The following is a 72,089-nucleotide window of genomic DNA, read 5'->3' as shown; positions in this document are numbered from 1 at the left end:
AACATTTCATATTCCGGTAGTCTGTACAGTGGAGAAATATCTACATCTAAGCGGGTTTCTGTTAATCCTATGACATCAAATTTAGTTGGGCACGAAAGGACAGTGTCTACAAAGTATTGGAAATTCGATGAGATGGATCTAATATTCAGTGTTAATAAATATAATTCACTATTATTAGTAGAAAAAGGAAAGCTATCCAGATAAATATATTCAGATTTAGAAAAATTTAAATTTCTTGCTCTTAATAAAACTGAGTTACATCAAGATCGTTATTATAATTTCTATCTTCTACACTAAGTGGATGGAAAGCATGTAGGTCTTGATTTTGTGTATTATTGACATTAAAACAATGCAACAAATCTTCATTGTTAATAGAGGCAAAAGGGAAAATATAATCTATTGGTGGAGGCATATTATCGTTAGTAGTGGTAGTGGAAGTAGTAGTAGTAGTAGTAGTAGTAGTAGTAGTAGTAGTAGTAGTAGTAGTAGTAGTAGTAATAGTAGCAATAGTAATAGTAGCAATAGTAGTAGTAGTAGTAGTAGTAGTAGTAGTAGTGGTGGTGGTATATTGAAGCGGTTATAGTGATAGTAGTAGTAGTAGTAGTAGTAGTAGAAATAGTAGTAGTAGTAGTAATAGTGGTAATAGTTGTAGTTGCTGTAGTAGTAGCAGGAGAAGAGGTATAGAAGTAGTAGTAGTAGTAGTAGTAGTAGTAGTAGTAGTAGTAGTAGTAGTAGTAGTAGTAGTAGTAGTAGTGGTGGTGGTGGTAGACGTAATAGCAGTAGTAGTAGTAGTAGTAGTAGTAGTAGTAGTAGTAGTAGTAGTAGTAGATAGTAGTAGTAGTAGTAGTCTAAATTACTTAACGTTGTGAATCTATTTCTAAACGTCTTGTCGGCGTTGACCAACCCTGTGCGCGCGCTCCAATATAATTCCTGGTATCTGCAGTTTTGATTCGCTCCCAGGTTTCATCTCCTCTCATTCTAGTTCTTTAATTTTAGGCATTAGATTTAAGGTCATCGACTTCCGCCCTGAGTCTCTGGAAGTCTTGCAAAATTGCCTGTGTAAACAATGGCGCTGTCTGTGTGTGTGTGTGTGTGTGTCATTTCTGAGGAAGTTGTCTCCAAGGATGAAGGAAAAGGTTGGTTGTCTGAACGGAGAGAGAGTGTGAGGTTTTGCTATCAAACACACACACACACACACACACACACACACACACACACACACACACACACACACGTGCAATATTCATTATGTTTCATCGTGAATCTCCACAAAAAAAATAATATTTTACTTACCTTTTTATATGTGTGAAGAAGTTCTTGATTTTTCTTGTAGGAGGCAGTGGGTCACTTCATTATGTTCTTACTTTACTAATACTTTCTTATTTCTAATATTTCTAGCTTTTTACGCTATATACAGTCTTTTTCTTTCACCTAGGACTTGAGTGTGTGGTAGTCTCGGAAGCAGTCCCCGAGACACAGTCTCAGATTGCATTCACAGTACATTGCGGTGACAAGCTTACGCTTCTTTGGTCCTTTCTGTGTAGTTATACAGACTATACATTCCCGCTGTCCTTTCTCTGATGACTTACTTGGTCGGGGAGGAACATGACTTGGGTAGTGGAGCTTCAATGCATCGATGAACTGGAGGTGTTTCACAGATTCCCTGGACGCGTGACTGTCGGCCTGGCCGGGAATGTATTGGTAAGACTGTACCATATTTCTCCAGGGTTTGAGTTGCGACAGTCTTGCTGAACTCCCGAAGAGATGATCGTTCTCTTGTTTTTGTCATGTACATGTTGTATGCATTTTTTTTTTTTTTTTTTTTACGTCCCCGCCTATTGCGCCGGTAGGCTTGCTTGAGGGGCCTCGATGATATTCTGCCCTAGCTCGTCATGGCGCAGGCAAGTGTTTATAGTGGCGCCATCTTCTCTTGGCTCATGCTGCCTACCGGAACTCGTTATTGATTCTTGGACGGTTTCGTCTAGAGTCCGGGTTGATGGGTGGTCTTCAAGGCAGCATGTGGGTAGTTTAAAGCCACTCGGCGGTGACTGAAAAATCCGAGGTGGTAGCGTGGGGATTCGAACTCGTGTCGTCCATAACGTGGTGAATGTGGGCCCAGCACGCTACCAATTCAGCCACCGCCACATCAAGTAATTGGAAGAACACCTTTCTGTACCACTTTTGCGCTTTTCTGAGGCTGTCAACATTACTGATTTGCATGTCGCTTTTGTCTACAAGCCTCATATTTATATTATAATCTATGACAGCATCCGGCTTGAAAATGTTTGATCTTGTTTGCCAGTGACGTTTGCCTGTGTCTACCATCCTGCCTGTGTGCACAATGGAGATCATGTGTACTCCTCTTTTGTCATGCCACTTGATCACTAGCATGCCATTGCTTTGATATTTCTTTACATCTCCTTTTCTTGTTCTATCAAATTTGGGCAAAGATTTTCTATTTGCCTTTACTGTTCCCACTGTGCCAGTGTTATGATGGTCCAGCAAATATTTTGCCAGAGCAGGACTGGTATACCAGTTATTAGTGTACAAAATATGTCCTTTATCAAGATAATCCTGCATCAGGTGATCCACAACTGCACCTGAGAACTTCAAAGGATGGTTTCTGGGGATGTCAATGTCACTGGCTGTGTAGATGCATAGGTCTAACACAATGCCAGTTTCACAGTCATAAAGTACAAACAACTTCACTCCAAAGCGGTGACGTTTTGATGGTATGTACTGTTTGTTCCCTTGAAGATAATTAGTGGCTCATCAATAACAAGGTTCTGAAATGGCTTAAAAAAAGCCTTGTACTTATTTGTCATGTATTCCAGCACTGGTCTTATTTTCCATAATGGATCATCAGACTCTTCGTCATTGTTTACAAAATGAAGAAATTTGAGAATTTTTGTGTATCTGTCCCTGGTCATATACATATGAAAAACTAGCATGAAGAAACAATCACCTCTTTTCCAGATGTCAAATCTCACTGCTTTTTTTGAATGACACATCATCATAGAAAGAACAAAGAACGTGAGAAGTTCAGGTCGTGTTACATCTTGCCACTGTTCATCATGCGAGCCCACGTGTTCGCCACGCTGTGCAACGTTTCTCTTTGTTTCCTTGACAATTTGATCCAGTAAATCATTATCTATATATGCAAGAAAATAGTCACATTCTTGTTGCACCTCTGGGAGATTATCTGTGATTCCCACCTGAACACCGTCAAACTGAGGCACACTTGGTATAATAAAATCACCACTGGTCCACTGAAAGTTTCCGTCACTAGCAGCAGCACTAGCTCTTGCACGCCCTCTTGTGGCAGTAATCCTAGATCCTGAAGAAACACGGCCACGCTTCCGTCTTGAAGAACTCGGGGCAGGGGGAGGGAGAGGCTGCGAGGCCGGCGGTGTATCACTATCACTGCTTCGTTGACTAATGTCTCCAAAATCAGATAGCCAGTCACTGTCACTAGTATCACTGTCATTGTCCCTACCATAGAAGTCATCAGAGTCACTGTCACTTTCATTCGCCCACGCTCTCCTTCCGCTTGAGCAGAGGAACTGCTTGATGCGTCACGAGACGTGACATATGTATTCCGAACAAAAGTGGAAATGATCTGTGGCAATCGGTAGGCCGAGCGCTGGAGACAAATTAGAGTGTGTACGGATGCCTTATGCCTCCACCATTCCTCTGAGTCAAGAACTGGCGGTATATTTGAAACGTAGGAACTTAGAGCGTAATAATTATATATATATATGTATATATATATATATGTATATATATATATATATATATATATATATATATATATATATATATATATATATATATATATATATATATAGATATATATAGATATATCTATATATCTAAATATATATATAGATCAATATATATATATATAGCTATCTATATATATATATATAGATATAGATATATATATATACATATATATATATATATATATATATATATATATATATATATATATATATATATATATATATATATATATATATATATATATATATATATACATATATATATATATACATATATATATACATATATATATATATATATATACATATATATATATACATATATATATACATATATATATATATATATATGTATATATATATGTATATATATATATATGTATATATATATATATATATATATATATATGATCCCCCATGCAGGTGGGGCGTGTGGCAGCGCACTTATATACGATCGCCGTAATCTAATGGTTAAAGAAGTTGAATAATAAGGTAGTGGAGTCATCAGCGTATGAATGGATAGGACAGTTTGTTATGGAAAGAAGATCATTGATGAATAACAGTGAAGAGAGTGGGTGATAGGACAGAGCCCTGTGGAACACCACTGTTAATAGGTTTAGGGGAAGAACAGTGACCGTCTACCACAGCAGAGATGGAATAGCCAAAAAGGAAACTGGAGATAAAGGAACAGAGAGAAGGATAGAATCCGGAAGAGGGCAGTTTAGAAAGCAAAGAGTTGTGCCAGACTCTATCGAAAGTTTTCGGTATGTCTAGCGCAACTGAAAAAGTTTCACCGAAACGGCTTAGAGAGGATGACCAAGTCAGTTAAGAGAGCAAGAAGATCGCCAGTAGAACGCCACTTGCGGAACCCATACTGGCGATCAGATAGAAGGTCAGAAGTGGAAAGGTGCTTTTGAATCTTCCGGTTAAGGATTGATTCAAAAGCTTTAGGGTAGTTTGTAGGGAGAAGACACCTATCGAAGCCACTCCCGGTGAGGTATTTATGGGAAGTGAGGAGGGTGCATAAGCCCTCCAAAGACCCTTTCCATTACCTCACTAACCGTTTCCCTATTGTCTCATCTACACCAGAGAGTAGTTCAGCATGCTCGCTAAGGACAGATACTCTCTCTACACTACATTCGCACAACACGCACACCTTTTCCCAAAATTCAAAATTCAAAATGGCGTTCAACAACAGTGCCTCAGAGTCCCCGCCTGTGTGTGTGGGGGGGGGGGGGGCACAAATTCCCCCAGGGAGGACTCTCCTTCTGGCTACCGACCTGAGAAGTGTCTTTATAACTCCTCGAACCTTTTTCTTATCAAGTTCTGCAACATTTGCGGTATTCGTTCTAATTTCCTTTTTGTGGAGCACCATCTGTCCTCTAAACCTCCTCCTCCTCTTCATCACCGAAACACAGGTTTCTGAGGCTACTGATGGCAATCTATCTTTATCCTATCTATCTCTATCCTAAATTTCAATCCAAAGTTGGCTGTTGCATCTACGCACGCAACGACATCACTTGCTTTCGTGCCCCCGACCTTGACTCTTCTGAATTTTCCACCATCTGGCTAAGACTTCATTGTCATTGTATTACTAAATATATATGTGCTGTTTAGCTCTTACCTAACTATTCTAACTATGTAAAATTCTTTGACTACTTAAACTCTAAAGTGGACCACATCTTGACCCACTCTCCCTTTGTTGAAATCTCCATCCTATGATATTTCAATGTTCACCACCAACTTTGGCTTTCATCCTCCTTCACTGACCAGCCTGGTGAACAAGCCTACAATTTGGAATCCTCAACGATCTAGAGCAGTTGGTTCAGCACCTATACGTATTCCCGACCGTCTTGGAGACAGGCCCAATATACTATACATTTTCCTTACCTCAAATCCTTCTGCTTACTCTGTCAAACTGTTCTCTCCGTTGGGGTCCTCCGATCACAACCATATTTCTGTACCCTGTCGTTTCGCTCCTGTACAGTTTCTGGACCAACCGAAGAGGCGATGCTTCTGGCATTTTGCTTCCGTTCGGTGGGACGACCTGGGGATGTACTTCTCCGATTTCCCGTCGGAAGATTACTGCTTCCAGGAGAGAGACCCCTCTGTGTGTGCCCAGCGCATCTTATCTTTGGAATGGAGGCACACATTCCACGTACTTTCTCTACTCCTCAAGCTAAAAAGGTTTGGTTTAATCACGCTTGTTATCGTGCTATCAAAGATCAAAGATAGAGAGGCAGCTCCCCAAATTACCAAAGCTCTCGCACTCCTGCTAATCATGATCTTTACATTTCTGCCGGGCATCGCGCCGAATCTGTTCTTCGACTCACCAACTGCTCTTTCATCCGCAGGAAATGTCGAAACCTTGCTTTCTCTAATTCTTCCAGAGACTTCTGGCACTTAGCCAAAAATATCTCCTCCAATTTCACTTATTCCTCTTCCCCGCCTCTTCTTAACCCGGACGGCAGAACTGCCGTCTCATTTGTCTCTAAGGCGGAACTCTTCGCTCAAACTTTCTGTAACATCTATACTCTGGACGATTTTGGGCATATTTCCCCTACTTATCCCCCCGCTGACTCCTTTATGCCTGTTATTAAGATTCTTAAAAATTTTGTTTTCTATGCCCTCTCTGTCCTCAATCCTCAGAAGGCTTATGGACCTGATGGAGTGCCTCCTATTGTCCTTAAAAACTGCTTCCATGCTGACACCCTGCCTGGTCAAACTTTTTCGCCTCTGACTAAAAACATCTACCTTTCCTTCCTGCTGGAAGTATGCCTTCATACAGCCTGTGCCTAAGAAGGGTGATCGCTCCAATCCCTCAAACTACCGTCCTATAGCTTTACTTTCTTGTCTATCTAAAGCTTTTGAATTAATCCTTAACCGGAAGATTCTTAAGCATGTATCCACTTCTGACCTTCTTTTTGATCGCCAGTATGGGTCCCTGCAAGAACGTTCTAATGGTGGTGTTCTTGCTTTTCCTAACTGACTCTTGGTCATCCTCTCTTAACCGTTTCGGTGAAACTTTGCTTTAACGTTATACATATCAAAAGCCTTTGATGGGGTCTGGCACAAATCTTTGCTTTCCAAACTACCCTTCCTACGGTTTCTATCCTTCTTTCTGTATTTTTATCTTCAGTTTCCTCTGTGACATATCTATCACCGCTGTAATAAACAGTCATTGCTCTTCCCCTAAACCTATCAACAGTGGTGTTCCTCAGGGCTCTGTGATATCTCCCACTCTCTTTCTCTTGTTCATTGATGATTTTCTTTCCAAAATGAACTGTCCTATCCATTCTTACTCCGATGCCTCTACTCTGCATTACTCAACTTCTTTTGATAGAAGGCCAACTCAGCAGGAACTAGACGATTCAAGGCTGGAGGCTGCAGAACGTTTAACTTCAGACCTTACTATAATTTCCGATTGGGGCAAGAAGAACCTGGTGTCCTTCAACGTCTCAAAAACTCAATTTCTTCACCTATCAACTCGACATAATCTTCCAAACACCTATCCCCTATTCTTCGACAACACTCAGACGTCACCTTCTCCAACACAAAACATCCTCGGTCTATCCTTAACTCAAAATCGCAACTGGAAAATCCATATCTCCTCTCTTACTAAATCAGCTTCCTCGAGGTTGGGCGTTCTGTATCGTCTCCGCCAGTTTTTCTCCCCCGCACATATGCTGTCAATATACATGGGCCTTGGCCGCCCTCGTATCGAATATGCATCACATGTGTGGGGGGGCTCCACTCACACAACCCTCTTGGACAAAGAGAGTCTTCTACCTCTTAAATTCCGCCGCCATTTTTTTAACAGCTAAGGAAACAGTTGAAGGGCGTAAAGAAAAAAAGAAAAAAAAAAAAAAAAAAAAGCCCACTACGTACTGCTCCGGAATAGAGGTCAAAGGCGTAGCCAAAAGAGAGTAGTCAATTTCATGAGGAAAGGTGTCCTGATACCTTCATCTTGGAAGAGTTCAAGTCATAGGCAGGAGGAAGTACAGTATAAGGAAGATTGTTCCAGAGTTTACCAGCGTGAGGGATGAAAGAATGAAGATGCTGGTTAACTCTTGCATAAGGAGTTAGGTGTTTGGAAGATTGTGTCGAGTTGATAGGTGGATAAATTTAGTTTTTTGAGGCATTGGAGGACACAAGGTTCCTTCTGCCCCAATCGGAATGATAGTAAGGTCTGAGGTTAAGCGTTCTGCAGCCTCCAGTCTGGAGTCGTGTACTTCCTGTTGTGATGGTCTTCTATTGAAAGAAGCTGAATAATAGAGTCGTCGGCGTACGAGTGGACAGGACAGTTTGTTATGGAAAGAAGATCATTGATGAATAACAGGAAGAAAGTGGGTGATAGGGCAGAGGCCTGTGGAACGCCACTGTTGATAGGTTTAGGGGAAGAGCAGTGACCGTCTACCACCGCAGAGATAGAACGGCCGGAAAGGAAACTGGAGAAAAAGGAACAGAGAGAGGGAAAGAATCGAAAGAGGGCAGTTTGAAAGAAGACTGACGCCAGACTCTATCGAAGGCTTTCGATATGTCTAGCAACAGAGAAAGTTCACCGAAACGGCTAAGAGAGGATGACCAAGAGTCAGTTAAGAGGGCAAGAAGATCGCCAGTGGAACGCCCCTTGCGGAATCCATACTGGCGATCAGATAGAAGATTAGAAGTGGAAAGTTGCTTTGAATCTTCCGGTTAAGGATTGATTCAAAAGCTTTAGATAGACATGAAAGTAAAGCTATTGAACAAGTCTTGTATCTAAATTGCACAAACTTGGACAATGTTGTCCATGATAGGAAGCCTATCAAGAGGGATAGTCTGCTGCAATATTCTAAATCTTCAGTCTACCGATAACTCTTCCACACGGATGCGCGCTCGCTATACGTCTAGTTTTGGTGTAGCTCCTGAAGAAGATAAAAGTCTTTAACACACACACACACACACACACACACACACACACACACACACACACACACACACACAGCTATGAAATGCACTTTTACTTAAAACATGAGAAATGCTTACCTACCTGCAGAGTGTGTGCTGTATACTGGCAGAGATACGTCATGAGTTTACTTTAAAAATGAACAAAATGTTTTCTGATGGCAAGTACATACCTGCTGCCATCTGCCGTCCATGTGAATATGGTGGTATATTAAGCGTGCAGCCCCTTGCAGAAACCAAGTCGCGTATTAGGAAGCCACGGTCCGCCATAATGTTGTCACTTACTGACCCTGACCATAACTTAGAAAGGAACGTAACATTTCCCATTTTATCACACGACACTAATAGCTTGAGTGTGTTACTGTGCTTATAGTCGCTCCTTGTTGATCTCTGTGACGAGGGCAAAGTGGGTTTTTCCGCAGCAAATTCTGTGCAGTCAATGACTGCCCGTTTTAGGAAAGTGTTTGAAAGCCTTTGGGGGATTAATCTGAATCTAGAAGAGAAAAAAAAGGTAATAATAAAAGGTAAAACACATGAACATATACTTAATGTCAGTATCTATGCAAGCAGGTATGAGTAGTTGATATGTTTGAATGACAGTGTTTTTACCTGTTGTTTTGTTGGCCACCTCATTAGGAACTCTAATTCATGAGAAAGGAAATTGATCCATGTGAACAACAACATACTACAGTATGACTGGGAAATATCAAACATATCTCCCAAATGGTGCAAGTCATATCCTCTGCGAAGATGCACCAGGCACAGCAGCATCTCCTCATGAGTAGACAGTTTTCGGTACCTGCCTCGTTTTGTCTGCAAGTAAAACTATTAAATGCGGTAAACTGAAGAAAAGAGACTGCTGCCAGTAAATATGTTGAATGCTGTGCTTTAAACCATAAAAGTAATATAGGCCATATAATCTAAAGACATATGGGGTAAGATACCTTATAGTATGAGCTACTCACAAGTTACACCCATGTAACATACTTACTCCAAATTCAAGGGTTCTTAAAGCACCCTTTGTAACGGGCTTGTCCCAGGGGGGGCGTTTAAAGGGTGTTGATTAACACTTCAGCTTCCTTAAGGCGAATTATATTCGTAGCCTTTATGTACAAGAAGCGACGGAGCGAGAGCGACTGTCGTTGTGTGTCAGTCGGACTCTCGTGAAGGAGTGGCGAGTTACAGGTTGGAAAATAATTGTTACAATTGGTCACGTATGTCAAGGTGACCTCCAAGCACCATCTGAGTGATAAGTATACAAAACTTAGACAGTAAGCACAATTTTGACGGACGACATTCCTATAAGGTGGCGTGATCTATCTGTCGTGGGGTTTTTCCATTGACAATTGTATGCCTAATTCGTGGTGATATTAAATAATAATAATACATTGATATCCTACTATAACACTGCTCGGTCACCTACCAGTGATCGCGACCTCGCGATATATAAAAGCGAAATAGCAGTCTAGGTACCATGAACATACATAGTGGGAGTTTGTCACAGAACTGCCTATGATACAATTAGTATTAAAACACTGGCTATGAAGAACAGATGTGGAATTATAATATAAATAGGAGAGGGAAACCACAACGTGTGTGACATGAAACATAAGAAACCTCTCAAAGATAAATATAAGGACACATGTATAAGAAACTATCAATCAAGTATAGTTACAGACAATGAAACGTTGATCTAGCTCCTAAAAAAAATACAGTAGTGAAACACAGTACAATGTTAAGTATAGGAGCAGCGGTTTCTGTCCCCTGACTTGTCTGAGAAAAGGAAAAAACTACCTTGCTAGTGGCGGCCTCCCCTGCATCCAGTCGCCGTGTCTGCACAACCAAATAATCGTGCAGGACAGATTTTCTCCTAATAAGGTAGCACATGACGACGAGACTGACGAACATCAGAAACATCGGTACAAAAAATCCAGGGTACAGGTAGGGGAGATGCAAATAATCAGGCAGCGTTTCCTCCAGGGTTTCCGCAAACTCTGTTTTGTTCGCGAAAAGACAATGAATTAAGGGAATTAGTCACATACGAGATGCTGGAGAATGAATGTCATCGAGAGACCGTAGAGGAAACACTCGATGGGAAATATTGGCCGTGAAACCAGACGAATCCGGACGGTACGTTGTTATGTTAGTGGAGTGGATATAGCATGCTTCCGCTATGGCATAGTGACCAGTAACCCCGTTGATAAGTGGTACCCTCCGGGCAGATGACCGATACATAGAAGGACTGAGGAAATAAAATAATGCAGACCCCTGAAAGTTCTTATGGAAAAACAGGCGTTGGTGTTGAAGCTGCTTGTGGGCGGGCGCGAAGACAGGGAAAAGAGCGTCAGACGCGTTCACGCGTGGGTGAGGGCGAGTCTCGCAAACCCCTCCCGAACTGGAAGGAAGGCAAAGAGAGACGCAGAGCAATAGAATCGCCCGAAGACCGTCTCCCTTGCAATACCGCAAGAGTGAGTAGCTACCTGTTGAATACAGAGCGAAATCCTTCTTCATGATTAGAACAAGAGACGAGGGACGTGTCCAGGCTAACACACTGTCCTTGCCGAAAAAGGAACGGGACAATTTCGTGTGCCTCAAAACACGTCCGCCGTCTGAAATGGAACATGAATGATTATGGCATCAGGGTGAGGCTGGACTCAATCAAGGGGTAAAAATATTGACTCATGTCCGGGGGTGAATAAAGGTGTTAGGGCTATATATTTTGATACCCGATCTGGACAGTCGTTCTCAAATCGTAGAGGGAACAAGGCAGGTGTGACTCTACCGTGCGGCTGCACGTCCAACCGAATTGCTATGCATAACCTGTTGATTTGCCGTTGCTTGGTGACGTGAGTTAATGACGTTTTCCAATACATGCAAAGGCCTGATCTAGGAGGAGAAACTGATTCACCTGGTCGATCTGTTTGACAACTATGTTGATAACCTCTTCACCATCTTATTTGTTCGCTCTAGCAGTACCGGAATGTTAGTGGCGCAATTGCGCAAGTTTCCTGCTACAATTGGCGTTGATCACCTGCGATTTTCGCGGAGCAGCAAAGGAAAGTACATGAGCGTAGTGGTCCTGCAAATCGCGTGAACGTCCCTGTCGGTTGCCGTACCGAAGAGGAACTTTGAGAGCGGACCCAACGATGTTGAGCAACCCCTCTTTAACCTGAGAGTGAACTGAGTGGAGAACTATAATCCATGTTTACCTCATCAACCTTCCCCGTAAGAACAGAATCCTATCCTCCAGTAGTTGAAAAAAGAGTCAGAGAGTTGGTACTAGAAGGTGCCTTTGATTCCCTAGTCTTGGTAGCCCGGATGGCGTCTGCCGATGCCGAGGAGTTTTTCTGAGACTATCCTGATTGTGTCCGTGGTGTTGGTCAAGGGAAGTATGGATATTTTTATGAGGAGCACATCTTCTATGAGGAAGACCTCTCCTATGTGTGCCGTGAGGGCTACCAGGAAAGCTTCAGGTGGATGGGTGTTGTTGAAGGCAGGGGAGCCGAGGGACAACAAGATGGTCAGAAAAACGCAACATCATGATCTGAAAGTGGTGGGAATGAAGTATTAAACCCGTGGTCTCAAGTTATAGCTATGGGTGTTGGGATTATCTTGTTGAACATTTGACTCTGAGGGGGAAGTACCAATATCAAGGTCCAAAGGTGAAAAGAATTACTTTCAGACGATCATCAGAACTACTAGACTGACTCCACTATTCGACTCGAGAACCTCGAACCGATTTCCCCTGACATTCCGAATGAACTCGGTAAGGACCCACAAATTTAGCCCCCAGTTTTCGAACTCCTTTCCGCTTGCTTAATCATGACTGTGTCACCCTCTTTGAAATTCACCGGGACGGCCTGTTTGTGTTGTTTTGCATCATTTCAACCTTCGTAGCTTTTAACGTACACCTTCCAACTTTGAGGTATCTGGAAAACACCTATGCATCTGCTGTTGTGCGTACCTATCAATGTTGTAGAGAGGTTGCTTTGGGGTTGTAAGGAAGTCGTACGGAAGACGTTTTCCTCCACCCCATATAAAGATGTTAGTAGGAGACTTCCCCGTAGAGTCGTTGACCGACGAGCGTATGGAAGCGGCTATATGCGATATGCCAATCCTCCCAATTATCGTGGAGATCGTTCACGATAGGCCTGAGGACCTGTAAGATTTTCCCTATTAGCCCTCTCCGCCAACCCATTAGCAGCTGCCAGTGGTAAGCTGTGATGAAGGATTGCGTGATGTTAAACTTGAGCGCATATTTCGCTCAATACTGAGTTCCTAAATTCGGTGCCATTGTCACTCCAGAAGAATTCGAGGAGACGAATGTGGACACAACACATGCAGTCACGAGGGCATGGGCCACGCGTGTGGCTGTCTTGTCCTTGAGAGGCGCCAGAACTAGAAACCCTAGGAGAACTGGTCGACGCACACCAATTGTCAAGTAGCGCGGAGCCAAGTTGGCTCTGGGGGAGCTGTAGTAAGTGCCCATATAATAACAACATCCCATGGCGCTCTGGTACTGGGTATATTGCAACATAGGTGCTGGCCCTTTTGATTTGGACCCCTTGTTTAGCACAAACGACGCAATGTGCGACATGTTTTTCTACATCAACCCAGTAATGTGGGCCAGTAGAATTTTCGTCTGGTGACAGATAGCGTCTTGTCTCTTCCTGGGTGACCCGCAATGGGTGTGTTATTGCGGACCAGCTTAAGCGTCACGGGGGACGTATATGTCTTCGGGATGACCAGTTGGTCTATAGGTACCGGTTTGGTTGGCTATGACCTACAAAGGAGGTTGTCCTCTGATAGGAAGAATTGTGAAAAAGGAACTGGCAATTCAGGAAGGTTTGATTCGTCTCCCGACTCGAGGGCGTAAATTAACCTCTTCCACACAGGGTGGTCACGCTGAGCAGTGTGTAGGTCAGGTGAAGTGAAGTTGTGGATGACCTCTGGGGTGGTAATCGCGCCTATCGGAACATTCCGGAAATAAGGCATCTGCGACCACATTTGTTTCTCCCGGTGATGTATTTTATCTCCGGATTGTATGCTTGGATCGTTAAGAACCATCTTGCCAGACGACCGTGTAGGTTTTTTCCTGAAAAGATCAGTTATGGCGCGCCGTGGTCCGTAAACACTACAATTTTGTACCCCATCACAATGTCACGAAAATGCATTCAGAGCTCCACACAATGGCAAGAGCCTCTAGGTGGGTAACAGAATAGTTCTTTTTCCGGAGCTGTAGGTACTCGACTGGCGAACGCTATCACATGCTTTTTGCCGGACATATCTGTTTGCATCAGCGCAGCCCTACTTCCACTAGCCGAAGCGTCGGTACAAAGCTGAAAGGGGTCCTGAAATTCGGAAAGACAAGGACCGGAGCCTGTGCGCTTTCTTTAAATCCTCAAAACTCGTTTTGTTGAGCTGGGAGCCACTTGAAATGGTACGTCTTTCTTTAAAGATGGGTTAGGGACCTGCTTGCGAGCTGCGGAAGTCCATGAAAGGCCTCAATAACTCTGCGACACTCACAGAAAGACCGTACCATGTCACGGCAGACGTTGGCTGAGGGAACTCGGCAATAGCCTTATTTTGTCGTCCACTGTATGGATGCCGAATTCACGTCCGACATGCCCCAAGGAACTTGATCCGAGGCTTTAAAAATTCACATTTGGTGATTTTTGAGCTTTAATCCGACCTCTTTGAAGTCTGGTGTAGGACTGCTTTTAGTGTTTCCATGTTGCATGCACGTCTTTACTTGCTATGATGATGTCGTCCTAAATACACATATAGACAGAGCTGCCCAGCAAGTCACCGCCAAAATACTGTTCATTGGTCCTTTGGAAGGTCAAGGGAGCTCCTGAGTTCGAACGGCAGACATCCTCGTCCACCTTGATGCTGGCCATGAGGCGCCGCTGAAAGCCGTTATTTCACGTGACTTCGAGGGCCATGGGCGGCAGCCAGCGCAGCTACTGACCAGATCATCAAGACTCGTAAAGATCTTTATTTCCTCTACTGAGACACATCAGAAAGATCTCTAAGAACGGGAAGCGGAAAATGATCATCCACGGTCGCCAGTGTTCACACGCCGGAAATCAATCACAGGACGATAAGAGCCGTCTTTCTTTTGGAACCAGGATTCAGGGCGAATTTCCACGGGGAATTCGATTCTTTGATGACACCTTGTTCCTAACATTTCAGAGATAGCTAAGTTGCACCCTACCTCCCTCTGACTGTGGGGAGCTTAGCCGCATTGATATATAAGCAGAAGGATTTGTAAGGGCTTGGGTTTCCAGAACTTAATGTGGTGTTCAGCACACTGCGTAACCTCCAAACTGCTCTGGTAGAGCAAGCGCCCCCGATAATGCTCCAGAAGCTGGACTAAGGTTGGCTTAATTTCGGAATAGGTGTTGCAATCTTTAGGAACGCTCTCTAAATGGAGAGAGCTGTGTCTTGTTCGAGAAGCCTGCAAACTTTGGGCTGAAGGGTATTCAGCTGGTTCCGGGGCGGCCCCATACACCACTGACACTGGCATAATCGAACACCGTGTTTGGCGATACAGGGGATCCAGACGTGTTTATTACCAATGCCTTCTGCCAAAACCCTCCCTCCTGACTGTTTGCAGAGCGTTACCTCCGGCGCGTCACGCGGTGTAATGGAGGAACTCCGTCCGATACATACATCACTGCCCGCCGGAGGTGGGGCGTTAGGCAAACGGATTTTAACAAGTTTTGCAGCACGATCTGGAACTATAGAGGACCTTTCACGACTGCCGTTACTGTCCGCACACAAGGTCTGCAATGGTTTCGTAATGACCGTAAGAGGGGACACTTAGGCGGTGGCAGCCCCTGAGTCTGTGGTGGGTTGGTCATTTTTCCACCCTCTGAGGGTGAAGATTACACCAGTTGACAGAGGCGATGGATTGACCATCCCCAGGCGCGTCGGCCTTGATACACGATCGCGTTGCTTACAGGGTTTATGGCGATGTGCAGGTCTTTTCGCGGCGTTCAATCCTAAGATCCCATCCACAGGTAAAGGTAAACCTGCGACATAAAGAAATCTCGAAAGGGACATTCTTTTTCATGTAAGCTGACTGTTAGCGGTACTTTCGCCCAAGGATTCCCAAAAGTGGGTGCCCGTCACGCCTATCACATTCAGGCCGTTCCCTCTTGGAGCGGCCAATTTTACTCGCTTGTCGTGTCATAGTGACCTGTAAGCTTGGAGTCGTGGATATGACACATTGACTGTGGCACCTGTGTCAACCGCTAAAAGGTGAGTGAAGTGTTGCCCACCTTGCAAGGGAGGGCAATTATGCTTGTCCGTCCTAAGGCGGCAATGACGGAATCAAGTTGCTCCCAATTAGTATTTTCCTTAGTGACACTTGATGCTTACGCCTCCGGGCTGTCACGAAGCTCATGCCTTTTATTCTGAGAAGAGGAGGTGGTTTATCGTCCGAGGACTTGTACTTCTGTTCCTCCTTGGCTCTTTGTATTGCAGAACAACTGTCTGAACTATGAAAACAATTCCTCGTGGATAAGGGCAAAAGGCAGCCTTCCGCTGATGGTTTGGCCTAGGGTTCCTGTGTGGATGAATGATGCCTGCCCTGTTACCTCCTGACTCCCATTCAGCCCTGTCTTGAATGTGTTGACCCCTCACGTTTCAAGTGGGGAAACAAGAATGTTCAGAATGTCCTGATTGTTTGCAAAAAACTACAGGTGAGAGAGACCTTACTTTGAGCTCAGTACTGCGGGCCGGTGGAGGGGGATGCCGGTGAGGGTGTCCTCGAACCTTGAGTGGGTTGTAAGGCGCAGACGAACCTGGGGTGGAACGTAGTCTGTGGCTCAATTGATAAATAATGAGTGCCTGAACATAAGATTACCTTTAGTAAATTCACCGGTTGTGGTATCGTGTTCCAGTCCCTTCACTTGAAGGACGAGCCAACTGTTGAAAGGTGTCGCCGAGTTAAAGGAGAGTGTTCTTTGGTCATACTATGGTGTAAACTATTACAAAATAGGGAGCAATATGTTGATAGCTGTAAATATGAACCAATAAATGGGAACGTGTATAAATGAATAGTTTGCGTTGAAACCCAAAAAGGCAAAGAATGGCATAGCAAGGTGCCTGTTTAGACGTAATAGAAGTTATAAGAATGGAAATGTCTTCAATGATATGGGTATATAGAAAGAATAATCCATACAAACAAGTGGTATGTTAAGTGAGTATACCATTGATGCTCACGTTTTCCTCGAGCGGGTGTGAAAGAAACGGAGGCAGGGCACACTGATGAAGATTAACTTGATCAGAATCACACTATACCATTAGACTCAAGCAGCAAACAACAAGAAAGAATCAATATCGTATGCGAAATGAACGTTACTCCCACAATTATGACTGATTACAGCGTTAGGAACACAAATAAAAAATCGCCCCTGCACGGACAATACGAAAATAAGCCGAGTCGGCATGACGGGACAAGGAATATCCACAAATACCAAGATTAATCAGCTGATGTAGTGGAGAGGCGACGAAGCCAGATGCCCCGGGTTACGTGCAGTCGCTGCAGGCGCGTCAGGAAACCCGCTGGCTGCGGCCACAGCGGCGGGTGAGAGGAGGACGGCTGACATCGGGAGGACTCGCCATGGAGGCTGGAAAACCGCTGACCCAGTACTTGAGCGGCCGCGATGCGGGAGCGGCACACCGCCGCCAGACGTAAGGATGCGGCCGCGTCGTCCTTGTTATAGTAAGAGATGGGCGGCTGTGGCAGAGGGCATGACTTGGGTGTAACCCTCAGAAGACGCCGAGCAAGAAACGGTAGTAAACAGCTTGCAGTCACCGGGAGATGCATTGCGGGTACCCCATGACTGTTTGCTGAAGAGGTTTGGGGGCCGATGCCCTGGCAGCGGCAGCGCCAGCGTGGAGCGAGGGGCATGCGGGTGTCCTGGCCAGCGGGCGTGCCTCCTCCTTGCTGGTGAATACTTCCGCCGTATCGTGGAGTGGCTTGCAGTGTCTGTAGCAGTGCTGGCTTAAAGGGGAGCGGGCTTGTAGATCAGGCCCTGCGTTCGGGCTGCGTAGGCCGAAGGGTGCGTTCGGGGCTTGTAGGCTGACGCCTGTAGAGTTAAGCTTGAAGCTGGTGTGCTTCGAGGCCAGGCTGGAGAGCCTGTAGGCTTGTAGCTGGTGTGCTTCGAGGTTTACAGAAGGGACGCCCGGTGAGTTGCTTTCAGAAGCTGGGGTGTGTTTGAGGGCTTTGTATTGACGCCTGTAGAGTTGCTAGTTGTGGCTGGTGTGCTCGAGGCTTGCAGGCTGGACGCCTGGGTAGAGTTGCTTGTAGCTGGTGTGTGCTGAGCTTGTAGGCTGACGCCTGTAGAGTTGTTTTGTGGCTGAAAAGCCCTGAGGGCCTGTAGTTGGCGCCTTGTGAGTTGCACGGTGGTGGCGACTTGTGAGATGCTTGTAGCTGCGCCTGGTGAAGGTACGTAGGTGGCGACCAGAGATGCTTGTAGCTGGTTTTGTGAGCCAGTAATGTAGGTGGCGACTCAGAGATGCTTGTAGCTGCGCCTTGTGAGTTGCAACCAATGGTGGTGGGCGCCTTAGTAGTAAATAAAATGTACGGAAGTGGGGGATCAGCGGGGTTAGGGTCAGCGGTCAAGCGGGGGTTATGGAAGAGGGGTATTCGATTCCCCTCACTTCCACACCTATCTTTCATTTATCTCTCACCCCTCTCGGACTAGCGTACGGAAGCGGGGGGTGACGGGCGGGGTTTGTCGGTCATGGGTGGGTGATGGAGAAGGATACTTGAAGGGTTAAGATAAGATCTTTGACCGAACACTACGAGATTATAATCACGTAAAAGGTTATGACATTAGGTTAATGACCAGGCTGAAATATGAATTTGATTTCAATGCAAGTCCAAAAATAAAATAAAAATCGCCATTGAACGTAAGACTGGATACTATTTAAGTTTTTGCTGGATGTATTGCATTAATATTTTCTTATTTCTTATTTCTCAACTTGTTTCTTCTTATTTCTTTCTCAACTTATATATATTTTTTTATCTGGCTATTTGGTGTCATCTAACCCTAAATACTGCAGCACCAAGTTTTTTTTCTGATTTTGCATTAATTATCGCCTTATATTTAATTTAACTTATTTCTTCTTAGTTTCTTTTCTCAACTTGCATTTCTTTTTATATTTTCTGCCTTGCTTTTCGGAAAATATATGACCTTAGACGTTGCCGTATCGAGTTTACCTTTTCCGTGAAAAGGGATCATGTGTGTGTGTGTGTGTGTGTGTGTGTGTGTGTGTGTGTGTTACATTCCCCTCAGATTCTTGAGAAATCTGCGGCTAGCCTGGAAATTTTAGGGCCATCTTTTTAGCCGATTATATGCTCCGAAGCGAATTTAGTGAGGATTCTTATGGTACTTCAAATTCTCTATACGTCTATTAGTTCCTGAGTTACACCGAGAAAACTGATTTTTTTTCTCTCGTCATAGCATAACAACAAAAATCACTCATTAATTAATGTCTATATTTCATTTCTTAACTTATTTCTTCTTATTTCTTTCTTCAACTGTATTTCTGCATTTCTGCCTGCTCTTCGGTGTCATATGACCTTAGACGTTGCCGGTATCGAGTTTACCTTTTCCGTGAAAAGGACTATGTGTGTGTGCGTGTGTGTGTGTGTGTTCCATTCCCCCTCCGGATTTCTGAGAAATCTGCGCTAGCTCGAAATTTTGTGGGCCATCTTTTTTAGCTGATTATATGCCCGAAGCGGAATTTAGTGAGATTCTTGCGGTATTCCTTTCTGTAAATTCCTCATACGTCTATTAGTTCGAGTTACACTGAGAAAACTGAATGTTATTCTCTCGTCAGAGTATCCTAACAAATAAAAATCACTCAGAGCTCCTCATCTACGTTCAATAAACATTGAGTTTGTTACTTGTTTAAGAAACTTATCCCAACAACTGCAAATTTGAAAAAAACTTAATTGTTAATAATTTTCAGATTTATCTGTATATTCACTATGGATATCTTCTTGTTGATATTCGATTTGTAAACATACTCCTGTCTATGTTTCGATCTCAAACATTGTTGGAGAGCCTCCCAGATGAACGCGTATTCCAATGGTGAACTCCAGGAAAAGGAACCTTACACGTTCTATACTCCCAACATAACGAACCCTATGGTTTAAGCTCTCAGCTACTTGATCTTACTCTTAAGCCTTTGCAGTTACTTTCTTAAACCATCGAAGCCCGCCTTCCTGAAGTCAGGTATTAAGTTGTTTCTGCTGACTCTATCCTCCCATTTAATATTAAATTTAATTTCCTTATGATCACTGTTACACAATGAATAATAATTTGCCATTTTATGATGTTGCTTATTATGTCCTCTTTATTAGTTAACAACAACCAAAATATTTTCTTCCTCGTTCGCACTGTTTTGTATATAGAACGAACTTACATTAGCTGAACTCACACTGTTTTGATTATAGAACGAACTTACATTAGCTGAACTCACACTGTTTTGAATATAGAACGAACTTATATTAGCTGATCTCACACTGTTTTGAATATAGAACGAACTTACATTAGCTGAACCCACACTCCTGGAAGAAGCTAAAATTTTCTAAAGGCTACAATAAAATCAATATGACCTGATGAAGATACGGCACGTCACAATGAACAAACTCACTGTCTTCTGTAAATACGGGTTTTAAAAGGTAAAGGAGTAAAACATCATGACCATGAAAAATCAGGAAACAATTACATTGAAGCTTATTGTAATAGATGCAACCTTCAAATGAAAAATCACAAATTGCAGCGCACTCTCATTGCACATTATGCGGATTACGACATGACGTTAATCCTGCGTGAATTAACGCTACCTGGCTTTGAAAATCAAACTAAGACCAAAACATTCAGTTCAGAAATACCATGAAGTCATCATAAATGACTTGAGATTTATTGACACGTATGTCTTTATGTCTGGTTCACTCGCGGCTTTAGCGAACCAATTCATCAGCACTGGGAACGAGCCCATGTGCACACAACAGATGTTGAAAGATGTGCCAGCACCTGCGTTACCATTATTGATCAAGGAAAGCAGGTTTTTTGTTATGACTATATGGACTCGATGGAACGACTTTCTGAGACACGTCTTCCATCCCGCGAAGATTTTTTTCAATTCGCTTCAAGAAGCAGAACTTTCCGAAAGTGATTATAAACATGCTCAGAATGTTTGGAAAGTAGCTGGATGTCAGAGCCTGATGGACTATTTGTTGCTTTATGTAAAAGTGGATGTTGGCCTTCTATGTGATGTCTTCCTAGAGTGGAGAGGTATTTTGAAAACCCAGTGGAGGTTGGATATTGTAAATTATGTTAGCCTGCCAGGATTTGCCTATGACTCTTTTTTGTTAAAAACACAGCAGGAATTAGAGATGCTTAGTAGCCCACACACATATATCATTGCATTCAAACAAATGTGCGTGGGGCTACAAGTGTTGTGCGTCGTTTTGTACGCACCAATAACATCTACACGAACCCTCAGTTTAATCCAAAACATGATAGAAACACTTTCCTTTCATATCTTGACTTCAACAGTCTTTATCCCACTGTAATGCAAGAGAAGTTACCATGTGGAGATATGAGAAAACTAGATGAGACAGAAATGCACTGGTTTTTGAGCGGAGGGGGCTAGGTCAATCAAGCAACCGATGGCGATTTTGGATACCTCATTCTGTGCAATACTGAGGCTGTCTCACGAAGTCATTGAGAAAACGGATGACCTCCCACTGACCATCAGAAGACACAATATCATCAATAGAGATATATCGTCAGCCGCACACGAATGGTATGAAGAAGAAACCGTCCAGTACCGTGTAAGAACATAAAACAGATTGGAACACATGTTGCTCAGGAGAAAATACTGTTTGCTCTGTCCCTCCTTAAACTGCTATTCAACTAGGCAGGGTTGTTAAAAAAGTGCAGGCTATTTATACGTTTAAGCAAACGCACTTTCTTGCGGACTTCATTCAGGATAACATAGAAGCCCGCAAAAGTGCTACTTGCCCTATCAAGAAAACTGCAATCAAGTGTATTTCAAACAGCATTTTTGGTCGATACCTGATGAACGCGGCCAAATATAGTGAAGACATAGATATTGTCACCAACCGCGAAAAGTTTTGAAGCTGGCCTGAAGTCCTTACTTAAACGCGTTGTACCTCAATGATGGTCATGTAGTTGTAGTTCGCCATAAGAAATATTCACAGGCGAATCATCCAAACTACATTGGCTACTACGTCCTAGAGCTGTCCAAGCTGCGACTATATGATTTCTTTTACAGTATCATGAAGGCTCATTACGGGGATCGGCGAAACTAGTGTATTGTGACACTGATTCCTTTAATAACAGAAACTGAAACTCCTGATCTATTAACAGAGTACTGCAGGAACCCTTTAAAGCTATATAGACACAAGTAACTTTAGCTCCTCACATTCCTTGTACAACACAGACAACAAAGGCAAGCTCGGATTTCAAGTCTGAAGTGAGGGAAAGAACCATCTCAGAATTTGTAGGTGTAAGAACAAAGTGCTACTCCATCCCCATGGCAGACAGTGACCGGTTGAGTTCAGCTAAGAGCGTTCCAAAGCTCATAAAGAAAAAAAATTGCTCATCAGCGATACAAAGACGTCCTATTCCAGAAGCAAACATTTACCTTTGGCTATCAGGGGATTCACAGTGCGTAATGGACGAATGAGTACAGTAAAATATCCCAAGAGAGGGATATCTGTAGTTCAGGACAAAAGACACTGCTTTAGCACCTTGGAGTTACGACCTTACGGTCATCCCGATAATTCTACAGGGGTAGAGGAGGAGGAGGAAGAGAAGGAAGCTGTAATCATAATTTGACCAAATTCCAATAAACATTGAGTTTGTTTGACTTGTTTATATGTCCTTTATCAAAAAATGAATGAAAAAAACAATAATTGTCTTAAAATTTATTCGATTTGTGGAAACATGTAGACAAAACGCGTCTATGTTTCGATCTGGCTCATATAAAAAAAATTAAAAAAAGACTCGCGAAATGTGCGCGGCGGCGGCAGCAGCGGGTCCTGCGGCGACATCATGCGACGACAGGATGCGACAGGATTGCGTGGGCTCGGGGGCGGGGCGGGCAGCGGGGGCTAGTGGTGGTGACGAGTGAGGTCCTGTATGGAGCCAGACCACTGATTTAAGCGGGTTATACAAACCACGATAAAGGAACTGAAAATTATTTATGCTGAGAATAGCTTCATTGAATGTAATACACTTCAATATGAAAATCAATAAAGTCAATACTTACTTTTTTATGACCACGTGTTAAATGTTTGATGTCATACGGGCAGTATAAACTTGCTGTAAGCGAATCTCATCACGTGTTCATCATTCCTCGAATATTCGGTCTTGGAAAACTCCATACAAATTTTTTCAAGGTTTCTCTTACACACCCAAGTGTGAAACATTGTAAGGCAAATACGCTTCTACGACATAAGCCCCGCACACATCGCCTTCGCGTGCTTTGAAGTCGAAATCCATTTTATATCCTGAGCCCAGAAGTAAGCAAAAATATTTAAAATAATCAGAGTATAATTTGAGGTCGAGAAACATAACTATCTAAGAACACTATCATGTCCGGTTCATAGTAGAGAACAAATCCAGTGTCTCATTTCTCTTTTAGAATAACTTGGTAGCGTGCTGCCGCCCCTGCCCCGCCCCGCCCTGAGCTCCACGTGCAATCCTGTCGCATCCTGTCGCCGCAGGGACCCCGCTGCTGCCGCCGCCGCGCACATTTCATGCTGAGTCTTTTATTTTTTTATATGAGCAGATCGAAACATAGACGCGTTTTGTCTACATGTTTCGCACAAATCGAATAAATTTTAAGACAATTATTGTTTTTTCATTCATTCATTTTTGATAAAGGACATATAAACAAGTCAAACAAACTCAATGTTTATTGAATTTGGTCAAATTATGATTACAACCTTCTCTTCCTCCTTCCTCTACCCCTGTAGAATTATCAGGATGACCGTAAGGTCGTAACTCCAAGGTGCTAAGCAGTGTCTTTTGTCCTGAACTACAGATATCCCTCTCTTGGGATATTTTACTGTACTCATTCGTCCATTACGCACTGTGAATCCCTGATAGCCATGAGCAATTTTTTTTCTTTATGAGCTTTGGAACGCTCTTAGCTAGATCAACCACTTTGGTCACTGTCTGCCATGGGGATGGAGTAGCACTTTGTTCTTACCTACAAATTCATGAGATGGTTCTTCCCTCACTTCAGACTTGAGGAAATCCGAGCTTGCCTTTGTTGTCTGTGTTGTACAAGGAATGTGAGGAGCTAAAGTTACTTGTGTCTATATAGCTTTTAAAGGGTTCCTGCGAGTACTCTGTTAATAGATCAGGAGTTTCAGTTTCTGTTATTAAAGAATCAGTGTCACAATACACTAGTTTCCTTGATCCCGTAATGAGCCTTCATGATACTGTAAAGAAATCATATAGTCGCAGCTTGGACAGCTCTAGGACGTAGTAGCCAATGTATAGGTTTGGATGATTCGCCTGTGAATATTTCTTATGGCGAACTACAACTTACATGACCATCATTGAGGGGTACAACGCGTTTTAAAGTAAGGGACTTCGGGCCAACTTCAAAACTTTTCGCGGTTGGTGACAATATCTATGTCTTCACTATATTTGGCCGCGTTCATCAGGAATCGACCAAAAATGCTGTTTGAAATACACTTGATTGCAGTTTTCTTGATAGGGGCAAACAGCACTTTTGCGGCGGGCTTCTATGTTATCCTGAATGAAGTCCACGCAAGAAAGTGCTTTTATTAAACGTATATAAATAGCATGCACTTTTTGCAACAACCCGGCCTAGTTGAATAGCAGTTTAAGGAGGGACAGAGCAAACAGTATTTCTCCTGAGCAACATGTGTTCCAATCTGTTTTATGTTCTTACTATCGGTACTGGACGGTTTTCTTCTTCATACCATTCAAAGTGCGGCTGACGATATAGCATCTCTATTGATGATATTGTGTCTTCTGATGGTCAGTGGGAGGTCATCCGTTTTCTCAATGACTTAATGCACGTGAAGACAGCCTCAGTATTGCACAGAATGAGGTATCCAAAATCGCCATCGGTTGCTTGATTGACCTAGCCCTCTCCGCTCAAAAACCAGTGCATTTCTGTCTCATCTAGTTTTCTCATATCTCCACATGGTAACTTATCTTGCATTACAGTGGGATAAAGACTGGTGAAGTCAAGATATGAAAGGAAAGTGTTTCTATCATGTTTTGGATTAAACTGAGGGTTCGTAGATGTTATTGGTGCGTACAAACGACGCACAACACTTGTGTAGCCCCACGCACATTTGTTTGAATGCAATGATATATGTGTGGGCTACTAAGCATCTCTAATTCCTGCTGTGTTTTAACAAAAAAGAGTCATAGGCAAATCCTGGCAGGCTAACATAATTTACAATATCCAGCCTCCACTGGGTTTTCAAAATACCTCTCACTCTAGGGAAGACATCACATAGAAGGCCAACATCCACTTTTACATAAAGCAACAAATAGTCCATCAGGCTCCCTGACAGTCAGCTTCTTTCAAACATTCTGAGCATGTTTATAATCACTTTCAAGGAAAGTTCTGCTTCTTGAAGCGAATAAAAAAATCTTCGCGGGATGGAAGACGTGTCTCAGAAGAATCGTTCCATCGAGTCCATATAGTCATAACAAAAACCTGCTTTCCTTGATCAATGTGTGGTAACGTAGGTGCACAGCTTTATCTTTTCAACATCTCGTTGTGTGCATGGGCTCGTTCCCAGTGCTGATGAATTGGTTCGCTAAAGCGCGAGTGAACCAGACATAAAGACATACGTGTCAATAAATCATTTTATGTCATTATGATGACTTCATGGTATTTCTGAACTGAATGTTTGGTCTTAGTTTGATTTTCAAAGCCAGGTAGCGATTAATTCACGCGGGATTAACGTCATGTCGTAATCCGCATAATGTGCAATGAGAGTGCGCTTGCAATTTGTGTGATTTTTTTTCATTTGAAGGTTGCATCTATTACAATAAGCTTCGGGCCGTAATTGTTCCTGGATTTTTCATGGTCATGATGTTTTACTCCTTTACCTTTAAACCCGTATTTACAGAAGACAGTGAGTTTGTTCATTGTGACGTGCCGTATCTTCATCGGTCATATTGATTTTATTGTAGCCTTTAGAAAATTTTAGCTTCTTCCAGGAATTAGTGGGTTCAGCTAATGTAAGTTCGTTCTATATTCAAAACAGTGTGGATCAGCTAATGTAAGTTCGTTTCTATATTCAAAACAGTGTGAGTTCAGCTAATGTAAAGTTCGTTCTATAATCAAAACAGTGTGAGTTCAGCTAATGTAAGTTCGTTCTATATACAAAACCAACAGTGCGAACGAGAGGAAGAAAATATTTTGGATTTGTTGTTAACTAATAAAGAGGCACATAATATGCAACATTGAGGTTGGGGTTCATTAGGTAACAGTGATCCATAAGGAAAATTAAATTTAATATTAAATGGGAGGATAGAGTCAGCAGAAACAACACTTAATACCTGACTTCAGGAAGGCGGGCTTCGATGGTTTAAGAAAGTAACTGCAAGGGCTTAGAGAGTAAAGATCGGAAATGGCTGAGAGCTTAAACCATAGGGGTTCGTTATGTTGGGGAGTATAGAACGTGTAAGAGGTTCCTTTTTCCTGGAGTTCTACCATTGGAATACGTTCATCAGGAATCTCCTACAATGTTTGAGCGAAACTGTAGGATTCAGGAGTATTTATACCTAATCAGCAAGAAGATATCCATAAGGACGTGAATATACGGCATATTTATATATATCTACAAACTGGTTTGCCTTCTCTTTTCCGAATATTTGTCTGCCCAGACAGTGAATTTGAGATAAATCTGACTATTTAACAACCTCTCGCGCACGATGGCATTTCATGTCATCAAGGGTAAAAGGTTCTGGCGGACGATGACGCGAAACGCGCCATATAAGTAAATAAAAATATTAAAAATTAAGTTTTTTTTTCGATGAAAGTCGTCAAATTTGCAGTTGTTGGGATAAGTTTCTTAATAGTAACATATGGCGCAATCTTTCTAAGGAACGTAGATGAGGGAGCTCTGAGTGATTTTTATTTGTTAGGATACTCTGACGAGAGAATAACATTCAGTTTTCTCGGTGTAACTCCGAGGAACTAATAGACGCATGAGGAATTTGAAGATACCATAAGAATCCTCACTAAATCTCCGCTTCGGAACACTATATTCGGCTATTTAAAGTTGGCCCACAAATTTTGAGCAAGCAGCAGATTTCTCAAGAATCAGAGGGAATGGAACACACACACACACACACACACACACACACACACACACACGATCCCTTTTTCACGGAAAAAGTAAACTCGATGCTGGCAACGTCTAAGGTCATATATGACACCGAAGAGCAGGCAGAAAATATAAAGAAATGCAAGTTGAGAAAAGAAATAAGAAGAAATAAGTTAAGAAATGAAATATAAGACATTAATTAATGAGTGTTTTTATTTGTTATGCTACTCTGACGAGAGAAAAATTCAGTTTTCTCGGTGTAACTCGGGAACTAATAGACGTATGAGGAATTTGAAGATACCATAAGAATCCTCACTAAATTCCGCTTCGGAGCATATAATCGGCTAAAAAAGATGGCCCTAAAATTTCGAGCTAGCTGCAGATTTCTCAAGAATCGGAGGAATGGAACACACACACACACACACACGCACACACACACACATACGATCCCTTTTTCACGGAAAGGTAACCTCGATGCGGCAACGTCTAAGGTCATATGACACCGAAGAGCAGGCGAAAATATAAAGAAATGCAAGTTGAGAAAAGAAATAAGAAGAAATAAGTTAAGAAATGAAATATAAGACATTAATTAATAGAGTGATTTTTATTTGTTATGCTACTCTGACGAGAGAAAAAAATTCAGTTTTTCTCGATGTAACTCGGGAACTAATAGACGTATGAGGAATTTGAAGATACCATAAGAATCCTCACTAAATTCGCTTGGAGCATATAATCGGCTAAAAAGATGGCCCACAAAATTTCGAGCTAGCTGCAGATTTCTCAAGAATCGGAGGAATGGAACACACACACACACACATTACGATCCCTTTTCACGGAAAAAGGTAAACTCGATGCGGCAAACGTCTAAGGTCATATGACACCGAAAAGCAGGCAGAAAATATAAAGAAATGCAAGTTGAGAAAAGAAAGAAGAAATAAGTTAAGAAATTAAATATAAGACATTAATTAATGCAAAATCAGAAAAAAAAAGACTTGGTGCTGCAGTGTTTAGGTTAGATGACACCAAATAACCGGAGTAAAAAAAATATATATAAGTTGAGGAAAGAAATAAGAAGAAACAAGTTGAGAAATGAGAAATAAGAAGATAATGATACAATACATCCAGCAAAACTTAAATAATTTATCGAGTCTTACGTTCAATGGCGATTTTTATTTTATTTTCGGACTGCATTAGAGAGTAAATTCATATTTCAGCCTGGTCATTAACCTAATGTCCTTAACCTTTCCGTGATTATAATCTCGTGGTCATTCGAGGTCAAAGATCTTATCTTAACCTTCAAGTATCCTTCTCCGTCACCCCCGCTGACCGACAAACCCCTGCTCCGTCACCCCCGCTTCCGTACGCTAGTCCGAGGGGTGAGGGGTGAAAGGTAAAAGAGATGGGGTAAAGGAGGGGAATCCAGACCCTCTTCCGTAACCCCCTGCTGACCGCTGACCCCCAGCCCCCACTTCCAGTCCCCCACTTCCAGTCCCCCACTTCTGCACATTTGTTACTACTCGCCTTGTGCGTTGCCGCGACGGCAGGTGCGGTGACTCCTTCTTCCTTGTACGCCTGTCCCCGGAGTTTGGTGGTGAGTTCTCGTGGCTTGGAGAGAACGAGGTAGCGAAGGCACAGGCGCAGGTGACCGCTGCCAACCAAATGTAACGGGCTTGTCGGGGCATTTAAGGGTGTTGATTAAGACTTCAGCTTCCTTAAGGCGAATTATATTCGTAGCCTTTATGTACAAGAAGCGACGGAGAGCGACTGTCGTTGTGTGTCAGTCGGACTCTCGTGAAGGAGTGGCGAGTTACAGGTTGGAAAATAATTGTTACAATTGGTCACGTATGTCAAGGTGACCTCCACGCACCATCGGAGTGCTAAGTATACAAAACTGAGACGGTAAAACACTGACGACGACATTCCTATAAGGTGGCGTGATCTATCTGTCGTGGGGTTTTTCCATTGACAATTGTATGCCTAATTCGTGGTGATATTAAATAATAATAATACATTGATATCCTACTATATCACCTTCCAGTAATTAAGTTTTTCTGCACCACTCTTAATCAAGTTGAAGACAATTGCCAGCAGACTCAGCGTCAACCCTGAAGAAGATTGCATGAGTTTTCACTTACATACAGCTCTTCATGCCATACCCATGATCTTACTTTAAAGAAATAAAGGTCAGAAGAGTTAATCTTTCCATACCTGTGTAATGTTTGCAACTGTCATCATTCTTTTAATATATTTTCCTGGGTGTGTTTAAGTCTGACAGATGAAAGATTATGAAAGTGATTATCACTATAAGTGCTTAATTCATCTAATGTTACATTAGTTTGGGTTGAAGCATTTTCTTCTCGTTTCCTCTCCATTCAGTCTGCGTACACCTAAACTCTCTGTGCAGTGTTCCTGGTGTGTCAGTGGAGGCACCCACTGTGTTAGTGCCTGTAAGATAAATCTCCATTCAGTTAGAATATTGTTCAGCAATACGCACTTTGTTCTGAAAGGAATTCATCAGGTACAGGATACCTGCTATCCATATCTAACCCTATGGCATACTGTTTCTCGCAAATATCTTTCAAACGAAGACTCGGGTCAGTGGTACTTTGGCCTCAATTCAATCTTTTATATCTTCACTTCTACTTATCTCATGTGACTGAATGAAATATGATTGTAAAGTACATACCTTGAATGTCATTTGACATTAATTTGAAGACATATAACCATTGCTAAAGCGAGTACGGAATATTGAAGTAGGATCACTGAAAACAGATTTTTATAGACAGAGGGAGGAGGTAGGAGGGAGGAAAGGAAGGGATGGGAGTAGGGAAGCCAGGTGGAGGTAGTTGGTGGATACATCCTGTTTGAATGTGTAAGTGGCTCACAAAGATTTTTGGCATCACAGTCAAGAGTAAATGCCGTAATTAACTGAATCCGCCAATGCACAATAGAGTAAAAATTAGCGGAGTGTGAAACAATCTTCAAAGCACCATGCTGATCCGAGTCTTCGTTTGAAAGATATTTGCAATAAACAGTATGTCATTGGGTCTGATATGGATAGTAAGAACCTAATGTGGCAAAACTTAAGAATAACCACTCCAAACCAATATTCGTAGTACTTTTAGCACGTGAAAGAATTATTATTATAATGCATTTTCGTATACGTTTTACCTTGGGAGGGGCCAGAAGGGCAAGCTTCTTTAAAATTATAGAGTTAGGTGGCTTGGATTTTCTAAGTCCATTGTTATTGTTTCACAACCGCCTCTATACACAGACTGAGCCTCATACCTACCTTGCAGTGCACCCTACAAACTAGTTCCTAAGTCAGTAATATCCAAAACGCGCATGGATTATAACGATTTCGGACAAAAAAACGGTCATTTAAGAGTTTTACGTCATTTTTTTTTCTCTATATTAAAGCAACTAATGCCGCAGCTATTTGCAGTTTCTAATACATTCGTAAAATGTTACTACGCGAGGGTTTCAGCGGCGGCACCTAACGGTGGGTTCCTGAAGTCAGTTGTTTCATGCCGCCATAATGGATGGAGGCCCGACACTCCCTCCCTCAAAATAGCAGTCTACTTTACCTTTCGGTAAGTGTTAACTGAGTATTTATCCTCTTTATTGGTGTGAAATTGGATAAGAGGTAAGATAATACGTGAAAAAAGTATATCTATAAATGCATTCACCGCAAAAGAAATCGGTCCAGAGATGCATTAGGCTAATATGTTTTAGTATGATTACTCTCTCTCTCTCTCTCTCTCTCTCTCTCTCTCTCTCTCTCTCTCTCTCTCTCAAGAAAGAGTGTCTTTAAAAAGCACAAACAGAGAGGGCACAAGAGATGTTAGTGTGGTGTTTTAGAGGTTATTAAGTGTTTTTTATATCTTATTGATACTAACACGAACTGAAATAAAATGTGACTTCATGGGTCTATAGGCATTACCAGTGGCAGGCTACATGCAAAATTTGGTGATGCTAGGTAAAAAATAAAGTCATGACGCCTTAGTTTTGTTTTGAGAGTTTGCCCGTCAATATTTAGGCGGTTCCGCTGACACCCATCAAGGATACGGAGTCGATGGTTCAACTCAAAGTTTTTTCAGATATTCATAGAAACGTCAAAGAGAGACTACTGGCTACATCTGAGGCTATGTGCTTGCAGCAACACAAGCGTGTCGCCCCTGTTTCCTTAAAAGTGGATGACTTTTTTATGCTTCGAGTTCCAGAGAGACAGTCGAAGCTGTCCCCTGAATTCGTTGGCCCACGCCAGATAGTTAGACAACTAGGTGGACAAAAATTTGAGCTTTATGACATCATTTTAATTCGTATGGAATTGTGCATAGTGATCGTCTCAAAACACTGACGCCCAGCCTGAGGTTCTTGATTCGACTTTAGTTGAACCCGCGAGAACCGCCTTTTTGCCTCAGCCTGACGATGCCTTATCTATCTTTCCACCGCACGATTATAACCTGCGTCCTCGCCAATAAGAGTTTTCTGCTTGGTTCCACGAAATGTTGCCCTTCGCCTTCTACTGCCTTCTGCGTTCTTCTGGCTGCAGATCCTGCGCACCTCAAGCCGGGAGCCCTCTCTGGTCAGTTGGGCCGGGTTTCTCTGGTTGAGGATGTCCTGTCGGTCCAGTACCCGTTTACTGCTCAGGTGAAAATACCGGGCACACCGAGGACAATAGCGGAACAAGTGAGTGAGGTTGTGTTGCAGCTGGATAGGGATGCTCCTGTAGAGGGTATCACGCGTCTGATGCATGAGCGCATAAGGTACTTGAATGACACTCTGACCTGGCTTTGGAGAACTACGCAGACCTTTCCTTTTCTAACCGTACTAAGCGGGGCTTGGTCAATGGGATTGGGCAACTTTCACGCATGTTGTTTGGAACCGCAATGGATGAGGATGTGGAGGAACTGCGGGATAGGTATAACCACTTGACCTCACTTGTTGCTACTCAACACAAAACCATTCAGATGAATTCCTTACACAGTTCCAGACTTGAGCATGGGGTACAGGACATTGCTTCTATTCTCGAACCTTAGGGACTTCCTTTAATGAGTTGTATACCGGTATGGGGAATCTGTACGAAATGGCACGTGTCCAACAAACCTTGCCTGCCTTGAGAGTGCGGTCAACTCTGTCCTCCATACTAATGCACTAATAATTCAGAATGTAGTGGATGCAGATTGTGGTAGGGTTACTTCTTCTCTTTCCTGTCAGAGATTTACAAAGGGCTTTAAAATAGGAGAAGATGAACACCAACTAACACCTTTGTTTGATATGCATGCCATACACCACTACTATCCCTTGCTGGAGTCATTCTGACGCCGGAAGTTACGTATAGTGATTCACGTTCCCTTCAAGTCAAAGGATGAGTTTGAGGCTTATCAGCTGGAACCTTTCCCTTTCTCTGTCAGTGATTCGGTGATGGTGCTAGACTTACCTGCCACAGTGCTGTTAATTCGTAATGATTTGTCGCTTTATGCAACAGGTCAGGGCCCGTATCCTCGACAACTATTAATACTAAACTTGGTATTAACTTTCGACTTTGGTATTAACTTCACTCTCAAACTGTATCCTCACCAACTATTAGCCTAATACCTACTGTTAACTTCGGTATTAACTTGGGAGTGCTGAGTGAGACTTCTAAACACTTATTAGTAATGTTAATAGTGAATCCCAGACCCAGACCCATATCAACATGGCTGCCGGACTTCGCCCAGCTCGCCTACGCAATTTAGAGTTCGATAGGACGCTTTGGAACTGTATAACGATGGTGAACTTGTCAAGATATACATATTAGACCGTGCAGGAATGGAATATGTGACTGATTTTGGTGAGAAGAGAGCTACAAGATCCAGTTCAAAGGGAGCATTCCCTCACCCCGGGGTTGAAAGTGATTTTGACTTAAAGATACTTAGCTACAGGAAAAATGCTGCAATGATCAAATGATGAGTTTGGGGTAAGCCAGAGTAGTGTAAGCAGGGTGATTGCGGAAACTCTGGCCGCCCTCAGTGACCCGTAGGCAGTCAGGAGGTTTATCCAGTCTCCCCTGGATAGGGTGGAGATCCGTGAAAAGCAAGCAGAATTTTACCAATTTGCCGGTGTTGTGGGAGTGATAGACTGTACCCATGTGAAAATAATGGCACCAAAGGAAAACGATGTAGTTTATGTGAACAGAAAAAAAAACTAACATGGCTTGAACATACAATTAGTGTTTGATGCCTTTGTTATTGATTAAAATGTGAAATATTTGAGTTAAGGAAAACGAAACATGGGAAGCTTTTTTTTTTTTTAGCAGAAAGGTACACACATGCAAATGAAAAAGATGACATTAAAATTGAATTAAAATGTAATTTAAAATATGATTTATAATTATTGTTGCTTTAAAATCAAGTTAGAAAGCAAATTACTCCTGCCGGTTATTCGTATTGAGATAATGGTGGTAAGAAAGCCTGTTAGTGACGTCTGCTAGTGTGAGGGAGGAGGAACGAAAGGTCGAGGTGACCACATCGCGTACATCATGATTTATAAGTGAAGTAAAACGAGGTTACTTGGTTTCTGTTTACAAAGTTCCAAGTGGAAAAACAACTTTGTTGTGGATTCAGTGTATACTTTTCTGGAGTATTGTGTTTACTGAGTGAATTGGTGACCAATCTGTTGCTATTTGTGTCTTGCTTGAAGATATTCATCATTGGATTCAAAGCTATGGTATTAATGTGGAATAGTCGTCATAACAAAATACGTAGTAATTAATTATATATGTCAACCTAATTATTTTCATGAGATCATGGTATGACCACTGAAAAACATAGCTTTTTTATCTTGGCTCCATTACAAATTCAGTATATAAATACTCATATATTAAATAAAGTAGTGGAATCCAGTTTTCAGCATATTTTATTATTATGCCAATATTCTAAGCACTTAGCTTGCAAACACGCATAGGTTTATGTTGTCAGCTTGGGTCGGACTTAGGTGAACACTTTACCAAGTGACCTAAGATTAGTCAATGCTACCATATAGGTATACTATACTATAACTACACTAAACGTGCGGTTGTGGGCGGAGTAAGCGTACGGGGTCCCTTGTACAGCCATGCCGCGTGTCTCCCAGCCCGCGATGTAGAAATGTTCTAATTTAAGTATAACCATGGCAAATGTGATCAGCAAATATGCATACACATTTAATCTTAGTATTATAACGTATGGAAGAACAGTTAACTTATTATGAATAAGATATTTGTAAGCATACAAAGAAACGTTGCATACATATTTTACAGTGTTGCTAAGAAAATGCTTTACTTATTATTGAGTTTCCCTTACGTTTTGGGATGGGTAAGGGGGTTTCACAATTATATTTAGATTATATCGTGAAGGAATGTACGTTAAAATAAGCTGACATAGGTATGGAAAAAAAAAAAAACATTAAAATCCTCGCGTCGGTAACGCTCCCGGCCACCACCCAGACACGCCCGCCATCCACACAGGTGGAGAGGTCAGGTGACTCCACTCAGGTCAGTCGGCGTCCTTGACCAGACATGATCGATATGGCTGCTCCAACACTCTTCCAGCATCTACATAGCCAAACAAAACAAGTTATCTTCAATGTCCGCCAGTATTTTTACAGGAGAAACAGAATGGAAGCACTCTTGAAGCCCTGTCAAAGGTTACTCGTCGCACAGCTCCAGCAACGAAATCAAACCATCATGGACTTCTTTGATAACTTCAATGAAGGTGTACTGCACAGAACAGTTTGCAGTTCTACGCAAGAAAAGAAATCCCCACACTCGAAAAAAATTAATGAAGAAGAAGAACAACCTCTCATATCCTGGCAGGAATTAAGAGAGAGAGAGAGAGAGAGAGAGAGAGAGAGAGAGAGAGAGAGAGAGAAAGGAACAAGGGAGGAATTAAGAGAGAGTGAGAGAGAGAGAGAGAGAGAGAGAGAGAGAGAGAGAGAGAGAGAGAGAGAGAGAGAGAGAGGAAGAAAGGAATGTACAAGGAGGAATTAAGAGAGAGAGAGAGAGAGAGAGAGAGAGAGAAAGAGAGAGAGAGAGAGAGAGAGAGAGAGAGAGAGAGAGGAAGAAAGGAATGTACAAGGGAGGAATTAAGAGAGAGAGAGAGAGAGAGAGAGAGAGAGAGAGAGAGAGAGAGAGAGAGAGAGAGAGAGAGAGAGAGAGGCAACCAAGGTGGGGTTAAGACATGTCAACGCTGTACTGCCGCTTATTCCCTAGAGGCCTATGTCACAGCCGCACGTTTGAGCTGGTAGTACTTTACATCTTTGATTGTGAGTACATCAGAGAACACTGGAGAGCAGCATGAGTCTAATTAGGTGCTAATGAATATCCTGCCTGCATCACAGACTACATACAATTGAAATATGATCGGTACCTATATAAAACTGTCTGCCCTAATGTCCCTCCCACTTTTGAAGTCCAAATGATGCCCCTGATTGTAACAACGTATCTTGTAACACCCACGACTGGGTGCCGGTTTCAAATCTCCTCATTTAACACCGATAAATTAATCTAGGCTCAAGGGAACTCAGAAAAATCCAAGTTAGAGAGTGCTGGCTGTGGGGATTGAACCAGTGACCTTCGACATACAAAGCCATGTCTGTCAGTCGAGCCAATAAAGGTAAAGGTAAAGTTGGGGCATACGCTGTAGCAGCGCGTGGCCTCGGTGCTCATCTCCGTAACATTGGCCCTTGAGCCTGTGGTGGAGGGAGCCCATTACTGGGACACAGGGCCAGTGTGACATCCGAGTTACGACTGTGTCCCCAGGTTTGCCCAGGTAGTCATTTATCGACCAGCCTGTGAGGGAGGATGATCATCTGGGTGAGCTGCACGCTCTTTGATTCTTTTTTAGAGCAGCGAGTAGCGGGATTTTTTATTATTGTTTTCTTATTTTTGTGCCCCTGTAAAAAAATTTAAAAATTGAACTCTATGGAAAATTCACCTTGGAGCTGAGTGGCCCGTGGCCGGACAGATGACCGACGGACATTTCACCGACGGACATTTGGCCGAACTTACATTTGGCCGACAGACATTTGGCCGAGCGGACTTATGGCCGAACGGACACTTGGCCGACAGACATTTGGCCGAAGAGAATTGGATAAAAATTGTATGGAACAAAAGTTTAAATGATATCAATTGTAAGGAAATTTGTTAAAAAAGATGTATTATAAAATTTAAAGTTCGTACATATTTTAAGGTAAAGGTAAAGTTGGGGGCATACGCTGTAGCAGCGCGTGGCCTCAGTGCTCATCTCCGTAACATTGGCCCTTGAGCCTGTGGTGGGAGGGAGCCCATTACCCCGGGACACAGGGCCAGTGTGACATCCGGGTTACCACAGTTTCCCCAGGTTTCCCCAGGTAGTCATTTATCGACCAGCCCGAGAGGGAGGATGATCAGCTGGGTGAGCTGCACGCCGACTGCCCGGGCCGGGATTCGAACCCGGGCCAGCGTAGAAGCCAGGCATGCTGACCGCTAGACCACGGAGGCGTATTGGAGCCCAATCTCAAGTGAACCCACTCACAATGGCACAATTTTTTCTGGTTAATTTTGTGCTTTGAATGAATTTGCTAACCATTTCTGTCGAAAACAGCAGATATTATTTTTCACCCCTTCCACCCTAACCTCCTCAGTAATAAAAAAAAGTGACAGAATCATAGCCTTGAGGCAGTAATATTCAGCCCCAGGATCAAAAAAATTATACTGCTGCCCTATGAAAGGCATCTCTTAACTCCGATTAAGTAGGTGGTGGTGTATGTTTTTTGCCAAAAACATACAGGCCAGTCAATATTTCACTGCTGCTTGACTGCTGCTGCTGTTGCTGCTGTCCTAACCTAGCCCATCATCAGCTGTGTCAATGCTGAATGGCTCTGGTACCCTTCAAATACATGAGACTAGCAGTCATGATGTCATACACCAGTTTATCTATCACAGTTAATGTCATAGTTAGGTAGGCGCCTGCGTATCTGTGGTGCCCCACGTGTGGTGCACTCAGGTGCTGGGGGAAATGTCATTGTTATGAAGGGGCAGGGGTACACCAGTGTATGCTGAGAGGCCGTGGTGTGAAAGTTCCCTGGTCCCCTGCCCTATACAGTGAGGGCAGTGAGGCCTTTTACTCCCTCAGGGGCTGTGCAGCTGAGAGAGTGGTGTACATGAGGGTGAATGTGTGAGTGAGTGTGTGCCTGTCTTGGCTACCACCCTTCATTGGGGGCAGATAGCCAAGGTATTTAGATAGATTGATAGTCATTGACAGATGGACATTAAAAAAATATATATATTTCAAATATGCAGTTCACTGCTATGAACTTATTAACTTTAAGCTGAAATAAAGGCATTGTGGCCAGTATAGCTGCATTCTGTGAGCACATAAAAAACTAACTAATATAAGTTTTACATATAAAGACATCACAACAACAAAAAAAATACCAGTCTGCCGTTACTCATTCTTGCACTTGGCAATGCGAGGCTTTGATTTTTGTTGTACATTGTACCAACGCCTCTCACAGTCATCCTGCGTACGGGGTCCACTCCCAGGAAGGCACTGTCAGGATATAAATGTTAAGCAAGTTTCTTAATCGTTTCACTATGGCATGCTATTTATTTCCCATACCTTCTCCAATAACATTTAATACTTGCTGTGATGGAAAGCTAAACCAGTACCGGTATTTTATGTACATGCATCATAAGACATTAACTTTTTAGTTGTTATGAACATGGCCATAAATACTACTTTTCATTACCTACTTTTCTAAAATGCTTTTCTCTAAGTAGGATGATATTACACAATACAACTATACAAAAAAAATCTAAGTATTAATCTTAATTCCATTCTTTTGAGTACTTCTAAATTAACATTATATCACCAGAAACTGTTTGACCAATGCCATCAAAATAATATTTTAATCTTACTTTACCATTCTCATCATATCTACCTATTCCGATATAGTCTTAACATAAAATACTTGTAAAAGTGTTGAGAGAGTGGCATGCCCAACCCCCCCCCAAAAAAAAATAAATCTAAATAAGGAATAAATAAAATAACAGGTAAATATGACTTGACTCTCTTATACTAACCCCCTTTCCACCCTAACAAACTTGGGGACCTACCATGTTAGGTTAGGACGTGTTAGGTAGGACAGGTTTAGCAGGAGTTGGCTTAGTTATGTTATATTGTTGAGGGAGTGGGGGTTGCAGCAGAAATGGTCATGATGATGCTATTCACATGGAGCAGTAGGAAAAAGTATGTCCTGTGTGGAAACTCTGTGGTTGTGTTTTTATACAAAAATACCCCCTTTTTTTTTTTTTTTTTTTTTTAAGTCGCGGCCTATAGCGCCGGTAGGCTTCTTCCCGGTGGGGCCTGATGGTCGGCCCAAGGCTTCTTCCCGGTGGGTCCTGATGGTTGGCCCAGCCCGTTCTGGCGCAGGCGAGTGTTTATAGTGGCGCCATCTTGCATTAGCTCATGCTGCCCTCCCGGAGCTCATCTTTAATCCTAGAATCTAGAGTCCGCTGATAGGTGGTCTTCTGGACAGCATGTGGGTAGTTTTAAGCCACTCGGCGGCGGCTGAAAAATCCTAGCTAGGTGGCACCGGGCGGGGATTGAACTCGCGTCCTCCTGAACGCGGTGCTGTTACTCTGTCGATTCAGCCACCGCCTCCCCGAGGTTAGGTTAGTTTGCAAGTTACTTGAATCATGGATATGTGAATATGTAACAAAAAAAATAAAAGCGTTAACCTTAATTTCATTATCTTGAGTACATTCCAATCTAACATTATATCACCATAATCTGTTTGACCAATGCTATAAATATACTATTTTAATCTTACTTTACCATTCTCACGAAACCTACCTGTTCCCATATAGTCTTGACATAAAGTACTTGTAAAAGTGTCCACAGTCTGGCATGCCTAGCATCCCCCCCCAATAAAAATAAATAATAAACAAATAAAAATAAATAAAGAATAAAAAAGGGCAAATATGCCTTAACTATCTATACCAACCCCCTCTTCCCCCCCAACAAACTTGGCATGTTAAGTTAGGATGTGTTCGGTAGGACGGGGAAGGTTTGGCACTTGGGGACCTACCATGTTAGGTTAGGACGTGTTAGGTAGGACAGGTTTAGCAGGAGTTGGTTTAGTTATGTTAGATTGTTGAGGGAGTGGGGGTTGCAGCAGAAATGGTCATGATGATGCTATTCACGTGAAGCAGTAGGAAAAAGTATGTTCTGTTTGGAAACTCTGTGGTTGTGTTTGTATACAAAAATACCCATTTGACGAGGTTAAGTTAGTTTGCAAGTTACTTGAATCATGAATATGTGAATATGTAACAAAAAAATAAAAGCATTAACCTTAATTTCATTATCTTGAGTACATTCCAATCTAACATTATATCACCATAATCTGTTTGACCAATGCTATAAATATACTATTTTAATCTTACTTTACCATTCTCACAAAACCTACCTATTCCTATATAGTCTTGACATAAAGTACTTGTAAAAGTGTCTATAGTCTGGCATGCCTAGCATCCCCAATAAAAATAAATAAATAAACAAATAAAAATAAATAAAGCATAAAAACAGGGCAAATAATTATGCCTTAACTATCTATACCAACCCCCTCTTCCCCCCCAACAAACTTGGCATGTTAAGTTAGGATGTGCTCGGTAGGACGGGGCAGGTTTGGCATGGTTAGGTTTAGATATGTTAGGTTGTTGAGGGAGAGGGGGTCGTGGCAGAAATGGTCATAATGAAACTATTCAGATACAGAATAAAAAGATATGTTCTGTTTGGAAGGTCAGTGCTTGTGTTATTATGCAAAAAATACCCAATTGATTAGGTTAGGTTAGTCTGTAAGCTAATTGAACCATGAATATGTGATTACTAACCTTGTTACAGCTTCTGCCACTTCAGTCCACGCTCTCTTCTTATCATCAGGGGTGATACTCTTCCCATAACACCCTCTGATTATACGTATTTTTTCTTGAATTTGATGTAAGAAGACCGTTTCATCGGGCGACCAATTAAACTTACTCCTTTTCTGCGCTGGTTCCCCGGCCCGTAGATGTGCTCATTGGGGCAGATGACGTGGTTATGGTGCGGTAATTTCAGCAGAGCAAATCGTGACGCAGGAGGGGAGATAACGGTATTGACGAGTGACGGAGTAAAAGCAGCCTTTGAGGCTGCTTCTATCTGCCACAAAACTCAGTATTTTCTTGTGTTTGCCATTTATTATGTTTCTGTTGTACATTTATACATGTTTTCTTTATTTTTCTTTTGAAATATATACTTAATTCATGTCGGATGTTTACGTTTTGCACGGAGGCGTCCTTAGCAACGAGCCCGCCATAAAGAAGAAGAAGAAGAAGATAATAGTAGCCAGGATTTGCTAATACTTACACTCAAAGTTGACAAGGATAGCTTTTACACTTAATAATTTGAAACTATTAACTTTGATAGTAACTTTAAGAGTAAAAGTTAATAGCTCTCGAGGATACGGGCCCAGGTCCACCGCTCTGGGAGAGAGTGCCCTTATAAACGGCACCGGTTTACAAGCCACCTTGAACCATAGCAACACTCCGGGGTCACCAATTGTAGGTGGTAGCGAGTGTTCCGAGTGCTAATTGGTTCACGGATAGAGAAAGTCAATATCCGTCAGGGTTGTTTATTGACATAAAAATCGTACAGGTCATAAGGACAAACAAAACATACAGAAAAGGTGTTTGTGTGTGTATGGGTGTGTATGAATGTTGTATGGTTTAGATGACATATAAATGTTAGTGTGTGTAGTAAACAATATGTATGAGTTAACAATAGGAGAACGAGGACAGACAGTGGAAGATAAACGAGTAACAAGAGAGACAAACATTAAAGACGCAACACGGACAACAAGGAGCGCGACGAGAGACAAGAACATCAAAACATTTACTAATTGAGTCTGTGCTGCCACACCATTTTCCTTGTCTCACCGGAGGAGAGTACGCGACCGTTTCAGCGGTGGCTTGCTTCACACGTATTCCCGACCGTCTTGGAGACCGGCCCAACATACTAGACATCTTCCTTACCTCTAACCCTTCTGATTACTCTGTCAAACTGTTCTCTCCGTTGGGCTCCTCCGATCGCAACCTTATTTCTGTATCCTATCCTATTGCTCCTGTACATCCTCTGGAAGCACCGAAGAGTTGATACTTCTGGTACTTTGCTTCAGCTCGGTGGGACGACCTAATACCTCTTGGTAGAAATAAGTGTCACTGCTGTCCACCACGCATGCTCAGTGGGGGAATACACAGCAGGAAAAAACATTAATTTCCCTGGTTTTGTTCTAGTTTGTCCACTTGTGAACTTGGTGAGCGGTGAGTGAAATACAGAAACAGTGAGCAAGTTGAACCTCTCTAAGATAGTTTGTGGTGGCGGCAACAGGTGATTTGTAAAATCGAGAAAAGCCTTGCCCACCCAGTTCATTGGTTCATCCGTCAGCTCCATGGCAATGTGCTGTCACTACGTCACCTTTTTGAAAATCTCGATGGTAAAACAAGTGGGCCACATGGCTTCGCAGGACCAATTGGGAAAAGCAATCTCTAACAGGACTGTTCCTGACACACTGTCAAGGAGAAATCCAGGAAATCTAAACCACTCCAGATGGCTCACAACAGCCAATAGGATTCTCCGCCTGTATGCTGGTACACAACATCCAACAGAACAACGTAAAACACTTTTTTTTTTTACAACAAAGGAGACAGCTCAAGGGCACACAAAAAGGAAACAATAATAAAAAAAAAGCCCGCTACTCGCTGCTCCTAAAAAGAGTCAAAAGAGGTGTCCGAAAGAGTGGTCAATTTCGGTAGGAGAGGTGTCATGATACCCTCCTCTTGAAAGAGTTCAAGTTGTAGGCAGGAGGAAATACAGATGAAGGAAGGCTGTTCCAGAGTTTACCAGCGTGAGGGATGAAAGAGTGAAGATGCTGGTTAACTCTTGCATAAGGGGTTTGGACAGTATAGGGATGACCATGAGTAAAACGTCGTGTGCAGCGGGGCCGCGGAATCAAGTTCAGAAGAGCAGTCAGCGTGAAAATAGCGATAGAAGATAGAAAGAGAGGCAACATCGCGACGGAATTTAAGAGGTAGAAGACTATCAGTTGGAAGAGGAGAGCTGATGAGACGAAGAGCCTTAGACTCCACTCTGTCCAGAAGAGCTGTGTGGGTGGAGCCCCCCCACACGTGAGATGCATACTCCATATGAGGGCGGACAAGGCCCCTGTATATGGATAGCAACTGTGCGGGGGAGAAAAACTGGCGGAGACGATACAGAACTCCCAACCTCGAGGAAGCTGATTTAGCGAGAGAGGAGATATGAAGTTTCCAGTTGAGATTTTGAGTTAAGGATATACAAAGGATATCTAGTGTTGAAGAAGGTGACAGCTGAGTGTTGTCGAAGAATAGGGGATAGGTGTTTGAAAGATTGTGTTGAGCTGATAGGTGGAGAAATTGAGTTTTTGAGGCATCAAAGGACGCAAGGTTCCTTCTACCCCAATCGGAAATGGTAGCAAAGTCTGAGGTTAAGCGTTCTGCAGCCTCCAGTCTGGAGTCGTGTACTTCCTGTTGAGATGGCCTTCTATTGAAAGAAGTTGAATACTGCAGAGTGGAATCGTCGGCGCATGAGTGGACAGAACGGTTTGTTATGGAAAGAAGATCATTGATGAATAACAAGAAGAGAGTGGGTGATAGGACAGAACCCTGTGGAACACCACTGTTGATAGGTTTAGGGGAAGAACAGTGACCGTCTACCACCGCAGAGATACAACTTCCGGAAAGGAAACTGGAGATAAAGGAACAGAGAGAGGGATATAATACGAAAGAGGGCAGTTTAGAAAGCAAAGACCTGTGCCAGACTCTATCGAAGGCTTTCGATATGTCTAGCGCAACTGAGAAAGTTTCACCGAAACGCCGAGCAAGCAGATGGCCAGTAGAACGCCCCTTGAGGAACCCATACTGGCGATCTGATAGAAGGTTAGAAGTGGAAAGGTGCTTTTGAATCTTCCAGTTAAGGATTATTTCAAAAGCTTTAGATAGACAGGAAAGTAAAGCTATAGGGCGGTAGTTTGAGGGATTGGAACGGTCACCCTTCTTAGGCACAGGCTGTACAAAAGCATACTTCCAGCAGGAAGGAAAGATAGATGTTGATAGGCAGAGACGAAAGAGTTTGACCAGGCAGGGTGTCAGCACGGAAGCACAGTTTTTAAGGACAATAGGAGGCACTCCATCAGGTCCATAAGCCTTCTGAGAGTTGAGGCCAGAGAGCTCTCTGGCCTCAACTCTATACCCTATACCCTAGGGTATAGAAAACATCATTTGGAATAATTTTAATAACAGGCATAAAGGAGTCAGAGGGGGGATGAGTAGGAGGAATATGCCCAGAATCGTCCAGAGTGGAGTTTTTATAAAAAGTTTGAGAGAAGAGTTCAGCCTTAGAGATAGATGAGACGGCAGTGTTGCCGTCAGGACTAAGGATTGGAGGGAAAGATGAAGAAGTGAAGTTGGAGGAGATGTTTCTGGCTAGATGCCAGAAGTCACGGGAAGAGTTAGAGAAAGCAAGGTTTTGGCATTTTCTATTAATGAAAGAGTTTTTGGTTAGTCGGAGAATAGATTTGGCACGATTCCGGGCAGAAATGTAAAGTTCATAATTAGCATTAGTTTGAAGACTCTGGTATCTTTTGTGAGCTGCCTCTCTATCATTGACAGCACGTGAACAAGCGTGATTAAACCAAGGCTTTTTAGCGTGAGGAGTAGAGAAAGAACGAGGAATGTATTCCTCCATTCCAGAGACAATCACCTTTGTGATGCGCTGAGCGCACACAGAGAGGTCTCTATCCAGGAAGCAGTAATCATTCCACGGGAAATCGGGAAAGTACATCCTCAGGTCGTCCCACCGAGCTGAAGCAAAATGCCAGAAGCATCGCCTCTTCATTGGGTCCAGAGGATGTAGAGGAGCGAAAGGACAGGATACTGAAATAAGGTAGTGATCGGAGGAGCCCAACGGAGAGAACAGTTTGACAGAATAACCAGAAGGGTTAGAGGTAAGGTATGTTGGGCCGGTCTCCAAGAACGGGAATAAGTGTAGGGTGCTGAACCAACTGCTCTAGGTCGTTGAGGAGGGCAAAGTTGTAGGCTTGTTCACCAGGCTGGTCAGTGAAAGAGGATGAAAGCCAAAGCTGGTGGTGAACATTGAAATCTCCCAAGATGGAGGGAAGGTGGAAAATTCAGAAGAATCAAGGTCGTGTACACGAGAGCAAGTGATGTCGTTGCGCACGTAGACGCAACATCCAGCTTTGGATTGAAATTTAGGATAGAGATAGTAGGAGGGAACAGAGTAGAGATTGCTGTCAGTAGCCTCAGAGACCTGTGTTTCGGTGAGGAAGTGAAGGTGAGGTTTAGAGGAGGAGAGATAGTGTTCTACTGATTGAAAATTCTGTATCCTACATATCATGAAAATATGAAATATAAGTACTTAGCTACAAAATAACATATACAAGAGGTCGTTGTGGTTAATGCTGTCCATATGTTTGTCAACAAATGCTAAGCGATGGACCGACGGAGTGGATCATCCGTGCCGAGAGGCCGCTATTTCGCTGACGTCATTTTGAGGTCATTATTAACGTCGACGGATCCTTCAAAACGGAATAGTGGGAACCTCGCCTTACTCATTTCCCTCACCTCCTTCCTTTTCCTCCATCCCCTCCTCTCCTCCCTTATTTTTTCTCTCCCTCACCTTCCTTTACTTACATCCCTCTCTCCCTCTTATCACCTCCCTTACTCCTTACCTCCCTCCATCCCCTCCTTTCCTCCCTTATTCTCTCTCTCCTCCCTTTCACTCCATCCCCTCCTTTCTCTCCCTCTCCCCTCCCTTCTCTCCTCCCTTACTCTTTCTCTCCCTCTCCTTCCTTTTCGTCCTCTCCTCCCTTCCCTGTTTCCACCTCCTTCCTCCCTTACTTTCTCTCCCTCTCCTCCCTTACTCTTTCTCAGTCACGTTGTTTTGTTTTGAGGTGTTGAGTACTGCCCCCCCGTCCCCCCTTGACCCGCTCTATTGTTATATATTTCCATTATTTCTATTTCCCTTCCTTCTGTTTCCTCCATTCCTCTTTCCTCTTCTTTATTCTTCTGTAATTCTCCTTTATCACACTTCTCATATTACTGTTATTATAATTATTATTGTTATTATTATTATTATTATTATTATTATTATTATTATTATTATTATTATTATTATCATCATCATTATTATTATCTCTCTCATACAGAAGAAGAAGAAAAAAAAACCTATTAAATCAAGAACAAGAAAAAAACGACCTTTATCTGTGGAAAAGGATTATAATTGGTTTCATGCACTTAATTAACATTCCTTCCTTTACTGTTTTGTATTATCATATTACGAGTCTTATAATTTCCTCCACTGCATGAATATTGCACACATGTTTATTGTATTAACTGAAAATCACACAGTATGCGCTAACCACTCTTGCAGGAAGGCTGTTACAGTGGCGGACAACTCAATTCGAGGAAGGAAGGAAGGAGGGAGGGAGGGAGGGGGCGGGAAAACAATTAATTATCTTCTTTATTCTTTGTTCCATATCTCATAATAGAAGGGTGTCGCTCCAGTGCAGATGTAGCTAACAGATGTGGAGTAGAGGACCTGCATGGAAACAGTGCTCAGAAGGGAAAGACTCCGATGGTTTGGACATGTAAAGAGAGCAGGGGAGGATACAGTGCTGGGAGTTGTGGAGAGAATGGTAAGATAGGGTGTCCGGTGCAGATGTAGCTAACAGATGTGGAGTAGAGGACCTGGAACCATTTTTTTTTTTTTTTTTACATGTGACCTAAAGCGCCGGTAGGCTTTTTTTTTTATTAGGGGCCTGATGATGGGCCCGAGCCCGTTATGGCGCAGACAATTGTTTATTGTGGCGCAATTATTATTGGCTCATGCTGCCCCCCGGAGATCATTATTGATTTCACTTGCATAGCTTCTTCTAGAGTCCGGGTTGGTGGGTAGTCTTAGGCCCCTCGGCGGTGACTGAAAAATCTCAGGTGGTTAGCGGCAGATTCGAACCCTCATCATCATCAACGCTGCGAATGCGGGGCCGGCACTCTAACCACTCCGCCACCACCTCAGAAGGGAAAGACTCCGATTGTTTGGACATGTGAAGAGAGCAGGGGAGGATACAATGCTGGGAGGTTTGGAGAGATTGGCAAGACAGGGTACCCAGTTCAGATGTAACTAACAGATGTGGAGTAGAGGACCTGGAAACAGTGCTCAGAAAGGAGACTCCTATAGTTTGGACACGTGAAAAGCAGGGGAGGATACAGTGCTAGGAGTTTTGGAGAGATTGAAAGTAAAAGGAAGGAGACCAGGTGGTAGACCTAGGAAAACGTGGAGAAGGTGTATACAGGAAGACTTGGCAGTGATGGGATTGGATGAGCATCAGGCAGAAGACAGAGCAGAATAGAGGAGACCCATAAAGCGTCCAACCGCTCAGGAAGAGTGAAAACGGACGTTAAACGAAATTATGATGATGATGATGATATCTAATAATAGAAGAAAAGAAAAGAACTAAGAACATTAAGTGACCTGTGGAAAGGATTAAAGCACTTCTGCTACTCCCGGATACGTTCAGTTCACTCCCGACGCTGTAAAGTTACTGTCAATGGAAATGGAGTTGATCGTTTCCGCACTGACTACTTCTGCGGGGAGACTGTTCCAGTGGCGGACGACTCTGTTCGAGGAAGGAAGTATGGAGGAGGGAGGGATGGGAGCGAGAGTTTTTATTATTTTCGTTAATCTTTGTTCTCTCGTTCCATCTCATCCTTCCACATGCTCACTGCCACATATACTTCACTGCTCTGTTACTTAACTTTAATTTCTGATCATTTCACTTTACTTTCAGATTAAATAAGTTAATTTCCTCTGCATTGCGCCACGTAGGGCTACAGCAGACGCTTTTAAAATTAGGAACAGCAGACGCTTTTAAAATCAGGAACAGCAGACACTTTTAAATTAGGAACAGCAGACGCTTTTAAAATTAGGAACAGCAGACGCATTATAAATTTGGAACAGCAAACGCATTATAAATTAGGAACAGCAGACGCATTTAAAATTAGGAAGAGTAATCAGTAAAATTAACTTGAGAAACAAACAAAGATTAACGTGATTCTGAGGGGAAGTAAACACCCGTTTATTTTATATATATATATATATATATATATATATATATATATATATATATATATATATATATATATATATATATATATATATATATATATATATATATATATATATATGTACATCATCAAGACCCCAAGACCCAGACCAAGCATTCCTAAACGTATAGTATAGTCGCAGCACATGAGTCTGAGGTCTTCGTTATCGTGCTCTGGCAAATTGCCATTACACGTGCACACACACATACAGCTACATAATCAGCGACCTTATTTTTTTTTTTTTTTTTTTTTTTACAACAGAGGAGTGGCCGAAAGATAGAGAAGAGCTGTGTGAGTGGAGCCGCTCACATACGTGCGATGCATACTCCATACGAGGGCGGACAAGGCCCCTGTATATGTAGAGCAACTGTGCGGGGGAGAAGAACTGGAGACGATACAGAACGCCCAACCTCGAGGAAGCTGATTTAGTGAAAGAAGAGTGTGACGTGTCCAGTTAAGATTTTGAGTTAAGGATAGACCGAGGATATTTAGTTCTGAAGAATTATAAGGTGACAGCTGAGTGTAGTTGAAGAATAGGGGATAGGTGTTTGGAAGATTGTGTCGAGTTGATAGGTGGAGAAATTGGGTTTTTGAGGCATTGAAGGACACAAGGTTCCTTTTATCCCAATCGGAGATGATAGCAAGGTCTGAGGTTAAGGATTCTGCAGCCTCAGTCTTATAAAGTAAAACAGATTTTTACGACAGTTTCAATAATATGATTAATACTGACAAATGTCCCGTATGCGTAGACTATCATATAACATCGTAGAAGCCATGATACCAGGTTGCCAGAGCACGATAATTCACACCTCAGTCTCGGGTGCCGCGACGAAAGCCAAGGCTGTTACACAAAGACAGCCTTGGCACACCACAACTATAACTCCTCCTCCTCATCTCTCTCCTTTCCCTTCCCTCCTCTTCCTCCTCACTCAGGCTTAGTGATGCGGAAGACGAAGACGAGACCCTCCTTGTCACAGAAATAGTTTGGGACGATGCGCCGCTCCACCTGAAGGAATTATGACCATCATTTCAAATACGTGACCTTCTCCCCCTGGCCAGCTGCTGACCATCTCCTTATACCAGTGTGTTGTGACAGGCGCCCATACAGTGAACAGGCCAGACATAAACCTTGATTAGAGTAAATGTTTTCTTGTACCAACGTTGTCAGATAGTTGTACTCAGTCTCTTATATTTACCAACTTCCGACCCCAAAACTGTCTCCTGGGGCTCAATAAATATATTCATTTCTATCTGTCGTTAAAATAGTTAATTCCTGATGTTTCTTGGCAATAGTTAGGTGTCAAAAAACAGTAAATACTATGCTCTGAGTACGATAATCTGGCAACGGTGCTCCCTACCTTCTTCCACTTCCCGTCCGCCTCCAACTGGTCCATGTAAGGCTCCAGCTTGTCCTTGTAGGAAGGCACGGTCTGTAGGAACTCATGGCGCATCACGATGATCACGAAGCCTCCTGGAGTGCCGGAGAGGAGGAAAACAGTTAATCATTGGGACATACGCTAGGGGGCGCGTCGTCTAGCCCACCCTAGGGAGACCGCCTCAAGGTTTACTCCAGGCAAATCTGAAGTCTCTATGTAGGCTCTTTCCCATCCTAAACGGCGCCCAAGTTCGCCTGTTTGAGAAGCCTCTCGTAAAAGTTGCTGGGATTACCATGAACTGTTTTGCGATCCTATAATAGGAGTAGGTAGGAAGACACCTACCAAACGGGCGTGACCTACTCCCGGTGAGGATATATGGGAAGCGAGGAGGGTGTTGAAGCCCTTCAAAGACCCTTCCCGTGTCCTCACTAACCGTTTCCATTTTGTCTCATCAACACCAGAGAGCAGTTCAGCATGCTCTCTAAAGACAGTTCCTCTCTCTTTCTACACCACACTACATTCCCCCAGGGAGGACTCCCCTTCTGGCTGCCGACTTGAGAGGTGTCCTGATAACTCCTCGAACCTCCTCCTTATCAATTTCTGCAACATTCGTGGTTTTCGTTCTAATTTTCATTCTGTGGAATACGATCTCTCCTCCTCTAAACCTTATTTTCTCTTTCTCACCGAAATACAGGTTACTGAGGCTACTGACAGCAACTTCTACTCTGTTCCCTCCTACTATCTCTATCCTAAATTTCAATCCAAAGCTGGATGTTGCGCCTACGTGCGCAACGGCATCACTTGCTCTCGTTCCCACGACCTTGACTCTTCTGAATTTTCCACCATCTGGCTAAGACTTCATTGTCATTCTATTACTAAATATATCTGTGCTGTTTATCTATCACCTAACTCTACTAAGTATGTAAAATTCTTGGAATATTTGAATTCTAAAGTGGAGCACATCATGACTCCCTCTCCCTTCGCTGAAATCTCCATCATGGGAGATTTCAATCTTCACCACCAGCTTTGGCTTTCATCCTCTTTCACAGACCAGCCTGGTGAAGAAGCCTACAACTTTGCTCTCCTCAACGACCTAGAGCAGTTGGTTCAGCACCTTACACGTATTCCCGACTGTCTTGGAGACAGGCCCAACATTCTAGACCTCTTCCTTACCTCTAATCCTTCTGCTGATTATGTCAAACTGTTCTCTCTGTTGGTCTCCTCCGATCACAACCTTATTTCTGTATCCTGTCCTTTCGCTCCTGTACATCCTCTGGACCCACTGAAGAGGCGATGCTTCTGGCATTTTGCTTCAGCTCGGTGGGACGACCTAAGGATGTACTTTTCCGATTTCCCGTGGAATGATTACTGCCTCCAGGAGAGAGACCCCTCTGTGTGTGTCCAGTGCATATCAGAGCTGATTGTCTCTGGAATGGAGGCACACATTCCACGTTCTTTCTCTACTCCTCATGCTAAAAAGCCTTGGTTTAATCATGCTTGTTCTCGTGCTATTAAAGATAGAGAGGCAGCCCACCAAAGGTTCCAGAGCCTTCGAACTCCCGCTAACTATGACCTTTACATTTCAGCCCGGAATCGTGCCATATCTATTCTCCGACTTACCAAAACTTCTTTTTATCAATAGAAAATGTCAACACCTTGCTTCTTCTAATTCTTCCCGTGACTTCTGGCATCTAGCCAAAAATATCTCCTCCAATTTCACTTCTTCCTCTTTCCCTTCTCTCCTTAACCCTGACGGCAGCACTGCCGTCTCATCTGTCTCTAAGGCTTAACTCTTCGCTCATACTTTCTGTAAGAACTCCACCCTGGAGGATTCTGGGCATATTTCTCCTACTCATCCCCCCTCTGACTCCTTTATGCCCGTTATTAAGATTCTTCCAAATGATGTTTTTTATGCCCCCTCTGGCATCAACTCTCAGAAGGCTTATGGACCTGATGGAGTGCCTCCTATTGTCCTTAAAAACTATTCTTCCGTGCTGACACCCTGCCTGGTCAAACTCTTTCGTCTTTGCCTATTAACATCTGCCTTTCCTTTTTGCTGGAAGTATGCCTTCATACAGCCTGTGCCTAAGAAGGGTGACCGTTCCAATCCATAAAACTACCCCCCTATAGCTTTACTTTCCTGTCTATCTAAAGCTTTTGAATCAATCCTTAACCGGAAGATTCAAAAGCACCTTTCCACCTCTAACCTTCTATCTGATCGCCAGTATGGGTTCCACAATAAGCGTTCTACTGGCGATCTTCTTGCTCTCTGAACTGACTCTTGGTCATCCTCTCCTAGCCATATCGAAAGCCTACGATAGAGTCTGGCACAAGTCTTTGCTTACTAAACTACCCTCTTTCGGATTATATCCCTCTCTCTGTTCCTTTATCTTCAGTTTCCTTTCCGGCCGTTGTATCTCTGCGGTGGTAGACGGTCACTGTTCTTCCCCTAAACCTATCACAGTGGTGTTCCACAGGGCTCTGTCCTATCACCCACTCTCTTCTTGTTATTCATCAATGATATTCTTTCAATAACAAATTTTCCTGTCCACTCATACGCCGACGACTCCACTCTGCATTATTCAACTTCTTTCAATAGAAGGCCATCCCAACAGGAAGTACACGACTCCAGACTGGAGGCTGCAGAACGCTTAACCTAAGACCTTGCTATCATTTCCGATTGTGGTAAAACAAACCTTGTGTCCTTCAATGACTCAAAAACTCAATTTCTCCACCTATCAACTCGACACAATCTTCCAAACACCTATCCCCTATTCTTCAACAACACTCGGCTGTCACCTTCTTCAACACTAAATATCCTCGGTCTATTCTTAACTCAAAATCTCAACTGGAAACTTCATATCTCCACTCTCGCTAAATCAGCTTCCTCGAGGTTGGGCGTTCTGTATCGTCTCCTCCAGTTCTTCTCCCCCGCACAGTTGCTATCTATATATAGGGGCCTTGTCCGCCCTCGTATGGAGTATGCATCTCACGTTTTTTTGGGGGGGCTGCACTCACACAGCCTTTCTGGACAGAGTAGAGTCTTAGGCTCTTCGTCCCATCAGCTCTCCTCCTCCAACTGATAGTTTTCTACCTCTTAAATTCCGTCGCGATGTTGACTCTTTTTATCTTCTATCGCTATTTTCACGCTGACTGCTCTTCTGAACTTGCTAACTGCATGCCTACCTTCCTCCCGCGGCCCCGCTGCACACGACTTTCTACTCATGCTCATCCCATACTGTCCAAACCCCTTATGCCAGATTTAACCAGCATCTTCACTCTTTCATCCCTCACGCTGGTAAACTCTGGAACAATCTTCCTTCATCGGTATTTCCTCCGGCCTACGACTTGAACTCTTTCAAGAGAAGGGTCTCAGGACACCACTTCTCCCGAAATTGACCCCTCTTTCGGCCACCTCTTTTGATTTTTTGTTCTCAGGAGCAGCTAGTAGCGGGCTTTTTTTTTATATTATTGTTTCCTTTTTTTGCGCCCTTGAGCTGTCTCCTTTGTTGTAAAAACACTCTCACACTCACGCAAGCACGCTCGCACGCACGCACGCACGCACGCACGCTCGCTCGCTCACCGTTCTTTGCGACGCGCACCAGGTCGTCGAGACCACTGAGTGGGATATGACCTTCGCCCATACCGCCCGAGATGACCACCAGGTCGTATGTGTCTGAGAGAGAGAGAGAGAGAGAGAGAGAGAGAGAGAGAGAGAGAGAGAGAGAGAGAGAGAGAGAGATGTAGAAGAAAAATACGTATATTAATCTTTAAATATGAAACAACAACAATAACAATAATTCCACTCACACAGCTCTCCTGGACAGAGTGGAGTCTAAGGCTCTTCGTCTCATCAGCTCTCCTCCTCTTACTGACAACCTTCTACCTCTTAAATTCCGCCGCTATGTTGCCTCTTTTTCTATCTTCTATCGATATCTTCATGATGACTGCTCTTCTGAACTTGCTAACTGCATGCCTCCTTCCCTCCCGCGGCCCCGCTGCACACGACTTTCTACTCATGCTCATCCCTATACTATCCAAAACCCTTATGCAAGAGGTAAACTCTGGAACAACCTTCCTTCGTCTGTATTTCCTCCTGCCTATGACTTGACTTATTTCAAGAAGAGTGTATCAAGACACCTCTCCACTCGAAATTGACCTCTCTTTTGGCTACTCTTTACTTTTATCTTTTATGGGAGCGGCGAGTAGCGGGCTTTTTTTTGGTACTCATCTTGTTGCCCTTGAGCCGTGTCCTTTGACGTAAAAAAACAAATCACTAATACCTTTGGGCACGGTGGAGTGTCCGCTGCCGATAAACTCCAGGAAGTCGTTGGTATAGATGCCAGTCTCCCGCTGCTTCATCATGCCCTCCGACGGGTCCACAGCGTCTATGTGCCTGTGGGAGTGGCTGTAGTAGTTGTAGTAGTAGCAGTAGTAGTAGTATTGGGATGTTTCGTTTAGTCGGCGCAACATCTGTGGTCATATGCCGGAGAGAGACAGGAGGGGAAGGAATTATAGGAGAAGGGAACAGATCCCAGGAGACGGGACACAACCCCCGATTAATACCTGGTACCCATTCACTGCTGGGCGGACAGGGGCGTAGGGTATCGGAAAAGCCGCCCAAAAATTTCCACTCCGCCCGGGAATCGAACCCAGGCTCTCTCGGTTGAGAGCCGAGTGTGCTAACCACTGCACCACGAAGCCCCCAGTAATAGTAGTAGAAGTTATAGCATTAGCAAAAGTTGTTGGGAATCAGTAAATTTACCCTACCCAACAGTTAGGTCACTCGCAAAGTGAATAACACACCCGTCAGACAATCCCAAAGAAACAAGTGCTTACCAGCTATTAGGTGGTGAAGGTATCCAACAAGCACCTCCAGACAGCCGAACAAATGATAATCCTACCGGATCCGTGTAGTAAAACCTATCTGTCTCAAATAACTGCTGGGGGCACTTAGCTGAGAAGCGGGTTTCAAAAGATATTGTTGTCTCTGAAGTCTCGTTGCCGGGTGTAGTATCCCTCGAGTCAGGTAATAGAAGGCACACTGCGTCCGAGTTAATGGGTGGGCTGCAGTGCCTTGGTCTTTACTTTGTGAAGGCCGGTGGTGGAGTGAGAGAAAACCAACCACGTGGGTCTGAAGCGATATTTTGAATTTCTCTCGCCAGATGGCGTGGCTTTCCTCTCATCGGTTAAATTAAATAATCCTCGCTCTTTAATTATAATTCAACAAGAACAATTAGTTATTATTTCATGAAAGGAAACACTTCACTATTGTTATTCCTTTCATGGTAAATGTGGTTAGTCTTCAGGCAGTGAATAAGTTGATTCTGTCTCGGTTTGGGAGCCGATGACCGAAGTATTTAAGTACCATCCAAGGCTTATTTGAGCTCAGACGATACTCATAGTTGGCTTGAACTGTCGGCCCGAGACTAGTTCCATAATGGAAATAGTTAATTTGTCTAATCCCCCGGTTAACTGGCCTAATTCCTAACATAGTATAGTCTATCGATTTTAACTTGAGCCCTTGGGCGCGACACAAGGATTCCCCACGAGACCGCGCTGGTGCCACATCACTCCATTACTCTCCTCAGAGAGGGTGGCTACCTCTCTCTCTCTCTCTCTCTCTCTCTCTCTCTCTGCATGGCTGCGCAGAGCACGAAAGTGAGATCTACATCATTAGTCCATTGTGGCGTAACGCTGAATGGTGCGGCCTGGCGCCTGTTGCCACGGTCCGTCAGGCGGCAACGTTGCATGAGCCACGTTGCCAAGTGATATGGAAGGTTTACTGAGTCGTTGTCTTTCCCTCTAATCCCAGGTCGAGTGCCCCAGTCTGCGGGATCTGCGAGAGCAGTACCTCTCCCGGTGTCGTTATGTACATGGGAATTTTTCCCTTTCCCTAATGCTGGGAGAAAAGGCGCTCACCCCTGGACATGACGTCATGGGGTATCTGCAGGAGATGGGCATCCTCCATCTCCTGTAGGGTCTCTTCATAGAAAGTTCTTTGTATTTCACTAATGCATTTTTTAATAAACATTTTATTATATTTTAAACTAGTGCTATATCTGAATGGACCATTTCAAAACTATCTTCCTAATAACTTTTATCACCCTCAGATTATTTTATTATTTGCCTTCCATTTTATTACTCCGGTGCCATATGACCAAGATGTTGCGGCGCCATGAAAGAAACTCTAAATCAATCAATCAATCAATCCCTCTAATCCCAAGCCATTCATAACACCACGCAGTCGTATTATGAATGTATGTAAATTCCACAAATAGATAACGTATAGACTAACAGTGTGACAAAACGCCATGCGCAGGTCATCGCTCGATCTGTAAACAATGGGGGTTTCCCCGGGCCAAGCCACGGGGCTCCATTTTAAGTTAGAATCGATGGACTATAGTAATGCCGCTCCTGCCCGCTCCCAGTTCCAACCCAGCGGCCCTGCCTCTACACAAACTGCTGTAATTTCCAACACATCATCTTCATCTCTTGGCGTTGGACTCGTGTTGAGGCTGAGGCACTGGCAGGCAGGAGGCAGTGGACTGGAGGATATTTAAGTATGGTCACCGGACATCCCCCTGTCTGCGGCCCTGCGGCACCCACCTGAAGCCTTCCCGGTGGAGTTCGCGGCCCACGCAGCCCGTCCCGGCGGCCACGTCCAGCACCCTGGCCTTGGCTCGCCGCTCCGGGGGTACCCAACGCAGCGCCTCCTCCAGCGTGATGGCGGGGCCACGGTACCCGCCTTTCCAGATCATCTAAGGGGACGGGGAAGCGGGTGATTACAGGTGCGTACCCCAGGGGCCGCATCACTTCACTCCCGGACCTCACGGAGTAGTCGCCAGTTTAACGCAAAATCATTCCAGCGATACTCCATGATTCTGCATAGGCACTTGGTACTGAAGGCATCTCTCTCTCTCTCTCTCTCTCTCTCTCTCTCTCTCTCTCTCTCTCTCTCTCTCTCTCTCTCTCTCTCACCATCTTCTCGTAGTTCTCGGACCACTCGTCGTACCCGGCCGCCATCTCCTCCGGCGTGATCCCCGACCTGTGGACGTTATCGTTCGCCCTCATTGCCACGTCGCCCCGACTGCCGCCCTCAGACATTATCCTGCAGCAGGGAAGAGACGGGAGAATCACAGGCAGGGCATGACTACAGTACAGTACAATTCCTTTATACATCCTTTATATATTTACGAAGGTAGGTACTGTTTTCTAGCCCCGCGCCGCACTCGTCGCTGATTTGCCGGCTGGCTCTCAAGCTCCGCCCACCTCCATGACAGGTGTGGCCCGCCTCTCTCTCTCTCTCTCTCTCTCTCTCTCTCTCTGGAATGGAATAGACTAAGCAATCACATAGTTAGTGCAGCGACGATAGCTTGGTTTAAGAGTAGACTGGATAGCTACATGGACGAGGATGACAGGTGATGGTGAGGTGTGGGTGCAGTAAGGCTCTCCGGCTTATTGCACGGCCAGCTGAAGTTGCTCTCTCTCTCTCTCTCTCTCTCTCTCTCTCTCTCTCTCTCTGTGTCAGTGTGTGTGTGTGAGAGAGAGAGAGAGAGAGAGAGAGAGAGAGAGAGAGAGAGAGAGAGAGAGAGAGAGAGAGAGAGAGAGAGACTCGTGATCAGGCTGTGATGAATGAACTACACACACACACACACACACACACACACACACACACACACACACACACACACACACACACACTGCCAGGCTTCACGGTCTGACAGGGCGGCAGTTCGAGTCCGCTCAGGCCGGATTCTTTCCGTTGACTAGGAGTGGTTACTATCCCCCCTTGAGCAAAGGGGATGGGGTGTGTGGTGTGTGAGGTCCTGGCAGTACCCATAGATCGACGATAAAGAGCACTTGCTCATGTCGGGAGGGTACCTGCTGCTGGCGATTACGAGTCCAACACGTGATCAGGTCGTGGTGAATTACACACACACACACACACACACACACACACACACACACACACACACACACACACACACACAAACACACACACTTTACACGTGGCAATTCCTGGCCGGCAATACAGCCGCGACGATCTAGCGGCTAGACCGGCTGGGTGCTCTTGTTGGTGGTAGCGAGTGTTCTAAGTGCTAATCGGTTCACAGATAGAGAAACTCAATATCCGTTAGAGTTACTTTTTTGGACAAAAATACAACAAGTCATTGAGACAAACACAACACAAAAAAAAGGTGTTTGTGTGGGTATGCGTTTGTGTGAATGTTGTTTGTGTAGGTTAACATTTAAGTGTTGGTGTATGTGTATAACAATGTGTAACGGTGGACAACAAAAGGACATAGACGGACAGTCAAAGGTAAACGAGTACAAGAAAGATAAACATTGAAGACACGACGCGGACAGAGACAAGGACTGACGATGAACATGAAAACACAGAATTTTAAAGTCTTTCTCTGCAGTGCACCATTTTCTTATGTCACTGAGGGGAAGGAACACGCGATTCGAGCGGTGACTGCTACAGATATTCCCCCCCAGTGACTTCATAGAAGGAACGATATCTTCCTGGTGCGGACTGGTGCAGATGGTGGTGTTTCGGCGACGGAGAGATGGGGCGCCTGGTCTGGGGCCAGTAGGTACACCGGCTTGACCCTGTCTACGGAGACCGCGTCCTGAGAACCATGTTTGTCTATCGCGACAGTCTTTCTGGTCCGTCTCAGGACGCGGTAGGGTCCTTGGTAGGGCTGCTGCAGAGGCCGCCGAACGGCATCCACGCGCACGAAGACGTGGGTGCAGTTGTCGAGGTCCTGGTTGACGAAGGTCTTCTTCGGGGAAGAGCGAGGCTGCACCGGCTGGAGGCTTCTCATGGCACCTTTAAGGCGGGCGGCGAACTCCTGGACGCCGCATGGGGCGGTGTCAGGTGTGGGCGCCAGAAGTTCGCCTGGGAGCCGGAGGTTGGTGCCGTACACTAGTTCAGCCGAGGAGTGGTGCAGGTCTTCCTTCAGGGAGGACCTGATGCCGAGGAGGACCAAGGGAAGAGCCAGGGACCAGTTGTCGCGTTGGGTGGAGGCCATGAGGGAGGATTTCAGCTGCCGATGGAAGCGCTCGACCATGCCGTTAGCCTGCAGGTAATAACTTGACGTTCTGTAGCGGCGGGTGCCGAGGAGGGTCATGAATTTGTTCCACACGTTAGCCTCGAACTGGCCGCCGCGGTCTGAGGTGAGGCTGAGAGGGACGCCGAACCTGGAGACCCAAGTAGCAATGAAGGCGTGGGCGACGGCGTCCGTAGTGATGTCAGCGATGGGGGCGGCCTCAGGCCAGCGTGTGAAACGATCCACGCAGGTGAGGATGTAGCGGTGGCCTGCGGAAGGCGGCAGGGGACCAACAAGGTCGATGTGGACATGGTCGAACCTCTCCGTGACGGGCGTGAAGGTGCCGGGTGGAGAGTTTGTGTGTCGCATCACCTTGGAGGCTTGGCAGTCAGTGCAGGTTTTGGTCCATAGTCTGACGTCTTTGTTAATTCTCTCCCAAATGAAGCGGGACGTCATCAAGCGCTGCGAGGCTCGAATGCCAGGATGAGAGAGGTCGTGAAGCTGACGGAAGGCCTGGTAGCGGTGTCGCTGTGGCAGGTAGGGACGGATGGTGGCCGTAGAGACGTCAGCGTAGAGAGTGACCTTGGTGCCTGGGAGTGTGATTTTCTTCACTTTAAGCGCCGGGTTGTTCAGAAGCTTCTCCAGCTCTGCGTCGCCGGACTGATCGGCGGCTATGGCGGCGTAATCAAGTGAAGAGGACGTCACAGCGGTAATGTTGCGGGAGAGGGCGTCAGCTGGAGCGTTGTCTGCACCTTTGATGTACCGGATGTCAGTGGTGAACTGCGAGATGTAGTCCATGTGGCGGAGTTGACGTGGTGTATAAGAGTCTTTGTTCCTCAGGAAAGTTGTAGTGAGGGGCTTGTGGTCGGTGAAGACGTGGAAAGGCCGGCCTTCAATGAAGTAGCGGAAACGTTTGACAGCCTTGAAGATGGCGAGAAGTTCCCGGTCGTAAGCGCTGTACTTGGCTTCAGACTTGGAGAGCTTACGGGAGAAGAAGGCGATCGGCTTCCAGGCGTTGTCGACGAACTGTTGAAGGACAGCACCAGTCCCAGTGTGGGAGGCGTCTGTTGCAATCGAGATCTCCGCGTCATGGGCAGGGAAGGACAACATGACTGTGTCGCTGAGAGCCTTCTTAGCAGCGAGAAAGGCGGCGTCAGCGTCCGGAGTCCAGGCGAGAGTGACAGACTGGCCAGGCTTGCAGGGCTTCACCATGGCGTGGAGGGGCTGGAGCATGAGAGAGCAGTGTGGGACGAAGGGGTTGTAGAAGTTAAGCATACCCAGGAATTCCTTGAGTTGGCGCTGGGTGGAGGGCTTCGGGAACTGCTGGATGGCTTCAGTCCTTGAGTTGAGTGGAGCGATGCCCTCTGGAGTAACAGTGTGGCCAGGGAAGGTGAGGGAAGTAACACCGAACTCAGACTTGTCCACGTTTGTAATGTGTATATTATAAAAAAATGTGAATGTGTGAATGTATGTCGTATCGCCATGGCCCAGTGGCGCCAGGACGTTACACACAGACGCTACGTTGTGCTTAGGAGGTGCTCCTTGCCGTGGGAACGGTGCTGATGCAGCAAGCATGCTATCCGCTGGCCGCTCCTGTACCAAGAGAAGCCGGAGATCAGAGCGGGCGGCGGAGGAGGGCACAGGACTTCTCGGAGTGTGCGTACGACTTACGACTCGTCCACAAAATACTGTAACTATTCTGTGAATATATTTAAAAAGCAATACAACCATTTAATCAACCAGAGAGAGAGAGAGTAAATTAAGTGAACTCAAAGTGAACTTAACGGCTCCGCTCGGCCAACACATAACACACATCACTTAACTAAAAGGCTATTGTGTTGTCTCACGACTTCTATCAACTGGAGAAAGCAGGCAACGGTACACCGGACCTGACGTGAGATAACAGTTCGCGCCTTAATCAAAAACACACAAAAAAAACAGCTAACAAAAAGGCTAACAAAAGTGGTGAACAGCGGCTTCCGGACCTTCTCCGAAGTGTTCTGTGTGTTATCTCTCTCTCTTTTACCACTTAACACTTAACGGTGGCAAGTGTCGTCAAGGGGCAGACAGGAAAGTGTGCAGGAAAGCTGACACAAGCAACGCCATTCCCCCTTGGCCCGTCCGAGTCGAGTCAGCACACTCCACCACACCGCCCAGCGCACCCAGCCCCGCGCGTCCCGCCCCGACGCGCCCCGCGCGCCCACATCGCCCACTGTCGGGATCCCGCTTCCCAATTCTGGGACGCCCACTTGTCTGCCTACGACACAGTCATTCGTGGGTGGGCGCTTACCTTCGCCTTGGTGGAGATCTTGGTGGAGCGTGGTCGCTCCTCCGCCCCTTCCTCACCGCTGCCAGCCGCTGCCGGGCACTGCCGGCGGTCTCTCTGGCCGCTCCAAGGACGCGGGGACAGCCGGCCAAGGACGGGGACAGCCGGCCAAGGACGAGGGCGAGCCAGCCGAGGACGAAGGAGTGCCACGGGCACAATCTTCACACTTTTTTTATGGTATTCACATGCATGTAGCTGACACACCACTAATTATATTAATACACCACTTGTTGATGACATTTCAGGTGATTTTTTTTTTTTACGTGCTTTGTGTGTCTCCGTGTGGAGCCGTATCTAGTTTCCCTTAGGCTGTTGAATTTTATTCAGGTGTAGAGGGATGTTTAATATTATTCCTGATTTGTGAACATTGTTTGCATTTTATATATAATCCTTCATTTTTTTTCTCCTTTCTTTTGTGTGTTTTCTTGCACAGTGGGAAGTTTTTATCATGCTAAGTATTCACTCATTGTTCTTTTCCCTCTTTTTAATGCGTTTTGGAAGCATCTGAGGCGAGTGAGCACACACTTAGCGGTGATACTTTTTCTTTTCCCATATTTTTCCTCATGAAGCCATATTTTTCTAATGCCTTTTTTTTTAAATGGCAGGTCAGTCTGATAAAGAGATAGACATTTTGGCCAAGGAGTTCCAGAAGTTGATGCAGGATTCGGAAGCGCCCGCCGAGGATGACAATTCCCGTGTCCTAAGGAGCGGGTCAACTCATGACAGAGTTCCTCCTCCTCCTCCTCCTTCTTCTCCCGCATGATAACAAAGGTAATATCTTGACTAACCAAGAATTAACAATGGCTACTAACACTATTAAACTTCTGCCGACTACGGCATCAGTCAGAGCTTTCGCAGGCAATGAACCGGATTACAGTGCGAGAGACTTCATCCTGCAATGCGAGGATGTTATGAACAACTCATTTGTGTCAGAACCGGGTGATAAAATCCTTCATTAGGTCTAGATTAAAGCCGGGGTCAGAAGCATCAGCTGTTATGTACACCAGCGCGTTCATGGAACCGCAACAAACCAAGGATTATGCCCAGTTTCGGTCACATTTTCTGGAGTCTTTTGGGGAAGATGTTAGGCACAGCCTCGTCAAAGGTGTTAATGTAGCTGTGACCAAATTGATTTCAGCTGTGGAGAGTAAAGAGCTTTTAGCCGGACAAGTAGACGCCTATCGGTTGTCTACTGATATGGGCGTCTATCTGAAAGCTGGTGGCTGGACTGAGGGAGAGAATATGTCTCTATCCAATGTTCTCAAATTTTTTGAATTTTTTGTATACATGGCTGTCATCAAGGGCCAGTTTCGAAAAGGTTCTTTATCCCTAGCCTACGGCCCCACTGACAAGTTGCACGACTTCATGCTTAAAATAAAAACTAAGATGGAGGAGAAAGACGGAGCGCCAGTCACCCCTGTAGCCTCTGTCGATCAGAAGGCCGCTAATGTTAGCGCGTCCTCATCAGTGGTGGCGGCCACCACCGAAAAGCCTAAGCGCCACTGTTCATACTGTCAGCGCGACGGTCATACGGTTGACTATTGTCTAAAACGTCAGCGGGATCGCAAGGCTACTAGGGAGAAGGGAGGCTCGCCGATGTCAGGCAAATCTGCTTCTCAGAAGACCCCGGCCGCTTCAAAAAGTCGAGCCGTGGGCTACCACACTGGCAAGTTCTGTTTTGTTCACGGTGCTGGTAGACACACCACAGAGGAGTGTTTCTCTGTGCTCCAGTTAAAGAAAGAGCGAGCAGGAAAGTTCGTGAAGGGGTCGGGGGAAGCCGAGCGCCCCCCCAAAACCGACCCAGGGTAGCAACCCGGGGGGGGGAGGATACCGAGACTGCAGTGCAGGCTGACCAAAGTAGCTTGTATGAATCTGTTGTGGCCGCGTGCAGTCAACCTGAAATAATGGCGCTTAAAGTCAAGCTGGGTCCGCTACAAGCGTCATTTGCGGTCGACACCGGCGCGGCGGTTAATGTGTTGTCTGAAAGGACATACTCAGCTTTGAAACGCGCGTCGCGGGGAGGCCGCTACCAGCTACGACCCTCAGACCTGAGCCTTTGCGGTGTCACCGCTGACAGGCTTAACATCCTTGGGTTGGTGAGTTTGCCAGTGAGTTTGGGACGAAACACCCCTGTCATGCGTTTGGATTTTTACGTGACGTCAAACTTTTCCCTGCCGTCTGACGGTCTTCTTGGGTTGTCGTCACTGAGGTCTAACCGCATGGTAATACATCCAGATAGTAATACAGTGAGGTTTCAAGGGAGTTGTTTCAAGGCCATGGATCAACCTGTGCGCCTCGCTTCTCCCTGGGAAAGAAGAGAAATACCCAGCAAGGGTCGGGAAAGTGTTTCTCCTGAGTCGGTCGTGCATACCGTGCCGACTCTTTCCACGGTGCCGGTGCATGGCGCGGACACCACCTCACTTCATGGTCAACCACCAACACCAGCTGACGTTTGTGGGGGATGGAAAAATGTCAATGCGATAGTCGTGGGGAATCACGAAATCCCTCAGCGAACCGCAATGCACGTCCCTGTGTCAGTCCCTAACGCCACCGTAGGTTGTGACATCTGCCTAGAAGGGCCTAGTCGTGTCAACACGCTAGCGATAGAGTCCACCCTTAACACGGTGCGCGAGGGAGGTAGGACCGTAGCTTTAGTGGTTAATGCCACTGGCGGTCCAGTGAAACTCAGAAATGGAGTCATTTTGGGTCGCGCTTTAGCGTTCGACGGACAGGTGTCCCCAGACCCTTTAGAGTTACAGCGGCCTTGTGTCGGCGCAGTGGGTCAACCCGCCGCCGGCGACACATCTTGTCAGGCCTCATCTGTCGATTCTTTAGTCAAAGTGGTCGATTATCCCGAGCTTAAGGGCCCGCTTCTGAAACTTTTAGATCAGTATCGTGATGCCATTGCCCTGCCCGGTGAACCTTTAGGTGCGACTGCTGCGACAGAACACAACCTTAGGGTTAAACCCGACACCAAACCGGTGTACATTCCTGCGTACAGACTCCCACACAGTCAAAGGCAGGTTGTAGATGAACAGGTTAAAGATATGTTGGACCAGGGTGTTATTCAGCATTCCCGGTCTCCGTGGAACTCGCCCTTGTTTCTAGTCCCTAAAAAGGACGGGAGTTTCAGGCCTGTCATCGATTTTAGGAAAGTAAATGAGGTGACTGAGGATGATAGGTACCCTCTGCCTGTTTTAGGTGACTTGTTAATGTCCCTGGGGCAAGGGAATAATATTTTCAGTAGTCTTGACCTTTTAAGTGGGTACTGGCAGGTGCCGATGGCAGCTGAATCCAGAGAGATTACAGCCTTCAGTACCCCTAGCGGTCATTTTGAATGGTTAAGGATGCCATTCGGCCTCAAAACCGCACCCATTACTTTTCAGAGGATGATCAACACATTGTTCTCAGACATGATAGGCAAAGAAGTCTATGCTTATTTAGATGATTTAATCGTCTGCAGCAAGGATGGCGCCAGTCACCTAGCTAAACTAGAAGCGGTTCTGCTTAAACTCAGAGGCGCTGGCCTTAAGGCCAAGCTGACTAAATGTGAATTTTTAAAGGCGAAAATCACCTTTTTAGGCCACACTGTTGATGGAGATGGTATCCACACGATGGACGATAAAATATCGGCCATAAAGAATTTTCCGCAACCCAAGACCGTCGAAAACGTTCGGTCTTTCCTTGGGTTGTCCGGCTACTATAGGCCTTTCATACAAGGTTTTGCCAAAATTGCTTCGCCTCTAACACAACTCTTAAAGAAAGAGGTCCCTTTTCACTGGAATGCCCCACAACACAAGAGTTTTACAGACTTGAATTCAGCGTTAATCAACGCTCCAGCCTTGGCATTCCCGGACTACAACGTCCCTTTTACACTTTTTACAGATGCCTCAGCCCTGGGTCTTGGTGCTGTTTTGATGCAACCAGACGCTCGCGGTAAAAATCGCGCTATTGCGTACGCAAGTCGTACTTTAAACCAGGCTGAGTCGAACTATTCAGTGACCCATCAGGAAACCCTAGCGGTTGTTTGGGCTCTTAAACATTTTAGGGATATTATCCTTGGCTATCCTATCACTGTCTTTACGGACCACGCGCCAGTCACCGAGCTTTTTAAAGGTAGAAACCTCACCGGTCGCCTCGCACGGTGGTACCTGACTATCCAGGAGTTTGGGCCAACCTTTAAGTATTTACCTGGCCGCGCGAATGTCGTCGCGGATTCACTGTCTAGGAACGTACCTGTTGGCTCAGTGGCAGAAGCGCTTGCTGAAATTCAAAATTTCAGTCTTAAGGATTTAGCAGCAGCCCAGCGTCGCCATGACGTTTGGGGTAAGGTAATATACGCTCTGGAGTCGGGTGACGAAACAAGTCTCCCGCCTCTACCTGTGTCTTTTTCACAATTCTTCTTGTCACAGGACGGTGTCCTGTGCCGCTACTGGCCCCGCAAAAAGGAGTCTGTTGCACAGTTTGTGATACCGGAGTGTTATGTACCGGCGGTGCTGAACTTAGTTCATGACGCGATCATTGCTGGTCACCCGGGGAGGGAGCGCACACTAACAGCGGCCCGAGCGGTCTATTTTTGGCCAACTATGCGTGTAGATATTGACGCGTATGTGGCTAAGTGTGTCAAGTGTGCCCAACATAAAGGGACGGTGCCTAGGCCTGCGCCGATCCTAGAATACCCGCCCCCTGCCCGGCCTTGGGATGTAGTTTCTATTGACTTGCTACAGCTTCCCGCCAGCCACCAGGGCTCTAGGTACCTCTTAGTTTGTGTAGATCACTTGTCTCGGTACGTTGTTTTAGCCCCAGTGCAAGATTAATCTGCTAAGTCCATTGCTCATGCCCTGCTAACTCATATCATTTGTCCGTATTCCACACCTAGAGTGTTGTTAAGTGATAATGGAACCGAGTTTCGAAATCAACTTTTAGCAGAAATATGCAAACAGTTTGCCATTACCCAATCTTTTACAGTCAGTTATCACCCAGCCAGCAACGGCCTTGTTGAGCGCGCGAATAGGAAGATTTTAGATGTCTTGCGCCCGGTCGTTAGCGGACTTCAGCATACATGGGAGGACTGGCTGGCATATGTTGCAGCAAGCATAAACAGCAGTGTTTGTGAGTCAACGGGACAATCTCCCCACTACATAATTTTTGGGGTTGAGAAGAGACTCACGTATGACCTGCTTGGTAGTTCTCATTCACCTGTATATAATGTAGATGATTATTCTAAGGTTCAACTCAAGGTTTTCACAGACATTCATAGAGAAGTCAGAAAGAGACTACTGGCTACATCTGAGGCTATGTGCTTGCAGCAACACAAGCGTGCCGCCCCTGTTTCCTTGAAAGTGGGTGACTTTGTTATGATTCGAGTCCCAGAGAGACATTCGAAGTTGTCCCCTAAATTCGTGGGCCCACGCCAGATAGTTAGGCAACTAGGTGGTCACAAATTTGAGCTTTATGATCTCATTTTTAATTCATACGAAATTGTGCATAGTGATCGCCTCAAAAAGACAGACGCCCAGCCTGAGGTCATCGATTCGACTTTAGTTGAACCAGCGAGAACCGCCTGTTTGCCTCAGCCTGACGATGCTTTGTCTATCTTTCCAACACACGACTATAACCTGCGTCCTCGCCAATAAGGGTTTTCTGCTTGGTTCCAGGAAATGTTGTCCCTCACCTTCTACTTCCTTCTGCGCTCCGTTCTGGCTGCAGACCCTGCGCACCTCAAGCCGGGGGCCCTCTCTGCTCATTTGGGCCGGGTTTCTGGTCGAGGATGTCCTGTGGGTCCAGTACCCGTTTACTGCTCTGGTGGAAATACCAGGCACACTGAGGACAATAACGGAACAAGTGACTGGGGTTGTGTTGCAGATGGATATCAATGCTCCTGAAGACGGTCTCCTGCGTCTGATGCATGACCGCATAAAGTACTTGAATGATACTCTAACCCTGGCTTTGGAGAACTACGCAGCTCTTTCGTTTCCTAACCGTACTAAACGGGGCTTGATTGATGGGATTGGGCAACTTTCCGCATGTTGTTTGGAACCGCAATGGATGAGGATGTGGAGGAACTGCGGGATAGGTATAACCGTTTGGCTTCACTTGCTGCTACTCAACACAAAACCATTAGGATGAATTCCTTCCACATTTCAGACTTGAGCATGCAGTACAGGATATTGCTTCTATTCCCGAACCTTAGGCTCTTCCATTAATGAGTTGTGGACCGGCATGGCTAATATGTACCAAATGGAACTTGTTCTACAAACCTTGCCTGCCTTGGAGAGTGCAGTCAACTCTATCCTCCATACTAATGCTCTGGTAATACAGAATGTAGTGGATGCAGACTGTGGTAGGGTTACCTCTTCTTTTTCCTGTCAGGGATTTGCAAAAGGCTTTGAAAATAGGAGAGAACCACCAACTAACACCTTTGTTTGACATGCATGCCATACACCACTACTATCCCTTGCTTGAGTCATTCCTGACGTCGGAAGCTATAGTAATTCACGTTCCTTCAGGTCAAAGGATGTGTTTGAGGTTTATCAGCTGGAACCTTTCCTTTCTCAGTCAATAACTCGGTGATGGTGCTGGACTTACCTGCCACAGTGGTCTTAATTCGTAATGATCTATCGCTTTATGCAACGGGCCAGCCGTCAGACCTAGGGTCCTGCAAAACAGAGTATCACAATCTCTATTTTTGCTCAGCGTCACTCTTTGCATTCCTCCCGTTGACAGGTGGTATCTGCGAGGTGGTGCTGACCCAGTCGGATGCTTCTAAAGCTCTAGAGACTTGCCCCTATCGTCACGTCGCCCCTAAATCGCTTTTCCACAGGAGGTTCTCCGGATTTCACTACTTCTTTTTCACACTACCAGTGTTTGTGACAGTGGTCTGTCCTGAAGGTTCAACTTATAGAGAGGTTGCAGGTCACCTGGCGGTACGGGTGGCTTGTTCCCTACGTTCTGTCAATTTGACAACCTTTCCGGAGACGCTCCATCATGGATTTGCGGCCACAAATGCCATCCCAATCTATCCTATTGACAGTTTAGTGAATCTCACCTTTTCTAGAATGAAGTATGTGACAAATAGCCTTTCCGAGCTAACCTTTTCAAATTTCTCGGAATTGGAGTCAGCTGTCCATGACTCTCTACCGGTTTACCTTGCCCCATATGTACATTACCCATCACTGATCTTGCCGGTGGTTCTTTTTATCATCATTGTCATCCCCTGTTCTGCCTTGTTAAGCGGGCTCTGACTTTGTACAACCATCTTCAGGCAAGAGTTGCCCCACCGCGCTGAGTTCGTACGCATTGTGACTCGAAGATTCAGTTTGTATCAAATCTTCTTCACGGATTTTTTTTTCTTCTTGTCTTCTTACTATTCCACATAGCTCCGTTACCATGTATCCTAATGACAATTTAGTCAATTTGTTTTTTTTTTAGGATGTATTTTGTAAATAACTATTCGAGCTATTGTTTTGTTTTCTCGGAATAGTGCTGAGCTTCCACGTCCACGACTCTAGCCCTGTTTACCTCGCCCTGTATGTACTTTGCCCATTTATTGTTACTTCCATGATTATTTTTCTTGTCATTGGCATTTCCCGATGTTGTATCGTTAGGCGGGCTCTGACTTGTATATATTTTTTTTTTTACATGCAACCATAATAGGCCCTCGTTTAACTAGTACACATTGTGCGACTGTAACATGGGTAGGTACACTGATTTTAAGGGTCGGATGAGCCGCGAGGTCGCGACTTTTTCCGTGACCGAGCGATGTAATGTGTATATTATAAAAAATGTGAATGTGTGAATGTATGTCGTATCGCCATGGCCCAGTGGCGCCAGGACGTTACACACAGACGCTACGTTGTGCTTAGGAGGTGCTCCTTGCCGTGGGAACGGTGCTGATGCAGCAAGCATGCTATCCGCTGGCCGCTCCTGTACCAAGAGAAGCCGGAGATCAGAGCGGGCGGCGGAGGAGGGCACAGGACTTCTCGGAGTGTGCGTACGACTTACGACTCGTCCACAAAATACTGTAACTATTCTGTGAATATATTTAAAAAGCAATACAACCATTTAATCAACCAGAGAGAGAGAGTAAAATGAACTCAAAGTGAACTTAACGGCTCCGCTCGGCCAACACATAACACACATCACTTAACTAAAAGGCTATTGTGTTGTCTCACGACTTCTATCAACTGGAGAAAGCAGGCAACGGTACACCGGACCTGACGTGAGATAACAGTTCGCGCCTTAATCAAAAACACACAAAAAAACAGCTAACAAAAAGGCTAACACGTTGATCTGTACTCCGTAGTCTTGCAAGCGGTTGAGGACTTGGTGAAGGTGCTGTTTGTGAGAGGCTTCATCCGGGCTAGCGATGAGTAGATCGTCTATGTAGGCGAAGCAGAAGGGTAAGCCGCGGAGAACTTCGTCTATGAAGCGTTGAAAGGTCTGGGCCGCATTCATGAGTCCAAACGGCATCCTGACGTATTCAAAGAGACCGAAGGGCGTGATGACGCCAGTCTTCGGTATGTCGTCAGGATGGACTGGAATCTGGTGAAAGGCCTTGACGAGGTCCACACGTGAAAAGATGGTGGAACCAGCAAGTTGAGACGAGAATTCCTGGATGTTTGGCACCGGGTATCTGTCCATCTTAGTGCGCGAGTTAAGGGCTCGGTAGTCTCCACAGGGACGTATGTCGCCGTTCTTCTTGGGGACGACGTGGAGGGCTGATGACCAGTTGCTGCTACTGGGCCGTACAATACCTTGACGCAAGAGAGACTCGAACTCGGCCTTGGCTTGACGGTAGCGTTCAGGAGCTAAGCGACGGGCCTTGGCGTGTACTGGAGGTCCTGTAGTCTCTATGTGATGGGTAACGTGGTGCTTGACGGGCAGGCTGGCTGAATAGGGCTGTGTCAGCGTGGGAAAGGACTTGAGCAGGGCGGCGAACTGGTGGTCCTTGTGAACGACGGCAAGTTGCGAGCTGTCACCTGGTGCTGGTTGAGCATTGGAGAAGATGGAAGTGAGCGGGTCAACCAACCTCCGTCCTTTGACGTCGACTAAGAGGTTGAAGTGCCTTAGGAAGTCAGCTCCGAGGATTGCCTGCGAGACGTTCCCGACGTAGAAGGTCCATTCGAAGCAACGTCGTAGGTAAAGGTCCACTTGCATGGTGTGTCGCGAGTAGACAGGTATTTTGGTACCGTTGGCGGCGTACAGGTGCAAGAGTGGAGGTAGAGTTCGCTGACTGGCGGTTGCTGGGATAATACTGACATCAGCGCCGGTGTCAATCAGGAACTTTGTGTTGGAACGGCAATCATGAAGGTGGAGCAGCGCTGAGGGTTGATGACGAGCGCTATGCTGCAATAGTGCTCGTCCTTGGAGTTTGACGCCTTGTAAGTACACGGGGTGGTACATCTCGTAGCTTTCTCGCCGAAGTTGCTGTGGTACCAGCAGAGTCCTGGGCTTTTCGAACGGGAGCGGCGCCGACGTCGGTGAGGAGTGGGGGAGCGAGAGCGGCGGCGATCGAGCCGCTCCTCAAGAGAGGTGACTTTCGTCGCGAGCAGGGAGACTTGCTTTACGAGTTCGTCAAATTGAGTGGTCCTTTCGGAGACGACGGAAGACACTGAGGAAGTTAGCGGTCCAGGCAGAGTTGCCATGAATTCGTCTGCTAACTTGGCAATGGCGTCGGGCTTCAGGACGTCCTTAACGCTGAAGAGGCTGCGCTGGACAGCAGGGGGCAGACGTTGGTAAAACAGCTGTTTGAACAAGTCTGGGTCGAAAGACTGGTACTTTTCGCCGAGCAGCTGCTTCATGCGGCGTAGGAGGTCCGTCGGTTTCTCATTACCCAGCTCTTCTTTGGAGAGGAGTTCACGGAGGCGGGTGGCGACAGAAGACTGAAGGCGTTGGAGTAGGGCAGTCTTCAGGTCTTCGTAGGCATGATCAGAGTTGTAGGCTGAGGCGATGACGTCAGAGACTTGTGGAAGGACGTCGGCGGGCAGGAGGCTAACAGCGTGAGTGTACTGAGTAAGGCTGTTATTAATTTTGGCAGTCTTGAATCCGCACTCCAAAATCGAGAACCATATGGACGGGTCCTGTGAGCAGAAGGGCGGCGCTTTGAAGGACACCGCCGCCGCAGCGGAAGAGTTGTCGTCGTCAGACATGGTGAAGTTGAACGGTTTTGGCAAGGGCGCTGGCGTACAACGGGCCAGGAGCCACGGCAGTCCGTGAGAGTAGAACGAACTGCGTGTAGTATAGGCACTGGCGCGTGCTAGGGACCTCAGTGGCCCGGCGAGTGAACCAGTGTCCAAGAAGGCACTGTAAAACAACACTGTACACTTAGTGGGAACACTGTGACACTAACTGTTGCTGGGGACTTGCTGCACTGAACTGTTGCTGGACACACTGCACTGTACACATAGATCCACAAGTGTAGGATAATTCAAGAGGGCGGTGGTAGATCCAGGAGGCGGTGGTTAATCCAGGGGGCAGCTAGTAATCCCAGTGGGGTGTCACACTGTGTCTGCGTGTACACTGAGTCTGCGGTGTGTGGTGGCGTATACACTGTCTGTATGGCGTGTACACTGAGTCTGTGTGTGGCGTGTACACTGAGTGTGTGTCACTGTGTGTCTCAGTAATATGTCGCACTGTGTTTGAGTGTTCACTGAGTCTGTGTAATGTGTCACACGATGTGCGTGTCTCAGTCGCCGGACCAGCAGAAAAGCAGGGAGGAGGATGGGTGGGGGTGGGTGGGTGAGCGCCGGGAGAAGCACCATGGGGCACAAAAGATGCCTGAAGGGCGCTGAAGATGCCTGGAGGAGGCGCACAGAGGGAGCCTAGAAGAGGCGCACAGAGGGTGCCTGGAAGAGGCGCACATAGGGTGCCTGGGGGAGGCACAGAGGGTGCCTGTGGGAGACGCAGAAGGCGTCTGGGGGAGGCACAGAGGGTGCCTGGGGAAGGCACAGAGGGTGCCTGGGGAAGGCGCAGAAGGCGCCTGGGGGAGGGCGGGGGAAAACCCGGAAGGTGGCAACTACGCCTATGGCGTAATGTTTATCCCGACCTGAGTGCTCAGCCCCACAAACCCCGAATGGAGGTGAGGATTTTTGCCCCAGGAGAGGGCGGACGAATGGACAAGTTACCCTGCCCAGGTCCTCCACTCTAGGAGAGAGTGCCCTTGGTACGGCACCGGCTATAAGTCACCTTGAACCATAGCAACACTGCAGGGTCACCAATTGTTGGTGGTAGCGAGTGTTCTAAGTGCTAATCGGTTCACGGATAGAGAAACTCAATATCCGTCAGGGTTACTTTATTGGACAAAAATACAACAAGTCATTGAAACAAACACAACACAAAAAAAAGGTGTTTGTGTGGGTATGCGTTTGTGTGAATGTTGTTTGTGTAGGTTAACATTTAAGTGTTGGTGTATGTGTATAACAATGTGTAACGGTGGACAACAAAAGGACATAGACGGACAGTCAAAGGTAAACGAGTACAAGAAAGATAAACATTGAAGACACGACGCGGACAGAGACAAGGACTGACGATGAACATGAAAACACAGAATTCTAAAGTCTTTCTCTGCAGTGCACCATTTTCTTATGTCACTGTGGGGAAGGAACACGCGATTCGAGCGGTGACTGCTACACTCTCGGGAGAAAGTACCTTCACACGTGGGAGGAGCCGCCGGGAGCATCAAGACGTAAATTGCTAGTAAATGCAAGGGCATGAATTCATCCCAGACACCCCAAAAGGCTACTACCATATCTTAAAACCACAATGAGTTTGGTCCATCAGCCTAATATTGTAGAAATACTCTAAGTAAACGAGTTTTAACATAAGTAGTATTAACTGATTGATTGATTGTTTATTGTTGCATTTAACAACAGAGAAGGGAAGAACATGCCATCCCAACCCCCAGGCATTACATAGTGTGATTATATAATACACGAAAATAACCGTTCCTTATA

At 45.0% G+C, this 72,089-nt stretch overlaps 1 protein-coding gene and 1 non-coding gene across 5 annotated transcripts; both read right to left on the bottom strand.

The window, feature by feature from the left end:
* Window positions 1-47,453: 47,453 nt before the first annotated feature.
* Window positions 47,454-55,992, bottom strand: LOC127002462 (demethylmenaquinone methyltransferase-like). Of its 4 annotated transcripts, none has more exons than XM_050868440.1 (6): window positions 55,735-55,992; window positions 55,363-55,514; window positions 53,037-53,161; window positions 52,337-52,429; window positions 48,736-48,848; window positions 47,454-48,383 (listed from the first exon to the last, which is right to left on the bottom strand). In XM_050868440.1, the coding sequence occupies exons 1-6, from the start codon at window positions 55,933-55,935 to the stop codon at window positions 48,303-48,305; spliced, it is 765 nt and encodes a 254-aa protein (XP_050724397.1). In that variant the 5' UTR covers window positions 55,936-55,992; the 3' UTR covers window positions 47,454-48,302. The 4 variants fall into 4 exon arrangements, with proteins under 4 accessions (XP_050724397.1, XP_050724398.1, XP_050724399.1 ...); XM_050868441.1 differs by having other exon boundaries at window positions 53,037-53,149; window positions 55,735-55,982; XM_050868442.1 differs by lacking the exon at window positions 52,337-52,429 and having other exon boundaries at window positions 55,735-55,989.
* Trnae-cuc (transfer RNA glutamic acid (anticodon CUC)) lies at window positions 53,384-53,457 on the bottom strand. The gene has a single exon. It is a non-coding gene; the product is annotated as a tRNA-Glu (tRNA).
* Window positions 55,993-72,089: the final 16,097 nt, after the last annotated feature.

This window comes from Eriocheir sinensis, chromosome 23, assembly GCF_024679095.1.
Source record: "Eriocheir sinensis breed Jianghai 21 chromosome 23, ASM2467909v1, whole genome shotgun sequence".
Lineage (NCBI taxonomy): Eukaryota > Metazoa > Arthropoda > Malacostraca > Decapoda > Varunidae > Eriocheir > Eriocheir sinensis.
Note: the sequence above shows the minus strand (reverse complement) of the source record. Positions and strands in the feature narration are given on the sequence as shown.

Bases quoted from the DNA above. Each gene is read 5' to 3' on its own strand.
- LOC127002462 (XM_050868440.1), bottom strand. From the start codon at position 55,935: ATGTATAAAGGAATTGTACTGTACTGTAGTCATGCCCTGCCTGTGATT. The intron at 53,162-55,362 runs GTGGGTGCCGCA...CAACTACTACAG, and splicing joins CTCCACCGGGAAGGCTTCAG to CCACTCCCACAGGCACATAG. The intron at 48,384-48,735 runs GTAGGGAGCACC...TAATTCCTTCAG, and splicing joins CGGACGGGAAGTGGAAGAAG to GTGGAGCGGCGCATCGTCCC.